The 71,833-nt window shown below is 40.4% G+C and overlaps 5 protein-coding genes across 5 annotated transcripts; 3 read left to right on the top strand and 2 right to left on the bottom strand.

Moving 5' to 3' along the window:
- Nucleotides 1-2,680: 2,680 nt before the first annotated feature.
- On the bottom strand, nt 2,681-6,163 carry LOC134799769 (uncharacterized). Its single transcript, XM_063772180.1, has 5 exons — nt 6,049-6,163; nt 4,795-4,825; nt 4,132-4,158; nt 3,268-3,351; nt 2,681-2,813 (listed from the first exon to the last, which is right to left on the bottom strand). Exons 1-5 carry the CDS (start codon nt 6,154-6,156, stop codon nt 2,809-2,811), a joined length of 255 nt encoding a protein of 84 aa, XP_063628250.1. The 5' UTR covers nt 6,157-6,163; the 3' UTR covers nt 2,681-2,808.
- Nucleotides 6,164-12,658: 6,495 nt separating this feature from the next.
- LOC134800275 (probable ATP-dependent RNA helicase kurz) lies at nt 12,659-40,983 on the bottom strand. The gene is made up of 19 exons (XM_063772785.1): nt 40,801-40,983; nt 40,236-40,418; nt 34,126-34,306; nt 32,843-33,328; nt 31,460-31,675; nt 30,888-31,129; nt 29,956-30,102; nt 28,297-28,446; nt 26,331-26,496; nt 24,951-25,170; nt 22,791-23,019; nt 21,940-22,059; nt 21,410-21,550; nt 19,788-19,943; nt 18,803-18,998; nt 17,560-17,784; nt 16,318-16,459; nt 14,188-14,390; nt 12,659-12,799 (listed from the first exon to the last, which is right to left on the bottom strand). The coding sequence occupies exons 1-19, from the start codon at nt 40,873-40,875 to the stop codon at nt 12,717-12,719; spliced, it is 3,561 nt and encodes a 1,186-aa protein (XP_063628855.1). The 5' UTR covers nt 40,876-40,983; the 3' UTR covers nt 12,659-12,716.
- A 373-nt stretch (nt 40,984-41,356) lies between these two features.
- LOC134799964 (uncharacterized) lies at nt 41,357-43,424 on the top strand. Its single transcript, XM_063772394.1, has one exon. It carries the CDS (start codon nt 41,445-41,447, stop codon nt 43,404-43,406), a length of 1,962 nt encoding a protein of 653 aa, XP_063628464.1. The 5' UTR covers nt 41,357-41,444; the 3' UTR covers nt 43,407-43,424.
- Nucleotides 43,425-47,641: 4,217 nt separating this feature from the next.
- LOC134800265 (uncharacterized) lies at nt 47,642-51,195 on the top strand. The gene is made up of 3 exons (XM_063772775.1): nt 47,642-47,755; nt 49,291-49,577; nt 51,089-51,195. The coding sequence occupies exons 1-3, from the start codon at nt 47,686-47,688 to the stop codon at nt 51,143-51,145; spliced, it is 414 nt and encodes a 137-aa protein (XP_063628845.1). The 5' UTR covers nt 47,642-47,685; the 3' UTR covers nt 51,146-51,195.
- Nucleotides 51,196-57,367: 6,172 nt separating this feature from the next.
- LOC134799768 (uncharacterized) lies at nt 57,368-59,595 on the top strand. Its single transcript, XM_063772179.1, has 3 exons — nt 57,368-57,472; nt 57,884-58,167; nt 59,518-59,595. Exons 1-3 carry the CDS (start codon nt 57,403-57,405, stop codon nt 59,572-59,574), a joined length of 411 nt encoding a protein of 136 aa, XP_063628249.1. The 5' UTR covers nt 57,368-57,402; the 3' UTR covers nt 59,575-59,595.
- The last annotated feature ends 12,238 nt before the right edge of the window (nt 59,596-71,833 follow it).

Raw genomic sequence — 71,833 nt, 5'->3', positions numbered from 1 at the left:
GTTTGAATCGTAAGTTTGTAGTTAGAATTTGGAATTATAGAACGGCATGTAATAATTCTAAATTCGAAATTTGAAATTCTATTGACCGTTATTACAATGTGGCCACGGAGGTTTAACGTCAGCTATCCAGTTATCCAGTAAATTCTGTGATCGATTTTCTTCTCAAGGATTGAATTATCATAGCATGACATCAGAGTAAGTACCTACATAATTACAGTTGTGTACGTATTTGCCTGTTGTTTTCAGTAAGTATTAAATTAGTTTTAGTAAGTGTTAAAGAAGGTACTTAATTTGTATTTTTTTTTATTTGGACGTTCTTTCGTCTCATTTTTGTCTAGTCTAGTAAATGTAAAGAATGGGTGTTACAAATACTTACATAGGACGTACTAATAGAGCTGATGCCCCGGTTTTGGCCACCTTAGCACCCCTTTTGGCCAGTTGAAATTTTAATAAATAGATAGAAAACTATATTTTATTTTTATTTTATAAGCCTTAGTCCGATTCAGATTTTACATTTTGTTATGGTTTTGATACGACCTTAACGACCGTCTTGTCCGCGGGCCAGGCGCAAATTTCGTCAGTCATCGCCTCCCAGGCGAAAACACGTATAGTGGTTAACGGCTATGTATGATGAACCCTCGTGGACGTCAGCTACCGCTCCGTTGGTGGGTTGAGGAATGCTGCCCAAAACATGTAGGTACTTTTTTTTTTCTTTTCAGTCATCGCCTTCCGCCTGATAAGTACTTTAATTTTCAGATGATAGTTTAGACGCTATTGTGAATAAAAAAAGTCGTCAGCCGGTTGTATCGCGGTGGAAATACCGTCAGCTGGTCACATGAACTTGTAAAAAAAATTGATTGGTGATTGGTGATTGATGATTTTCACTTCATTTTGCATGTAACAATCAGTGTTACATGCAAAATGAATTAAAGATCGCTTCTTTAAGGTTAAAGTCGTATCAAAATCTTAACAACTTGTCAAATTTGAATTTGGCTCCTGATAAGCGCCAAAAACATAACCCTTTACTGCGCAGTCGTGTTAAAATAATGTTCACGACCCAAAAATAACGTTTCAGTTCAGTCACATAAATCTAGCGTTGATAATTATAGTTATTACTTTACCCACGATTGTTTTCTAATCGGATGCTTGCCAAAATCCCTTTTAAAATGTGACAAGCGGTGCTGGCGAGTGCTTTACTAAATGTCATGTCAATTTCGGGATCCATTTAGAAACAAAAACAGGAAGGTTTAAATACAAGAAACTGTTTTAGTGACCAGAGTCTGTTTTAGACTCCAAACAGGGAGATAATATGATTTAAGGAATCTGTTTAAAACAAAATTGATGAAAATTGGTGGTGAGCAAATTGGTGATTGATTGGGATTAGGATTGTAGAATGAGTTTTCAAGAGTTGTTGATTAAAAAAGATAAAAATTATCACCTCAAAACCACTCTCAATTATTGAGACTCAATAATATGTATGAAGTAGGCCAATTAGGAAGGTAGGTCAATTGCAAACTTTTTCGTAAGTTCCCATGTTTTTATAAAATATGAAGATATAGTTAAAATAATGGCCGCAACTTAACGGTATTCTGTATTTCTCTAAGATTCCCACGTTACAGGCTCAGCCTAGTGTGGGGATCACTGTACTGCCCCTCTTTGAATGCTAATTTCTTGAAATAAATATTTATTTGAGTTACAATTTAAGCTCTCCGAATGGCAGGCAGAACTCTTAAGCTATACCCACTTATAAAACATTAAATTAAATACCTTTACGTACTCTCGCTATTACAGATGTATTTCGAAATATGACTGTAATATTATATTTGGCCGCAAGCAAATCCTTGTGTAATAAATGTGACAGTTCGATATAAAATTTGCTGTAATGAGATTAAATACGGCACGCGTTACACGTGTAGGTATCATTTGTAGCAATCAATCTCCAGACAGTCGTCACCCAGATAATAAGTATTCCAGCAAAATTTTCAGCCCTCCCGATGCGATAAATACCGATAACTCCTTGGGACCGCAATTTTAATGACACGTGTAGATATTTCCATTGAAAATTGATATCTATGAATAAACGAAAATCATCTCAGCTCGTGTACACCTACGTAAACATTGCTGTGCAATTATGTGCAGGCGTTCAAAATAATTTTATTTTTTACTTTTGCGTAGGTAGATAAGTACGTACAGTCTCGATGGTATTAACATCTATCTATTAACATTTTAATCCCTTGTCATAAGAAAAACGATCTCTTATCGTTTTTCTCTATAAATGTGACGCTCTACGGGCAAACGTACCTTATGGCGGCTGTCGCGCTTACGTCGCATATACCGCAATAGTACCTATTGGAGCGGCGTTAATAATAGCGAAAGCGCCAACCGCCGTAAGGTACCTTTACCCGTGGGACGTCACAAATGATTTCCAAGTGCCCAAAAAAGTGATTTTTAACAGTCATTAAGAGCAAAATTTGTAAAATATGGCCGTGGGTGAGTGTCTAGTAAGACTGACTTCGTTAATATAATTATGTGTTTCTCATTTATCGCGGGATAACGAAAAAGTGTCACACAAGTGTAAATATTTAAAGTCGTATACTTTAGGCAGCAGCAGCAGGCACAAGTATATTGTAAGTAGGTTCCACATGAGTAAAAAAAACCGGAATAAAACAGCGTAAGATACCTATTGTTAGATTTATTGTAAAATCACACCGAACTGAATTAAGATTAGGTACTTAATAATACGTATTTCGAGTGATGTAGAGTTACGTAGATATTTTCTGGACTGCTCTTGTTTCATGGTTATTACAATCAGCCTGCAACAAAAAACAATATTTAAATACCTACATACATACAAACATACGGGTCAAACTGAGAACCTCCTTTTTAAGGAGGCGGTTAAAAACTTATGTAAGTTCCAAGCTAAAGAGTCCAGCCTTTTTTGAATATCGTTCGAGAAATTGGGCGCCACGAGTTAGTTTACAAATAATATATTTAAAACGTAAGAAGAAAAAATCTTTCTGAATCCACTCAGCAAGTCAGCAAAAGAACTTATTGGTATATTCTCCCAGATATATTAAATAAATTACCTAAGGAATTAGTACATACTCGTACATACTCGTATATTAGAAAATATAAAACCATTTTTTTAGCGCACAGAAGATGGCTAATGGCTCCGGGAAATGGCTAACGATTCATAGAGCAGCGTTACCTGTCTAGTTAGTTTCCTATGCTATCCTTGAACATACGAAAGAATTTAATAATTAGTACCTGAGCCACCAGCACCGGCGCCCGCTCCTGCGTTGCCTCCTACCCCGGCGCCATAACTGAAACCTGCTCCGCCACTAGCTCCTGCTGTTGATCAAACAAAAAAAGTTAAAAAAACTGGTTACACACTCGTATAATTATACGAGTGGTGAGAATGTTGTTGTTGTTGTCCTATGGTACCCCAGAGGTGCAAAGGGCCTTCACAAGCTCGCGCCACGCCTTCCTATTATCTTCAGCGTCCCTTCTGGCCGCTCTCCAGCTCAACCCGACCGCTCGTAGTTCATTTGTGACGGACCGCTGCCAAGAGTGTACAGGGCGCCCGAGGCCACGGCTTCCGTCCGGTGATTTCCAACCGAAAGCGATAGTTGCGTTATTAGTTTCCCCTCTTCGAATAGTATGTCCTATCCATCTCCATTTCCGTGTCGCGATTTCTTCGCCAATGGGTGTTTGCCGGCATATACGCCATAGGTCTTCGTTACGGATAGTTTTTGGTCAGAAAACACGAAGGATCGACCTGAGGGACTTGTTGACGAAGACTTGAAGTTCAGAATGAATGAGTAGTAGAGTATGAGTAATACGTAAACGATGAAAAAGCAGTACACACGCTATTCGACTCGCCAGTAGCAGTAGTGTGCAGGTAAAACTGCAATGGTCAGAGCGTTTTCACATTTTTTGATCCAAAATGTTGGATAGAAGTAATATGTATATAAAATAATTATATTAAGTTATCATTTATGAAATGAGACGTATAGAAGGAAAATCAGTAATATCCACAGTAGAAAAGTGGTTTGTTACTAATATGACTTACCTATGAAACATAGGCTACGTTGTTGTAAGTAAAAAGTTATAAAAAAAGTTATTACAAACCTCCTGCATTTCCACCAGTACCGGCACCTGCAGTAGAAATTATGGATTGTATTATTGCTTTCTGGTACCTAAGTACTTGAATTGAACTAATTAGTTGTTTTAGAGTCTGTTCGGAAAGAGAAGAGTCGTGGAATGTATTGGGCCCCATACATTCCACGACTATTCTCTTTCCGCACACACTCTAACTGCCCCTTTATAATTGTACCTACTAATGCTGGAAAAAATTGATAAATAAAAAAACATTATTGTCTAGTGCCGATTCAGTTTCAGAAGTCACATTGGCTAATTATGTAAATGTATTTAGTAGGGATCTATTGGAAAAAAGACGCATGAAAAATCATCAGAAACACGAAATGTCATACAACTATCCCTTTATAAAACAAAGTCCCCCGCCGCGTCTGTCTGTATGTAAGTATGTATGAATTTATGTTCGCGATAAACTCAAAAACGACTGAACGGATTTTCATGCGGATTTCACCTATCAATAGAGTGATTCCTGAGGATAGTGTATAATTTTTTAAGATTTTGTGTGACCCGTACGAAGCCGGGGCGGGTCGCTAGTAATAAATATGAAAATGGATTAGTTTTTGTATTGCAATGTTTTGCACTAACTTGAGCTATTGTAAGTGTATGCGTAATATTGAATACCGTCGCCGAACTGACCTGAAGATGATGACTGCGGTGCTTGTTGGCTCTGGAACAGAAAAAAGTAAAATAAATGTTTTCGTCCTTGTTCTCTTTAGATCTTTCCTATCCTTACATGTCGGTGGATCAAAGCTTAACGAACCAACGGGGCGATTTTTGAATTTCGATCGCTCGATTTCGTCACTAGAAAATCGGTGGAAAATAGTTAGCAAATTTTTGAAATACGAGCGACAGAAATTGGGAATCGAGTGGTATTGACCACTCGTTTTCAATTATATTAGTAGAATTTAAATGCCGGGTACTGGAGATATTATTGAACGAAATAGAGGCCCCCAGAGGGGCAATTTTAGAATTTCGGTCGCTCGATATCGTCACCCACTAAAATCGATGGAAAACGGCGAAATGCAAATTTTTGAAATACGAGCAATAGAAATTAGGAATCTAGTGGTAATTACAACTCGTTTTCAATTCGATTAGTAGAATTTAAATGCCTACTAGTGGAGATATTATTGAACGAAATACACGAAATCGAGCGATCGAAATTCAAAAATCAGACCCAGTCCTATTCTTTTAAATAATAGGTATTCGATGGGCAATCGACTCCAGCACCTAACAGATAAGTAAGATAAGACCTACACGTTAACAGTTTCTACCAGCTGCAAAACGTAGTTCAAGACCAAAAAAAGTAAAAAATGTTGCCACTTTTTTACTAGCGCGTATTTATGTACAAATAAGTAAATAAAAGTACTTTATTAAATAGTAGGAGTAAAATTACTAATGAATAAATTATCTTAGCGTGATTATTTATCAAAAGGAATTTACTATTTTACAAACAAATTATTGCAGTGGCAACATTGTCTTACTTTTTTTGGTCTTCAATTACGTTTTGCAGTTATAATATATTCGCAAAACGAAACAACACTCTAGAAGTTAAGTGTTTGGTAATTAGAGTACGACCGATGCGACCCTATAGGTAACAATAGTCGTAGAACAGCGATAATATCCAGGCGGCTTAGCACGGTCGCGTTTTTATCCCTTGTCACCATGCCTGTCACGTTCTAACAAGTATGTAAGTGCGAAAGGGACGCGCATAGTGATAGTCGATAAAAATGGAACCGTGCTGAGCCCGCTGGTCTTTTATTCAGGTTTTTTGTTCCAGGTCTTTTTTGTTGTATCTTTTGTCGTGGTACATCTTTTGTATTGCATTTTTGATATGTTTATGTGACTGTTTGGTTTTCTAAATAAATAAATAAAAATATATTTGAAACTTACTCCGCCAATCAGCAGCACAGCGACGAACAGCACCAAGAAAGACTTGAACATGTCGACAGTTAGCTTGTCAGTTTGAATTGACACAAGGATCGACGCACGCGTCCACATTTTATACCACCCGTAGGGCTATTCCCAACTCAGCCGGCGTGGGCCTTATTACAATCGTAAAGAATTCATTTTCTATTAAACGATTAAAAATACTGAGAATGACGACGGTGATGATGGGTGTTTAATAGTCGCACAATTTTACGCTTACTTGCGTTTAAATTGTTGTTTACTATTTTTAAGGTCTCGGAATTTTGATAATAATGAGATGATTTTGGAATACGTTTAAATGAAATGGTATACTTACCTAAACACCGACCATGTGCGTGTAGATGGAGCCTCCTGAGGGTTCCGTCCGTCATAGAATTTTTGAAGTTGTTTACAGGATTTACAGGGTACTACAATAGTTGTAAATGTTATAATTATAATACAATACAAGTGCGGGAAGTAGTGAAATTCGCAATGAGCACGTTCCGTGCATGTCGAAAGTTTAAAGGGCCATATATACGTAGTGTAATGTAAAACGTTGTACGATAGGTACGCGTGACCTGCCAATAGGTAATTGGCAACTCGTGTCGATTTATCGCCACTCGTTGCGAATTTCCTACTTTCCGCACTTGTACTTATCGTAAATAACTATTAACCGACTGCAAAAATAAAACCTAGAAGCTATTAAAATGCTAAGGTACTCCGTTCCCCTTCATCTCTCAGTTTTACGAGTCAAATCCTTCATAATTTCAGGATTTTCTTCACAGCACAGAACTTGGCACCCATATAGATCTCAATTCTTTTGTCGGGGAGTCAACAACGACACACAATCTTAATATTGAACTTGGCTCTCATTTCACAATTGTGTTTTTGATGGGATTTTTTTATGCTACAACCTTGAAGATCGCTCGCTCCTGGTGCCTGCGAACTGAAGCGAAATTCTCCGTGAGATGAGTCAATCAAAATCGTGTCAAAACCACAACAAATTCTTAAATTAGAAGAGATCTCGTTTTCCCGCGTTTTCTGTCGGTAATTTTCTTTGGGTATAACAATTCCCCCATACAACCATTTCCAGTCGCCGTTACGACGCGGTGTTGACACATCTTGTGTCGACACCGTCTGTTTCGGTCACAATTCCAGTCGCAGAGTCGTCGCCGTGTCGACACAGTTACCAGAAATGGGGAAGGGTCGACACATGACACAAACTGACATAAAGTGTGGTCGCCGTGTGCACACATTGTTTCGGGTTTGCGACTACTTTATGCCAAAATCATTCGTTCATTCGTTCATTTTGTTCCTGTCAAATGGAAACTGTCAGATGGAAAAATACTTAAATAAAAATAAGTGACATTAATACGCCATCTCTAAAACGGATTACAAGACGTAATTATATATTGTTTGCATTTATATTACAATAGGACTTAAATTATTATGGGGAATTAAACTGCTCGAGTGATTTGATAAACTAAGTGTAATATAATCAACGCGCCACCACATTGTTTTAGTTTAGCCGGAAATGAAATTGTTTACTTCTCAGTGCCTGTGTTCATAACTATATTATTTGAAGCATTTTTAGTACTTCGATGCGTATACTATACCTAAATAACAGAAATAACGCTTTACATACTACGAAACTTGTTAATTATGATGTATAAATATGGTTTAAGGCTGAGAAATATTGCAGTCACAAAGTAGTTGCAATGTTTCGACTTTGTGTCGACTCTGTGTTGACACATGACACGCGCTGTCAAAAGTAATAACAAAGTTACTGGTATGTTACTGGATTTGCAAAATGGCTCCTTGTGTTGATTTGTTTTCAGATATTCTCAAAGTGTAAAAATGCTTTGGTCAGAGATGGGCATTAATCGATTAACTGTTTATTCGACTAATTAATGGAATAAAAAAAGTTAATTCTCAAATTTTTATCGCGATTAGTTTAGTCGACCTAACATAGATTGAAATTGAATTAATCTGAATATTAATCGAATAAATTATCGATTAAATCTCGATTGAAAGTTGACAGGGGGCCATTTTTGTACGTAAAAATAATAGAAATGTCTTGCATGCAGATGGTAGCAAAACACTTTGTCATAAAAGTCGAGATGGGTGTCGATATATAGGTTTTAGGGAGTGCCGATTTCGAAAATAATGACCATTTTGGAATCCGAAATGGCGGCCATGCACTGTGTCATAAAAGTCGTCATGGATGTCGTTTTATACGTTTTAGGGGGCCCCAATTTTGAAAATGATGACCATTTTGGAATCCAAAATGGCGGCCATGCACTATGCCATAAAAGTCGTCATGGGTGTCGTTTTATAGGTTTTAGGGGGCGCAGATTTCGAAAATGATGACCATTTTGGATTCCAAGATGGCGGCCATGCACTATGTCATAAAAGTCGTGATGGATGTCGTTTTATAGGTTTTAGGGGGCCCCGATTTAGAAAATGATGACCATTTTGAAATCCAAAATGGCGGCCATGCACTATGTCATAAAAGTCGTCATGGGTGTCGTTTTATAGGTTTTGGGGGGCGCAGATTTAGAAAATGATAACCATTTTGGATTCCAAAATGGCGGCCATGCACTATGTCATAAAAGTCGTCATGGGTGTCGTTTTATAGGTTTTAGGGGGCGCAGATTTCGAAAATGATGACCATTTTGGATTCCAAGATGGCGGCCATGCACTATGTCATAAAAGTCGTCATGGGTGTCGTTTTATAGGTTTTAGGGGGCGCAGATTTCGAAAATGATGACCATTTTGGATTCCAAGATGGCGGCCATGCACTATGTCATAAAAGTCGTCATGTATGTCGTTTTATAGGTTTTAGGGGGCCGCGCTTTCGAAAATGATGACCATTTTGGAATCCAAAATGGCGGCCATGCACTATGTCATAAAAGTCGTCATGGGTGTCGTTTTATAGGTTTTGGGGGGCGCAGATTTCGAAAATGATAACATTTTCAATTTAAAAATGGCGGCAATGCACTATGTCATAAAAGTCGTCATGGATATCGTTTTATAGGTTTTAGGGGGCGCAGATTTCGAAAATGATGACTATTTTGGATTCCAAGATGGCGGCCATGCACTATGTCATAAAAGTCGTCATGGGTGTCGTTTTATAGGTTTTGGGGGGCGCAGATTTCGAAAATGATAACATTTTCAATTTAAAAATGGCGGCAATGCACTATGTCATAAAAGTCGTCATGGATATCGTTTTATAGGTTTTAGGGGGCGCAGATTTCGAAAATTATGACTATTTTGGATTCCAAGATGGCGGCCATGCACTATGTCATAAAAGTCGTCATGGATGTCGTTTTATAGGTTTTAGGGGGCGCAGATTTCGAAAATGATAACATTTTCAATTTCAAAATGGCGGCAATGCACTATGTCATAAAAGTCGTCATGGATATCGTTTTATAGGTTTTAGGGGGCGCAGATTTCGAAAATGATGACTATTTTGGATTCCACTTTTATGACAAAATACGTAGCCGCCATCTTGGATTATAAAATGATCATCGTTTTCGAATTCTGCACTCCCTAAAACCTATAAATCGACATCCGTGACGACGCAAGTTATCTTTATTTTCAGATCTAACAAATTGCTACAGAATACAAAGGACAAAAAAGAAGCGAGGAGGTAATGAAACAAGCAAAAATACAGATGATTCCTCGACGCAATTGGGTGATTCTTAAATTGTGTCCAGATTTTTTTTGTCATAAAAGTTTTTATTTTTCACATATTACTCTCACAAGTTCCGTGACATTTCGACCTTGTAATTTTTTAAGTAAATGTTTTTGTTTATCTATGAGGATCTCACTAGAATAGTATAATCAAGGTATGTTTATATTTGATGAATGAAATAGTAACGCAAAAAAAAAATATATTTGTGTCTTATATTCCTGCCGAAGACTTTTATTTTACCTTTTCCTTCTACACAAGTTTGGCCAAGTAATAAGAATTTAGGGCTCTCAATTTTATTTTGACTTCTACAACAGTAAAGCTACGAGGCCATGTTTGGTATCGTTTTCTTATAAATTCGCAGTACCAAATTTAGTTAAGGTATCACATTGACACCATTCTGAAGTAAAAACATATAAACTTATTAAAATACTTTCTTTTAAACTCCTCTTCACGCTTAAACTGCTGAACAGTTTTAATTTAAATTTGGTACACATATATTTTGAGTCCCGAGACAGGATATAATAAGTTATCTCAAAAATCATCCTTTAAAGGTGTGAAATGAGGTGTAGGGGGGAATTCAGAATTGACTTCTTGAAGTTAATACTGTTTAAGTTTAGGTTTGAAGTCATGTTTTTTCATCATTTTTAACTAAATCAAAGATGTAGACCATCCCAAATTTCATATAAATCGGTTCAGCGGTTATTGATTTCCCGTACAAATTTCCACGCCACTTTTCACACCTTCAAAAGATGATTTTTGGTTATAAGATCTATCCTATGTCCTGTTCCGGGACGCAAACTATTTCTATACCAAATTTCAACGAAATCGGTTCAGCGGTTAAGCGTCAAGAAGAGTTTAAAAAAAACCGGCCAAGTGCGAGTCGGACTCGCGTATTAAGGGTTCCGTACATTAAGTCCGACTCGCGTTTGACTGCACATTTCTAATAGGTTTTCCTGTCATCTATAGGTAAAGAACTATTTTGTGTATTCAGACGGACATACATACAGACGCACGAGTGATCCTATAAGGGTTCCGTTTTTTCCTTTTGAGGTACGGAACCCTAAAAAGATTTATTTTTATTTTGTGGAATGGTGTCAATGTGATATCTTAAATGGATTCAGCACCCCAGATTTATACGAAAACGATACCAAACACGGCCTAGCACCTTCACTGATATAGATATATCAAGATAAAATTGAGAGCCCTAAATAAACTTTCAAGAGCGGATATCTCAAAAACTATTCAACATATCGAAAAAATTGATTGAATAAACTTGTAACAAATTAAATTAACTTTCATTTTGTATAAGTGGCCATGTCGCTGAGATGCATAGTTTCCGAGATATAATCGAAAAACGGGAAAATGGGACCTTCAAAGCCCCCTCTCTCCCCCCCGCTCAAGGGCTACGGCCGGGGACTTTTGATATGTTCACCTCCTAACTTGTCAAACCGAGTTACGGAGTCAAAAATTGTGTTCCGAGCATTTCCCTCTACAACTTTTGGAGCATTCGTTGCCTGACCTAAGTAGCTTATTGAATTTCTTTAAAAACTTTTCTGTTTATATGGTTTCGGTCGATTATTATCATTTGCATTGCCCATGATGACTTACTAGAATTACGAGCACACGAGACACTAATAGTAGTTTGACAAACCTTGGTTTTCAAGAGGTATTTTATATTGACATTTGCTGTCACAAATTTGCTGTCAGATTTAGTCGCAAACCGCACGCAAAGTGCACACAAATGTGTCGACACCTTGTTACGGAAAAGTGTAGACACGGCGACGACACTTTGTTTCGAAACAATTCTAGACACATTGTGTGGACTCTGTTACGACACATCTGACATTTAGTTACCACTTTGTGATTCTGCGACTGGAATGGTTATATGGGCCGTTTACAATAACAACACGTGACATAAATATCAACATTAAGCCCGCAATTTAAAATAGAATTTGTAGTTAACTCTAATAATGACCACTATTATCTAAAAATAGCGTAACTTGTTTGTGTACATCATACTAGAGCTAGTTTATATTTAGATGCTTGTTTTTTTTTTTACTACCGTAAAACCACCCAACTGTTAAATATAGTTGGTCAAGCAGATCTTGTCAGTAGACAAAGGCGGCAAATTTGAAAAATGTAGGCGTGAAGGGATATCGTCTCATAGAAAATTTGAATTTCGCGCCTTTTTCTACTGACAAGATTTGCTTGACCATCTATACTAAGGTACCTGACCCATTTATTTAAGGCCCAGTGCCTTACAAAGCCCACTTTTTAATAATTACATCATTTTTAGAAACACGGTTAATAGGTATTAAACATTGTTTTCTAAGCCATAGCTATAACTGCGTCGATGATTCAATACCTAAATATTTTTTGTTGTTTTTTCTTAACATTCATAGTTTTATTTATGTATCTAAAAATAAATATGGTGGGCCTTATATTGATCATGTAGGTCGGCGGTGGGCAACCTGCGGCCCGCGGGCCGCATGCGGCTCGTGAAACTGTCACTTGCGGCTTGCGAGCCTCTCTGGCTATGTAATATTGAGAAACGACAATGTCTGATAAAGTCATAAATATTAACAAAGTGCGGCCCGCGTCAACTTACTCATCGTTAACTACGCTACTAAAACTACGCAAAAAAAGGTTGCCGACCGCTGATGTAGGTCGTAAGGTACGACTTGCTAAAACTACGATCCAAAAGTTTAATGTCTCTTTGAAAAGCGGTGTGCCGTCTCTGATATGGATCTGTATATTACAACGCGCTCGTGTACGTCTACGTACACGCACCCGGTGTGCACAGGCCTTTAGCTAGTCGGACCTCGACAATTGGGAGTAGTAGGAGGCGATCAGATTAGGAACAAACCGTCCAAAGAAAAAGGTACTTTTATGACATAAACTCCTTTAATTACATTCATACTATTAACATACATATATCTATATACACAACACATCTTCACGGCTTTAGCGGCGGCCAAAATAATGTCACCTCGTTGTGCGCTGACTCTGGCAGCCATTTTAAATACTCGTCAAGCAAATCTGAAACCAAACAATATAATAATTAAGCCATAAACTCAACCTTAAAAGGCCCATTTTAGTTAAATTTGTACACTACACTATTTTTTATTATTATTACTGCAAAGCAATGTAACCCATCTACGGTAACAACAGAGTTATTTTACTTCAATTTCTACTTACAATTACAATACAACAATACAATTACAATTGCTTTGCTCTTTTTACATACTGAACAACGCCTCCCTGTGTCCTACACTTTATCTCCGTGCGCGACTGCAGCTTGGCCCAGCTCTTCACCATGGGGGAGGGAGGGGATAATAAAGAGCCCACGTATTTCTAGAGCTTAGGACCATAGTTTGTTTTACGGTACTTCTAATTCTACTTACAATAGCTCTTCCCACATATTGAACAGCGCCTCTCTGTGTCTCTCTTCATAATGAGCGCCTTCAGCATTATCTTCGTACGCGGCTGCAGCTTCGCCCATCTCTTTACCATGGTGGAGGGAGGGGAGAGTGAAGAGCCGGCGTATTTCTTGAGCTTAGGACTATAGTTAGGTGGTTTTACGGTACTTCTAATTCTACTTACAATTGCTCTGCTCTTCCCACATATTGAACAGCGCCTCTCTGTGTCTCTCTTCATAATGAGCGCCTTCAGCATTATCTCCGTACGCGGCTGCAGCTTCGCCCATCTCTTTACCATGGTGGAGGGAGGGGAGAGTGAAGAGCCGGCGTATTTCTTGAGCTTAGGACTATAGTTAGGTGGTTTTACGGTACTTCTAATTCTACTTACAATTGCTCTGCTCTTCCCACATATTGAACAGCGCCTCTCTGTGTCCCACTCTCTTCATAATGAGCGCCTTCAGCATTATCTCCGTACGCGGCTGCAGCTTCGCCCATCTCTTTACCATGGTGGAGGGAGGGGAGAGTGAAGAGCCGGCGTATTTCTTGAGCTTAGGACTATAGTTAGGTGGTTTTACGGTACTTCTAATTCTACTTACAATTGCTCTGCTCTTCCCACATATTGAACAGCGCCTCTCTGTGTCTCTCTTCATAATGAGCGCCTTCAGCATTATCTCCGTACGCGGCTGCAGCTTCGCCCATCTCTTTACCATGGTGGAGGGAGGGGAGAGTGAAGAGCCGGCGTATTTCTTGAGCTTAGGACTATAGTTAGGTGGTTTTACGGTACTTCTAATTCTACTTACAATTGCTCTGCTCTTCCCACATATTGAACAGCGCCTCTCTGTGTCCCACTCTCTTCATAATGAGCGCCTTCAGCATTATCTCCGTACGCGGCTGCAGCTTCGCCCATCTCTTTACCGTGGTGGAGGGAGGGGAGAGTGAAGAGCCGGCGTATTTCTTGAGCTTAGGACTATAGTTAGGTGGTTTTACGGTACTTCTAATTCTACTTACAATTGCTCTGCTCTTCCCACATATTGAACAGCGCCTCTCTGTGTCCCACTCTCTTCATAATGAGCGCCTTCAGCATTATCTCCGTACGCGGCTGCAGCTTGGCCCAGCTCTTCACCATGGTGGAGGGAGGGGAGAGTAAAGAGCCGGCGTATTTCTTGAGCTTGGGTACTACGGTGCCCTCTAGGAGGAAACGGGCGAACCACCTGCAGAAGAAACGAGCATTTGAACATTTTGAGAGAGCACATTAGGGAGTGGTAGATATTTTTCACGTATAGTCTGATACACTACTTATTATCAGACATAGGAATCTGCGGGGCAAATTGTGAATTAAGACTTTATGTTTGTGCACTTATGGTACTAATTACAACAAAATTTAGGCTATGTCTGCTTATTATGCTGACTGTACGATCGCCCACACTGTTAACTGTCAGTTCGTAAACCTTATTACAAAAGCCATAAGGTCCACCGATGGACAGTTAAGTGTGTTGCTGTTTGTACAATGGAACAATAGTTATTTGTACAACACGAGATCAAAGTTTGATATTTCTTCGAGTGCTTATTTTGAGTCCCGTGCAAGCGAAAGCGAGTGAATCTAATTTAGAATCTTGAGCGTAGTAAGGGATTCAAAAGCGCACGAGATGTAAATAACTTTGATCTCGTGTAGTACACAAAATTTTTCACCCTAAGCAGTGAGAACATACCTAGAGGGACAGAGATAATAGAACCCAAGTATATCGAACTTGTATTAGACCCCGCATGTTGAAATGACATTTGACTATAAAGGTCACTTGAATGTCATTTTGTCTCACTCAGTGAGCAAAATGCGATTTTGCTCACTGAGTAAGACAAAATGACTCAGTGAGCAAAATCGCATTTTGCTCACTGTTTTTAAGTAGCAAAGTACCCTTGTTCGAGCTGCTGAGGTGAAAACTGATTTGTGACCGCCATATAACGTTTTCACAGTAAAAAAATTACTTTAAAATCAATGTAATGCCAATGACGTTATAAATGTGAAAAGGTTTCACAGCTAGGCAACTTTCTAATAACTTTCTAAGTTGTAGTGGTATTGCGAATGACCAGGTTAAGTTGAAAATACAATTCATATATAGGTTTTAATGCCTTTAATACAACAGTAGTAGTAGAGTAGTAGGTAAACTAAACTCTTTATTGTACAAAAAGACATTAAAAATAACATAAAATTAGTAAGAAGTAGGTACAAAGGCGAACTCATCCCTTTGAGTGACCTCTTCCAGTTAACCTTTGAGTAGATGAGAGGAGAGTGAAAACAGCGTGACAAAATCAGCAAAATGTACAACAAGGTACCAGAAAGATAAAGGATATAAATATGTACATACCAAATTTATAGGACAACAGATGGTGCAATTAAATTTTCTCGAATTTCCAAAAATGTAATGTAGCTTATTATTATACCTGTATCTCTCGATTTTATCCGGAAGTCTATTTCGACCATGGGCAGCTCCCAGCCAGCCCTGCCGAAGGTGCCTTTGAAGTGGCACTTCGGCTGGACGTGCCATCGTACCTGGGCTACGGGTCCGTGAGAGGATCCCCTGTCCTGTGGGAGGTAATATGTTTGTAGTTACCTGTATCTCTCGATTTTATCCGGGAAGTCTATTTCTACCACGGCCAGCTCCCAGCCAGCCCTGCCGAAGGTGCCTTTGAAATGGCACTTCACTCGGCCGCACTTGTCATCGTACCTGGGCTACGGGTCCGTGAGAGGATCCCCTGTCCTGTAGGAGGTAATATAAATGTTTGTAGTTACCTGTATCTCTCGATTTTGTCCGGGAAGTCTATTTCTACCACGGGCAGTTCCCAGCCAGCCCTGCCGAAGGTGCCTTTGAAGTGGCACTTCGGCTGGACGTGCCATCGTACCTGGGCTACGGGTCCGTGAGAGGATCCCCTGTCCTGTGGGAGGTAATATGTTTGTAGTTACCTGTATCTCTCGATTTTATCCGGGAAGTCTATTTCTACCACGGCCAGCTCCCAGCCAGCCCTGCCGAAGGTGCCTTTGAAATGGCACTTCACTCGGCCGCACTTGTCATCGTACCTGGGCTACGGGTCCGTGAGAGGATCCCCTGTCCTGTAGGAGGTAATATAAATGTTTGTAGTTACCTGTATCTCTCGATTTTGTCCGGGAAGTCTATTTCTACCACGGGCAGCTCCCAGCCAGCCCTGCCGAAGGTGCCTTTGAAGTGGCACTTCACTCGGCCGGACTTATCATCGAATCTGGGCTCCGGGTCCGTGAGAGGATCGCCTGTGAAACACAATAAGACATAAGTCTATTTGTTTCCGAAAATTAAACGTACAGCCGACGTCAAAGATATGTTTACACTTTAGCACCTTACTCTTTATGTAATCTAAAGTCCTATCTTTACGTGTCTTATCATGTAAACAACCGTGACGTCAAAGTGTCATAAGATTTATAGACAATCTAGACAATAAAATCAGATGTTTTTGAGGTGATCCGTTCGTTACTGCGATTATTGGTGAAAATCTTATTCTTCTTCTAAGTCGGTCCCTCACTGCTGAAGATCGTGACTCTGCATACTAATTTTCCTTGTGATAGCTCTCCACTTCTAAATATTAGAAAATCTTATTAGAAATGATATTTTTCAGTGGTTATTTGGATAATTTCAATGCTTTGTGAGTTTCTTTAGGTATACAACAACATTTTAAGTGATGAGTATTATGTAATTCCAGAGAAAAGCGTGATAAAGTCTTCGAGAAATGTTTGTTTACATGATAGGACAAGTAAGGATGAATACACATTAGGGAAAAATTTAACATATCTTTGACGTCACTGTACATCTAGGCAGTGAAGCATAGAGCGACGTGACCAAACCAGTGGTCGGTATCGAATTCTGGCTCGTACAATGAGTTTCTTGAGACCTATGTGCGAAATTTCACTTGATATTTATTTACAATAACAAGAAATTAGTCAGAATAGGGTATTTGGCTACTAGTCAAATCAGTTTCTTTTTTCGATCTGTCGAAACGATTTTGCATGGAATTTATATGAAACACTAGCATGTGACGTCACAATTAAATTACCAAATCTTTATAGTTTTATACGGGTTTTAAAATAGAAATTGCGTCTAAAAATAACTGCTGTCTACGGGTGCTTTATTTCATCATCATCATCATAATTTAAGAGCAGCTCTTGTCGGTGGAGTATGCGCCAGTTTTCGCGGTCCTCGGCAAGGTTCTTTAAGTCCCTGTAAGACACGACATTTGCTTTTGCTTTTAGTTGTTGTGTATAGCTTGCTCGTGGTTTTCCTCTTCCTTTATTTCATGCATGGTGTAAAATATTTGTTTTTAAATACAGTCAAATACCGTATAGGTAGAATACCTTACCAAGGTTACACAGCTGCGGCACATAACTCGGGAGCCACTCCGGTTCTATAGCAGTGACGTTCTTCATCACCATTTTCCGCTTATCTTCGCCTCCAGTTTCGTACAGCTCCTGGTACACCACCCATTCAGGGATGGTGCGGCGAAGTACGGACTCTGAATGGAGGTGGACCGGCTCTTCGAGGTCGCCGCAGTGGTATGCGTATTTGAATTTGCGCTTGTCTTCGCCTGGAAAAAAGGAATGAAGGGGTGACCGAGAAATTGAATGTTTTTTTTGGATTTTTTGTATTGTTTGTTATTTGTATTGTCGAAAACCGACTTGTACTTACTGATATGTGGTTATGTGTGGATACGTAATATGTGGCTGTGCTCATATGTGGCATGTCGGAACATGGATGCTCATAATGGGTATTGAATTCTAAATGGACTTACTTTAGCGGAAAGCGAGTTTCCTAAAAAATTGGTCAATGTATCACCTTCCTTAAATTCATCAAGTCCAATCTTCCTCCCTACTTGGTTTCCGAGTCCACTGAGTAACAGTTGTCGTAGCAACCGTGCCGGTCTATCATCTGGTGGAACCCTGCCAAGGTCTACAAACATAGATCTATAACCACGTCTAGAAGAACATACCTTCCTTCACCTCATCAAGTCCAATCTTCCTCCCTACTTGGTCTCCAAGTCCACTAAGTAATAGTTGTCGTAGTAACCGCGCCTGTCTATCATCTGCTGGATCCATGTCAAGGTCTACATACATAGATGTACAACCACGTCTAGAAGAACATACCTTCCTTCACCTCATCAGGTCCAATCTTCCTCCCTACTTGGTCTCCAAGTCCACTGAGTAACTGTTGTCGTAGTAAACGTGCCTGTCTATCATCTGCTGGAGCCATGTCATGGTCTACATACATAGATCTACAACCACGTCTAGAAGAACATACCTTCCTTCACCTCATCAGGTCCAATCTTCCTCCCTACTTGGTCTCCAAGTCCACTGAGTAATAGTTGTCGTAGTAACCGCGCCTGTCTATCATCTGCTGGATCCATGTCAAGGTCTACATACATAGATCTACAACCACGTCTAGAAGAACATACCTTCCTTCACCTCATCAGGTCCAATCTTCCTCCCTACTTGGTCTCCAAGTCCACTGAGTAACAGTTGTCGTAGTAAACGTGCCTGTCTATCATCTGCTGGAGCCATGTCATGGTCTACATACATAGATCTACAACCACGTCTAGAAGAACATACCTTCTTTAACCTCATCAAGTCCAATCTTTCTTCCTACTTGGTCTCCAAGTCCACTAAGTAACAGTTGTCGTAGTAATCTTGCTTGCCTATCGTCTGGTGGCGCCATCTTGGGGTCTACAGATACGTCTACGTTAGCCACGCTCAGGTTGATTTCTGATGTCAGCTGCTTGCGAAGTTTGCGGATTTCTTTGATGGCCTGAAGAGAAAAAATATTTTAACTACAAAATGCAATAAACTTTAGTAAAAATAAGAAATATAAAGAAGCGGTAATGCTGAAAGTATTATTTTAGTGACGTCGGTTCTTCCTTGCTAAAAGTTATCAGCAGTGATCGGGGATTTGGTTGCAACTAGGGGTAAAAAAAATGTTTTTTTTTATCTTATGAAATGTTTTAACAGGTAAGTAATTGTATTTCAACACTGCTTAGATAGATAGCGTTTTTGTGAAAAATTCAATCCATATGCAGGCTTACTGCCATCATATCCATACAAAAAAATCTACTACTGGTTATCAGTCTGTGTGCTCCTCGTCTCATACAAACGAGAAAAGACGTGGCACAGAATATAAAACAGCAATGCACACTTAATGTTCTATTTTCTCTGTATTTTGTTGTCTGTGCGTGTTTGCGAATCTCACGAATAAATATTTTACTTTTTCATGATATACGAGGTAAAAAAGGAGACGAATCGCCTGATGTTATTAATTACTGTCGCATCCCAGCAAACATTTTTGGTCAATATTCCGATAAAGGCACCTATTTGCGACCTGAAATCATCTCCGGTGTTGACACTTGCAACACCGGAGAGGTTTCAAGTGCGTTGCCGGCCTTCAAGATAGGAGTAGGCTCTTTTCTTGAAGGTATTTTTTTTTTCTTAAGCAGTAACCGAATCAAAGAATAAGGTACCGGGCAACCGACATTATTTTCATGTGGCGTGCAACCAACTGTGATTGCACCAAAACCGTCCTTGCCCTATGTGCAGAACTCACCTTCTCTCTTAATCCGTGTTTGGCACAAAACAGTTCCTCTTCGCCATTGGAGTGGGCGTGTTCGGCCGCGCCCACAGCCCGCAGCAGCACGCCCGGGTCACCGAGTAGCTGCAAGTTACCAGTAGCCGGCCAATTGTCTGGTTTACCAGACATCACCTGAGGAACCATTTATTATTAAAGTAAAGGTATTAATAGGGAATGTTAGACAAAACTCTGCGTAGGTGGCACCACTAGCACACAGTAAACAAACCTCATTGACATCATCAATGACACATCATGCGTCACTAGGTCAATCACATGGCCTACCGTGAAACACGACAATCGAAACTTCGGTTTCTGCCTCTCTATCACTCATGCTTATTCGATCGATCGATAGAGAGGCAGATAAAGAAACTTCGATTATGACGTTTCGCGGTAGGCCACCTGTAAACAAACTGCCTTGGTACATCAGTGTCATAGTCATAGTGAATACTGGTCAAAAAATCTGTTTAAGGTTAGTTAGGTAGTATGTATAAGTTACTTTTCACTTCTCATGGTCAAAAAGTGCACCTTTATGTCGTGCGTAGACGACATAAAATTGCATTTAAGCTCTAGAGCATAAAGTAAAATCATCTATTACGACCCTTATTGACTTAGCAATAAAGTCCAAATTCTGCCATACAAACTGCCAGCCCTGCCGGCGCGCCCCCGACCGGCGCTCTCCCGATCGGCGTGCCCCGCGCCTCCGACCGGCCCAAGAACAATTGACCGTAGTTCTGTAGAAGGCGACCAACTTTTTATTTTTGTCAAAGTGACTTACACCCTAACTCAGTAGCTTTGGTCGCTTTCTACATTGATAAAAAAATTGAGTTGGTCGTTTTCTGCATAACTACGGTCAATTTTCTTTAGTCTTGAATAAATACGGTAAAATAACCTAAAATATTTGATTTTTTGTATATTTTCCTCGCAATCGAAGTGAAAAGCAGAGTGTACAACAAGGGCATAAATGTCTATTTTTACCCTCGTCTACTATTTTGGTCTTCGCTTCGCTCAGACCAAAAAATTGCCTCGGGTAAAAATGGGTCACTTTATGCCCTTGTTCTACAATCTACTATTATGGGTTACTAAACAAATTAGTGATGCACTCTGGCGGCAGAAAATTGCAGTAAAAGGGAAAAGATACGTAGTCTATCCTGCGCGCAAGACTGTTGTGGCTTGTGGCGCACTCGGGGTTATTCCCACTAGTTACCACCAAGTTGTTACCAATAGTATTGATTGTTTTAATAGTATTTGTTCTAATAGTATTGATTGGCAGCGCCATCTCTCTCGCTAGATCGGTATCACCTGAGATGATCCAGTCCAGTTAGAAGGTCGAACCATACTGTTCTACCTTAGGGATGGCCAGGGGGCGCCATAAGCCTTCAGTAAGAAGTGCATATACTTGGAAAAAATCTACCTATGCCGCTGTGGCCCGGTGGCCGAATGGCACAGGCGCCTGCCGCGATAGCAGAGGACGCGGTTCGTCACTTCGGCCTTGGTCACTTTTTCTTGTATAATATATGATATTTATTTCAGTTTATATGTTGACTGTGACACTGTTGACTGTTATTTACAAAAACGCATTAAGTATTGTAACTCCTTACCTCAGGCACAGTAAGTGCGGACACTAACAGAATAGTGTACGGCAGGAGATTCTGTTGGTGACTTAACGCCAGCATTTTGCCGTAACGGGGGAGTATCGGGAAAGCAGACACCGCCTTACCTAGAGGCGTCACTTTTAGCACCTGAAAACCAAATAGTATAGGTAGAGTAAGAATAAATATCTGAGAGACCGAGCTTTGCTCGGAAAACATGTAAAAACACAAAAATGCGCGTTTTCCAGGAGATAAGACCTACTTAACTATATCGATTTGTCGCCCCCGAAAACCCCCATACAGCAAATTCCTTCGAAATCGTTAGAGCCGTTTCCGAGATCCCCGAAATATGTAAATTATAGAATATGTAAAGTTAGAGAAGCCACTTCCTCGAGCAAATTCCATCAAGCAGTGAGGGCTACAATGGATCGAGACCGATGGAGGCAGCTGATCAAGGATGTGAAACCTAGTGATCACGATCCTCCGGAATGAGGGAACGACTGAAGAAGGAAAGGTATAAGATTAAGCAAAACACTCACTTCTTCATCATCTTTCCTCTTGGTGTCTACCTTCTCCAGAATACCCAACACCTCCAGCCGTTTCTCTGCCAACCGGAGTTGCATCCTGTCTGGCGCTGTTGGGAACGGGAAGTTCACCACCTGTTGAAAGATATTTTTAATGTGAGACAAAGATAAGATCAGAAAATGTCAAATAACAGACACATTGCGCGAAACATATAGCCCTCTTACGGCTCGGCCACGACATCGAGCGACTTGCGACGGCGGGAGCGATAACCATAGGTTGGAGCGAAAGGTGTCACGCCGAGCCGAGCAGAGACGTTAGGGCCACTTAATTGCACCGTTCCCCTAACCAGCGGTTAACCGGTTAAACTTGGAGTTACCATGGTTACCAGTACAATTTGACACTGGGTTAACGGTTTAACCTCTTAACTCAGGGTTAGTGGGATGGTGCAAGTGGCCCTTACAAGTAGTTTATTTCAGTAATGGGACTAATGGCGAATGGATGAATATTTTAACCTTTTGGACGCCAATGACCGATATATCCGCACCGCAGGTTCAACGCCAAAGACCGATTAATCGGTCACAGACCACAGAGCAACATAGACCTACGTGCATATGCATAAAGTTCATTTTCAGTTTTGACACTTCGGTGACGTGACATGGCGTTCGAGTGACAGCTTTTGTGTTTTACACTGCGTCGAAAAGGTTAAAAGTTCCTGATTATTAACCATTTCTACAGAAAGCGCGAGGAGCGCTGCGAGGCGGAGGCCTGCGACGTCCATACTACCCGCCAGGCGATTGCGCCCGTTGATTCGGTTATCGTTGAGTGATCATACGCACTAAATCGTCATCATCATCAATCACCTCACCTTGTCAATGCCCATGCACTTCATCTGCAGCACCAGATCGTCGACCGGCCTGCGGCACAGGTCCGGCGGGTGCTGGTCGGGGCAGTCGTGCTGGAACACGGCCGAGCTGTACAGCCGGTACGCGTGGCCCGGCGCCGTGCGGCCCGCGCGGCCCGAGCGCTGCGACGCGGAGGCCTGCGACGTCCATACGACGCGCCAGGCGCTGGCGCCAGTTGAGTGGTCGTAGACTCTAAAACAAAAAAAATATACCGTAAAATGGGGTGAGTAGGGTTCGTGGGGAGAGTTAGGTTATGAATGGGGAGAGAAGGGATGAAAGGGGGGGTGACATGGGATTTTAAGGCTACTGCTACAAAAATAATGTATTCCAATTTAAAATGGAGCTATAGTAATACTCATAATAAAAAAAATCGAACCAACAATCTTCCAAAATCACCTTTGTATGAAAACCCAACTCACCCCAAATACGAGGGACTACGGGATGAGGCGGGATTTCCTGTTTATCGTCAAAGTTATGAAATGGAACTACCCAAAATAAAACAAAAACTAAAATACAAACGTCCGGTACACTTATTATATACACCATTCAGTTTGCATATGTAAAAATAAAATGTTATCGAGGTTTGAATGTCAGTTTTGCACCTACTCACCCCATTTTACGGTACTATAAAGATAAAGATAGTTTATTATTCAAGTAGGCATATAAATACAATGCGCTTATGAACGTCAAATAAAGCTACACCGGCTCAAACCCTACACCTCTGCCTTGAGATTTAAATCCCCCCTCAATTGGAGAAGGGTATATGTATTCAATACATTACATCTTATAATTAACATGCATTACGAGTATAGATTGGCCCAGGACTGTCTCATTTCAAACATAGACGGAGAGAATCATACTGTCATTGTCTTACGCTAGTACAAGCACCCAAAAGAAAGGGATGAGTACATTTTTCCTGGTCCTTACTGACTGAAAAGTTGTGTTTGCCCGACTATATCTTTCTCATTAGAGCGCATTCCTAGTTTCTTCCGGAGTCCTGGTCCGCTTTTGACAGTCAAATCCCAAGAATTTGTGCAACTGTCCTTTCCTTATAAGTCTTTTAACACATGGAGAACAGAATGCCTTATTGAGATTAGACAATTTCCTCGCGATGATTTTCTGCACCCAAAACCAAATGGTAAAAATTAAATGACATTTCATACAAAGCTTTCAAGAAACTTAGTGATTAGGAGATGACGTTCTTATATAAGAACATCTAGTTTTTGATTAGTAGCGAGACATATATAAGCTATTATAGCTTCACAACGAGCTTGAATCTTCGGTACAACAAAGTCACTTCGGGAAGCCCGCGAAGGGCTCTACGATTCTAGACAGAGTTCGATTCCATAGTTAGGCTGACGTACACTTGTACAGTCGACGTCAAAGATATGTTTACACTTTTGCACCTTACCCCTTTGTAATAAGGCGAAAAATGTAAACATATCTTTGACGTCGACTGTAGTTGGCATACATGCCACGAACAATGGCCCGATATTTACGAGCTAAGTGCGGAAACCTTAGATATAGGCTGGTGATGATGACACTCGATTGGTGGAATCCAAAGTTGGCAATCTTGTTCAAACTTGTTCAAGAGATTGGCTCACTTTATATTTCGTTAACCCTAAATGTATGCCCCTCCCCCTCCTCTTGGCCTTCGGCCATATCAACTGCCTCTCTAACCTATCAGCTGGCGACACCCTTGATTCTTTTTTTTTATACCACATCGGTGGCAAACAAGCATACGGCCCGCCTGATGGTAAGGAGTCACCGTAGCCTATGGACTCCTGCAACTCCAGAGGTGTTACATGCGCGTTACCGACCTTTTAAAAACCTGTACACTCCTTTTTTGAAGAACCCCATACTGTAGACCCTCGGGAAAACCTCGGAAGGGAACTCATTTCACAGCCGGAGCGTCCGCGGGAGGAAATTCCTCTTAAATCGCACAGTACGCGACCATTTAGGTTCTAGGGTGTGAGGATGAACACCCTGCCGACGGCGAGCGGTGCGGTGATAGAAAGCGGCCGTTGGCATCATGTCAAATAGTTCCTCAGAGCACAGCCCATTGTACAAGCGGTAGAACACACACAATGAGGCAAAATCTGAGTTCTGATGCCTGTACTTACCGCATCTTTTTCTTCCCGCTATCAACAATATATTTAATCGCCGGTATAGTAAGCGAAGTTTCAGCGACGTCCGTACTAACAATACATATTCTAGCACCAGGGGGCGCTGGCTCGAACACTCTCGCTTGCTTTGACGAGGACAGCATGGAGTATAGTGGTAACACCCATAGAGGCTGGCGGCAGGATTTTATTGCTGGTCCTAGGGTGTCTTCTTCCGCATCTAAAAAGCATGTTGATTTTAAAATACGTCAATACATTACAAGCAATAATGAAAAACTATAGATCGCTTTTTAGTATCAACGGCAAAACCTGAAGTATGAGATAATAAATTATAAATTGAAATCAGTGGCGAAGCGTTAACCAATCTAGCCGTGGGAGAAAACCACATTTGCGATGCCCTTTTAAATGTGTTTTCCCAATGTAATATTTTTTTTTAACATAATTTGATGTAATAACCATAGCTATGCCCCTACGTTTGACCGTTTTTAGGGTTCCGTACCCAAAGGGTAAAACGGGACCCTATTACTAAGACTCCGCTGTCCGTCCGTCCGTCCGTCCGTCTGTCTGTCACCAGGCTGTATCTCACGAACCGTGATAGCTAGACAGCTGAAATTTTCACAGATGATGTATTCCTGTTGCCGCTATAACAACAAATACTAAAAACAGTATAAAATAAAGATTTAAGTGGGGCTCCCATACAACAAACGTGATTTTTGACCGAAGTTAAGCAACGTCGGGCGGGATCAGTACTTGGATGGGTGACCGTTTTTATAGATAATGGTACGGAACCCTTCGTGTGCGAGTCCGACTCGCACTTGGCCGGATTTTGGAATTTTTATGTACTGTTGGATATGGACTATCCAGAGTGGAAAATGGAGACTATGTTTGTATGGAGAAACGGACGTCCCCTTTCCTCTTAACAATAAGACTTCTATTGCCTTGTTTTTTTCTGCTTTTTTAAAAGTAACCAATTACTATGGAGATAAACTGAAATAAATCTCATATACTAAGAAAAAGTGACCAAGGCCTCTAGTGCCCCAGGCTGGAATCGAACCAGCGTCCTCTGCTATCGCGGCAGATGCCTAAGCCACTCGGCCACCGGGCCACAGCGGCATAGGTCAAATTTTCCAAGTATATGCACTTCTTACTGAAGGCTTATGGCGCCCCCTGGCCCTCTAAGCCTCAGTCTCAGCCTGGGGCACTAGAGGCCTTGGTCACTTTTTCTTAGTATATGACATTTATTTCAGTTTATAATTTATATAGTAGTGTTTCTACTTGATAAAAACAAATTAAAATATTTTTCTGAAATAATTTAATTTGTTCACTACTATGGAGATGCCAACTATGTCATGACTGCCATAGGGTGACCCCTATATATACCTGAATCGCTCAGATGCCCCTCGCTATCTTCGTCGCTCCCGACCAAGTCCGCCTGCCCATCGTCCTCGGGCATGTCATAATCGTCCAAGTTAATCTTAGGCAGCTCTTTAGACTTCTTCTTCGCTTTCTTTCGGGCTTTGCGAGCTCGTTTCATTTCTTTTTCAACCTAGAAAACGGAAAAGGGAAATTTATTTAATGCAATAGTTCATTTTGGTTAGGATGTTTTAGCACAAGAATTATCGATTTATACCACCCCACCCTCTTCCTTTCGGGCAAACTCGGCTCTGTTCGGCTCGGCATTGCTCCGAGCAATTACTAGGGTTGAAATTCCGCAACATGGCGCGTGATCATATATTCCTGGTCAGGCATTACAAGAAAATATAATTGAATATAAAAATCAACATACCTCATCATCATCGGACTCTATGTCTTCAGGCTCAGAGTCCAGAGCCGCGTCTTCTTCGCTCACGAAAGAGACAAATTAGAAAGAGACAATTGGAGATAACGAGAAAGAGACAAGGATCTACAAAGACGTAATTCCGATGTGCAATATTTATCGCCGGGTACTGTATCCCTTGAGCAGACCATCCTATTGATTGTCGAAGAAACTATAATTGAAAATAGAAATCAAATCATACCTCATCATCATCGGACTCTATGTCCTCAGGCTCAGAGTCCAAAGCCGCGTCTTCTTCGCTCACAGCCTTCTTCTTAGTTATTAGCTTGGTGTAGTCCACGAAAGAGACAAATTAGAAAGAGACAATTGGAGATAACGAGAAAGAGACAAGGATCTACAAAGACGTAATTCCGATGTGCAATATTTATCGCCGGGTACTGTATCCCTTGAGCAGACCATCCTATTGATTGTCGAAGAAACTATAATTGAAAATAGAAATCAAATCATACCTCATCATCATCGGACTCTATGTCTTCAGGCTCAGAGTCCAGAGCCGCGTCTTCTTCGCTCACAGCCTTCTTCGTTATTAGCTTGGTGTAGTCCACGAAAGAGACAAATTAGAAAGAGACAATTGGAGATAACGAGAAAGAGACAAGGATCTACAAAGACGTAATTCCGATGTGCAATATTTATCGCCGGGTACTGTATCCCTTGAGCAGACCATCCTATTGATTGTCGAAGAAACTATAATTGAAAATAGAAATCAAATCATACCTCATCATCATCGGACTCTATGTCTTCAGGCTCAGAGTCCAGAGCCGCGTCTTCTTCGCTCACAGCCTTCTTCGTTATTAGCTTGGTGTAGTCCACGAAAGAGACAAATTAGAAAGAGACAATTGGAGATAACGAGAAAGAGACAAGGATCTACAAAGACGTAATTCCGATGTGCAATATTTATCGCCGGGTACTGTATCCCTTGAGCAGACCATCCTATTGATTGTCGAAGAAACTATAATTGAAAATAGAAATCAAATCATACCTCATCATCATCGGGCTCTATGTCTTCAGGCTCAGAGTCCAGAGCCGCGTCTTCTTCGCTCACAGCCTTCACCGTTATTAGCTTGGTGTAGTCCACGAAAGAGACAAATTAGAAAGAGACAATTGGAGATAACGAGAAAGAGACAAGGATCTACAAAGACGTAATTCCGATGTGCAATATTTATCGCCGGGTACTGTATCCCTTGAGCAGACCATCCTATTGATTGTCGAAGAAACTATAATTGAAAATAGAAATCAAATCATACCTCATCATCATCGGACTCTATGTCTTCAGGCTCAGAGTCCAGAGCCGCGTCTTCTTCGCTCACAGCCTTCTTCGTTATTAGCTTGGTGTAGTCCACGAAAGAGACAAATTAGAAAGAGACAATTGGAGATAACGAGAAAGAGACAAGGATCTACAAAGACGTAATTCCGACGTGCAATATTTATCGCCGGGTACTGTATCCCTTGAGCAGACCATCCTATTGATTGTCGAAGAAAATATAATTGAAAATAGAAATCAAATCATACCTCATCATCATCGGACTCTATGTCTTCAGGCTCAGAGTCCAAAGCCGCGTCTTCTTCGCTCACAGCCTTCTTCTTAGTTATAAGCTTGGTGTAGTCCACGTCCTTACGGTAGGGGAACGACGCTCGGAGCTTCCGGACCAGGTAGTTTACCTTAAATAATACAAAAATGGGGCATTATCTATGAAAAGGTCCTTATTGTCGATGGCGCTTACGCCGCACAGCGTCGCGCGGCATTGTATTTATATCGGAGCATCGTTAATAATGGCGTAAGCGCTTACGACAATAAGGTCCCTTTTAATTAAGGATTTAAAGTTATTTATAATAAAATTGTAGCGCTACTTTTAAAGCGAAACGGTATTTATATTTGGAAAAAAAATGGCTTAAGTGTGAATCGGACTCGCGCACGAAGGGTTCTTTGCCATTACGCAAAAAACGGCAAAAAAGTCACATTTGTTGTATGGGAGACCCACTTATATATTTATTTTATTTTGTTTTTAGTATTTGTTGTTATATCGGCAACAGAAATACATTATCTGTGAAAATTTCAACAGACAGACAGACAGACAGACAGACAGACAGAAAGACAGACAGACAGACAGACAGACAGACAGACAGACAGACAGACAGACAGACAGACAGACAGACAGACAGACAGACAGACAGACAGACAGACAGACAGACAGACAGACAGACAGACAGACAGACAGACAGACAGACAGACAGACAGAAAGACAGACAGACAGACCGACAGACGGACGGACAGCGGAGTCTTAGTAATAGGGTCCCGTTTTTACATTTTGGGTATGGAACCCTAAAAATTGACGTGTGAATTACAGCGACGGAATATATATAGACATCGCTCTCCATAGAAAATTGCCTTCCAAAAACCGGGCAAGTGCGAGTCGGACTCGCGCACGAAGGGTTCCGTACCATAATGAAAAAAAAATGCAAAAAAAAAACGGTCACCCATCCAAGTACTGACCACGCCCGACGTTGCTTAACTTTGGTCAAAAATCACGTTTGTTGTATGGCAGCCCCATTTAAATCTTTATTTTATTCTGTTTTTAGTATTTGTTGTTATAGCGGCAATAGAAATACATCATCTGTGAAAATTTCAACTGCCTAGCTATCACGGTTCATGAGATACGGCCTGGTGACAGACGGACGGACGGACGGACGGACGGACAGCGTAGTCTTAGTAATAGGGTCCCGTTTTACCTTTTGGGTACGGAACCCTAAAAATTACCCCAGCCACACTGACACTGACAGCTATTCCTTCTCTGTGAATATGTCCCCACCAGCTTTTAATTATATCCAATAAACAATTTCCCGCTATTAAAAAAAGTTGTGATTGGTCAATATAAGTTTTGATTGGCTATAATAACACAATCCAAATACTATTATCATGGCTAAATTAAACGTGAAAGGTAATCCCATAATATTTCCAGTGTTTGTTGGAACGGCTAGCACATAATTTAGTCCCTTAAAGAAATAATCTAAATACGTCTTACTACGACTGTCACAACGAGCTGTCAGTTGCGAACTAAATAGCTCCGTGGCACAATATTTACGCCCCACCCACCGTGGCACAATATGTGTGGGGTCATTTTACAGAGCTAGTTCGTCATCTATGTTTATTATCAATCGCTGGTGAATTACCTCTTGTTGTCCAGTGACGAAGATCAGAATGCCACCTTCCGGCAGTCTCGTGTGTATTTTGACAGTCTTCTTAAACGCCTCTTTTAGGTAATCGCTGTATGTGTTTTTATTGAAATGCACTGTCACCGGGAACTGTCGAGAGTCAATCTAAAAACAAAGAGGTTACAATGATTACATTTACAAATTAGTTCAAGGCACAACTAATGGACTGGATGAAGACTAGGTACAGTTACCTGCAATAATATGTTACTCTTCGAAGGCCGCAAAAATATGATCACGCTCGAATAAGATCGTGTCAGATATTTTGGCGGCCTTCGTTGTGTAACATAGTATTGCAGGTGATTGTACTTATGGTGTATTCGAATTCACATGATTATGTGAGAAGACAAAAATGTAGGTTTTTGTAACATTTAGCCTCATGGCTCAGCATCATGGGATTTTTTGAATCATTTCAACTTTTACTTTCACTTTCAGACCAACCTCGGAATTGCGATTATACATTTCTGCTGATCAGATGTCGATGTTTTCTCAATAGACAGATGATACCTCTCCTTAACTAACCACTTTCAATACCAGACAACCAAGTAAGAGTAGAGATATTTGTGTGGGTTTTCAACTTTTCAGTGTAACTTCCCCCCAAAAAGTTAGCCTGAGGCCTGTAAGGCCTGAGTGGACGCTCGAAGCGGAGCGTTCAGCGGGGCGTGCAGCGTGGCGTCGGGCTCACAAGTGATTTGAGCAGCGTGCACTAAGGCCGCTCCTATACGTTTGCATTTGTTTAACATGCACGCCGCACGCCCCGCTCGCTGCACGCTCAACTCGAGCGTCCACTCAGGCCTTACACTTACACTAAAATTCAGATATGAAATAAATAAAACAAATGGTTTGCTCGACGATGATGACGACAGATATACGATGTCGATGTGTTAACTTACCTTAATTACCGGCGGTGGTTCCTTAAAAAGCCTAGTATTCTCCGTGAAATCCTCGACCCGTAGCGTAGCAGACATCACAATGAGCCTCAGCGGGCTACCCCTCTTTCTCCTCAGTGGAACGATCCTTGAAAGTAGGCCTAGTAGTATGTCCGTGTACACGCTGCGTTCGTGGGCTTCGTCGATTATTACTACTGAGTATTTGCTTAGGAGGAAGTCTGATTGGATTTCTTTCAGGAGGACACCTGGAAAGTGATTCGTTATTATAACCACCAAACTGTAGTCCAATTCTGCAAGTACGGTTCAATATGTAAGTATCAATAACAATGTCCTTTTCAGTTTAGTCTCGAGCTTTTTGATTCGATTTCCATTTATGACAATATTTTGCCTCAAAACTGCGTCATTAGCCGGGTCCACACAGAGAGAGCATACGCGCAAGGCAATTTCCTCGCGCACAAAACGGCCAGTGTAGACGTGCCTCGCGCGTATGCTCGCTCTGTGTGGACCCGGCTCTTCATATACCTAATATGTAGTTACACCTAACCGAGTTAATTAAATAATAATTATTGACTCACCATCAGTCATAAACTTGATTCTAGTATCCTTAGTGACGTTTCCCTCAAACCTCATCAGATATGACACCTCCTTGCTACTCAAACCCAGCTCGTAACCAACCCTGGCTGCCATGGCAACCGTCGCCACTCTTCTCGGCTCAGTGACTGCTATCATTTTGTGTTCAGCATACCCTGCTTCGTACAGGAACTGGGGTATTTGGGTGGTTTTACCGCTTCCTGAAATTTAAATATTTGCATCTATTAAATAACATGCATCAAGTAAAAATAAATAATTGGCCAAGCACGAAGTCAAGACTACGGTGTTCAGAGCACCGTTCCCTTTCTCTATACGCCTTACTAACTCTATGTGCTCTATTGTGAAAAAAAAACACAACGACAGTGAAGAACGGAATTCTTAATTTGATTTTTTTCAGATAAACTGCAATAATAAATATGATTCTTACTGGGCACATTGAGATAGTCAATTGGTTGGAAAGCCTGTTCGAAATTTAAACTTATTTGCTATATAATAAGGTTGTATTTTGTAGATCTCTCTCATACTTATAGTAGGCTATTCAGAAAAAAAATATCCCACAAAAATAAGCAAGCAGAATTAAACTTTGTATCAAAGACATAAGTCATAAATTTCAATGCCAAAGTTTTAACTAAGGATCTTTCTCGCTAAAACTACTTCCTAATATGAAATGACCAGTGTAAGCATCAGTTAGCTAGCCCTAAGCAACCAAAGATCAGGCTGCAGTTGAAAAACGAATAAAGATAAAGTTAAGCTGATAATTTTTAAATGCATTTTTTATCGAAACTATTGCACTCTAAATGAAGTCAAAATCAGTCCATCGACTCAATTTTTTGCAAGCTTTCTAATGGTACCCCACATGATTCTTACAAATAAAAAAAAATTCAAGCTACCCCTCTCAACCCCCTAAATTTCCCCCTAAAATCAGAAATAAGCAGTTTTGACTTATTTACAGTGTTAGTGATGGTACTTGCCATAACTATTCCAAAATTTAGGTACCTACATCAAACGGTCTTTGAGAAAAACGCATTTAACCGATTTGCAAGACCGAAGTGATCCCATAAGAGCACCGTGAACAAAGTTTTGTACGGTGCTCTAAAAACTGCGTATTTATTTGTGTCGTTTTCAATCAAAGAGTACCGCAGTTGCTTACCGTAAGAAGGAAATTGGCTCGTATCTTTATACAAATAACCTTTCAAAGTGTCCCTATTGTAAGCGACAAAGCAAAAGATACCAACCTTTTGCTTGAAAATGACACAGTTTAAAACAAAGAAGAAATAATAGGAGCGAGTTAATAGTCTATAATAGTGTCCTTAATAGACCCAGATGTGCAATACAAGATGTGGTTAAAAAAAAAACAAACAACTTACCAGTTTCACCAGCGACTACCAAAAACTCATTCTCATTGACTAGTTCCATGACTCTCTGCTCTTCGCCCAAAATCGGGAGTTTCAGCCTTGCTACCTGAATCTTAGGGTCTCTTTTAACTTGAACAACAATTGTGGGATGTTCTAAAACTGGTTTCTTCACTTCTTTTTTAACTTCCTTTGTTTTTTCTTGATTTCTCTCATTTCTTGACACTTTATGTCCTTTCTCTGTAAGATCTTGGATATTATCAGCATCAATTTTATTAGATTTTTCATCATCTTCGATTATTACAGTTTCATCTTTATTACCATCATTTAATGTTCCACTTTGAATGTTCTGTTCTTCTATGATTTCTGGTTCATCTTCAGATTCTGAGCTTGATCCTTCCGGAGACGATCCTTCAAGACCAACTATATTGGGATCATATTTAGCTTTCTTTTTTTTCTCTTCACTATCAAGTTTTAGAAGGCGCAATCGTTTCTTTGCTCCTAAAAATATATGGAATATTAATTTCATGTACTTAGACGAAAACGGGACTTAATGGCGTATAATTAAGTTTTAAAATTACGTATTATTCAATAATTTAACAAATTTCTAAAAATCGTTAAACTTTAAAAAAATTCACAATTTGATAATGACACTTGGATAATAATATTGAAAGCGGCACTTGGTGCTGTCAGTGTTGTACCACTTTTAGTGCCAAAATGCCTTTTTTAATGAGTTAAGCTATTGCAATTTCGGCTATCTGAATTAGAGAAGATGGTAGCTATTTGTATGCATTTTTAGGGTTCCGTACCCAAAGGGTAAAAACGGGACCCTATTACTAAGACTCCGCTGTCCGTCCGTCCGTCCGTCTGTCACCAGGCCGTATCTCATGAACCGTGATAGCTAGGCAGTTGAAATTTTCACAGATGATGTATTTCTGTTGCCGCTATAACAACAAATACTAAAAAGTACGGAACCCTCAGTGAGCGAGTCCGACTCGCACTTGTCCGGTTTTTGTTACTTGCTATTATTTTGCTTTAGAAAACAATGTCATTGTTCACAAGATAATCTAATAGTCAAGATTAATCTTACAGAGTTCACTTCACTTTTATCGAACTGAAATTTGAACATTGTCATAGTGACATTAAGTTGAATTTCAACTATCTTGAAAATATAACATAGAACCCTGTAATATTGGGCCAGCGAAGTGCTAGACTGACTGTCTAGCTCTTGACAGATTGTAAAAAATTCAATTATTCAAATTATTACGCAAATGTTTAAAACAACCACTTTTACGTACCAGCTATACTACTAAATTTCTTCTCGCTTCCGCTAGCATCGGCGTCTTGCACGGGCACAGCAGTACTTAAATCTGTAAGCCTGCGTAGACCCAGAGTCTGTACAGTGGAGATAGTGGTCATCTGATTCACCACTTCCAGCGATGCTTGGACTTGAGCGAGTGATTCCAGAAGAGCTGACCTCTGTAATTTCAATTTATATAAATATATTATATCTGTAACTGGGTGAATCAACTTTTAGAACACTGATTTCGTCTCCCTAGACTCTCTAGCAAAGAAACATCCATTGTCTCCCATACAAAAATCAGGGACACACATATCAAACATCAAACATCATCAAACATCAACATTTATTCAGCAAATAGGCCACAAGGGCACTTTTACACGTCAACATTGAATTTACATACAAGCAAAAATAATAACATCAACAATTTTATAAAATAAAACTAACAATTCAATCTAACGTATTACAATTACTAAGAGATGTATCCCAACAAAAACATAAATGTGAAATGAGAGCCAAGTTCAATATTAAGAATATGTGTCGTTGTTGACTCGCTGACAAAAGAATTGAGATCTATATGGGTGCCAAGTTCTGTGTTGTGTAGAAAATCCTGAAATTAGAAAGGATTTGACTTGGCTAGTTTTTACCAACAAACCAAATTTTAGAAAAGTAGCCTATACGTAAAAACTAGCCAAGACAACTCCTTTATAATTTCAGGATTTTCTACACAACACAGAACTTGGCACCCATATAGATCTCAATTCTTTTGTCAGCGAGTCAACAACGACACATATTCTTAATATTGAACTTGGCTCTCATTTCACATTTATGTTTTTGTTGGGATATCATTACTTTTTGTACAGAAATTACTATAGTAGGTATTCATCATAAAAGCAGTTTGCCTAAGCTGAAAAGGAGACCCTAGCTAACGCGCGGTCAATTGTTAAAAAGTTTCAGTTTTCAGATTTTTTTCTTTTTTATACGCCTAATAGTCTAGCTTCATGCCAAATATCAAGTTTCTAAGTGATCTAGAAGTGGGTTAGGTTTTTGGTTTATAAGTATTACCTAATTAATTTTTTTACATGTAAATATCAATAATTTCCAGTTTTCAGATTTTTCCCTCTATATAAACCTAATAGTCTACCTTGATGCCAAATATCAAGTTTCTAAGTCATCTAGAAGTGGGTTAGGTTTTTGGTCTATAAGTATTAATTATGTTTTTTCCATCGAATTATCAATAATTTCCAGTTTTCAGATTTTTCCCTATATATACACCTAATAGTCTACTTTGATGCCAAATATCAAGTTTCTAAGTGATCTTGAAGAGGGGTTAGGTTTTTGGTCTATAAGTATTAATTTTTTTTTCCATCGAAATATCAATAATTTCCAGTTTTCAGATTTTTCCCTCTATATACACCTAATAGTCTACCTTGATGCCAAATATCAAGTTTCTAAGTCATCTAGAAGTGGGTTAGGTTTTTGGTCTATAAGTATTAATTCTTTTTTTTCCATCGAAATATCAATAATTTCCATTTTTCAGATTTTTCCCTCTATATACACCTAATAGTCTACCTTGATGCCAAATATCAAGTTTCTAAGTGATCTAGAAGTGGGTTAGATTTTTGGTCTATAAGTATTAATTATTATTTTTTCCATCTAAATCTCAGTAATTTCCAGTTTTCAGATTTTTCCCTCTATATATACCTAATAGTCTACCTTGATGCCAAATATCAAGTTTCTAAGTCATCTAGAAGTGGGTTAGGTTTTTGGTCTATAAGTATTAATTCTTTTTTTTCCATCGAAATATCAATAATTTCCATTTTTCACATTTTTCCCTCTATATACACCTAATAGTCTACCTTGATGCCAAATATCCAGTTTCTAAGTGATCTAGAAGTGGGTTAGATTTTTGGTCTATAAGTATTAATTATTATTTTTTCCATCTAAATCTCAATAATTTTTAGTTTTCGGATTTTTCCCTCTATATACACCTAATAGTCTACCTTGATGCCAAATATCAAGTTTCGAAGTGATCTAGAAGTGGGTTAGGTTTTTGGTCTAAAACTATTAATTATTTTTTTTCCCTCGAAATATCAATAATTTCCAGTTTTCAGATTTTTTCCTCTATATATACCTAATAGTCTACCTTGGTGCCAAATATCAAGTTTCTAAGTGATCTAGAAGTGGGTTAGGTTTTTGGTCTATAAGTATTAATTATTTTTTTTCCAACCAAATATCAATAATTTCCACTTTTCAGATTTTTCCCTCTATATACACCTAATAGTCTATGTTGATGCCAAATTTCAAGTTTCTAGGTCATCTGGAAGTGGGTTAGGTTTATGATCTATATGTCAGTCAGTCACAAAAATGCCGGTTTTTAAACGTTCATTTATCAGTAACTGTTTGAGCTACGTTTATGAAATTTTGTATTTTGGACAAGCTAAGGGGCTTGAATACATGTGCCAAATTTCATTAGTGTAGGTTAAGTAGGTTTCAAGTTGTGAAGGGGTCAAAAGTAGCTCGAAATGGTTCGTGTAATATTACACACGGTTGCTGCGTCGCCAGTTCCTTTTTCTTTGAACTTGGCTGGACACGCTACCGCGTGTCTAGATATGGTCTCTTAATATCGAATTACATACAAAGTACAGATACAAAACACAAAAAAAACTATAATATTTATAATATTTGTATGGGTACTTTATTCTGCTGTGTTGCTATACAAAATGTAACTTTTATCTGAACAAGTTGTTAATTTGTGTTAATTCAATACTTATGGATCTAATAATGCCCCTGAAAACAAAAAAGTAAAAAAATCAACATGGTTTTTAGGGTTCCGTACCCAAAGGGTAAAACGGGACCCTATTACTAAGACTCCGCTGTCCGTCCGTGCGTCTGTCCGTCTGTCACCAGGCTGTATCTCACGAACCGTGATAGCTAGACAGTTGAAATTTTCACAGCTGATGTATTTCTGTTGCCGCTATAACAACAAATACTAAAAAGTACGGAGCCCTCGGTGGGCGAGTCCAACTCGCACTTGTCTGGTTTTTATAATATCAAGTTTTCTTTGCTAGGGAGTCGGACATGAAATCAGTGTTCTAAAAGTTTATTCACCCAACTATGTTTAAATCTGTAACATTTGTTAACTTATTTGAAGAAATAAATAAATATAATGATAATAATTGATATTGCACTACAATTCACTAAAATCTGTTTTTTTTTAATGTGATATGGTATATGTTATGTATTTAGATGGGTACTTGCAGGATTGAATTGTAATGACAGCTGAAGGTAGTTTGGAAATAAATGAGTTTTGCTTCTGACCTCAATGGCGTTGTATCTTTTATTGGCGACTACGGTAAATTAATGTAATTTGTGCGCAAAATGAACAGTAATCTTTCTAATGTGGTGCTTCTTGGACAATTTAACCCAAAAACGGACAAGTGGTGTGATTATAAGGACCAATTACTATGTGCATTGGACGTGGCGGGCGTGGCGCTGGACCCGACTCGGGCGCGCTCGTTGTTTCTGTCCCAGTGTGGCAAAGACACTTATTCACTCATTGCATCACTTCTGGTCCCGCTGAGGCCAACTAATGTTGCATTTGAGGACATTATCCGTGTTTTGGACCAGTTTTTTGAGCCGGAAGTAAATGAAATTTTACAAGCGGGGAAGTTTCATAAACGCGTACAACTACAACAAGAGAGCGTGCAAGAGTTTATCGGCGCGATAAGTTTGCTCGGTGCTAAGTGTAACTTTGCCGATCTTAAGCGACAGTTGAGAGATAGACTAGTACTTGGGGTGCGTGACGAGCGCCTGCGCCGCGAATTGTTGAAAACCAAGGACCTCACGTATACGGGGGCCGTTCAGTATTGTCTTAACTACCAGGCGACGTTCCCAGACTTGTATCCTGAAGCGCGTGCTAGTACATCTAAGCAAACTCCACATAACGAAAGTGACCAGATGGAAATTGATAAAATACAATCAGTGAATTGCAAACATTGTGCCCGGGTACATAAACCGAATGAGCGGTGCCCTTTCAGTAAGGCTCAGTGTTATTATTGCAAGCGACATGGACATATTGCTTCGGCCTGCAATAAGAAACAAGGTAAGGTCCATGTGACCGAAGACAAGTGTTCATGTGACTCCAACTCGGACCAGGAAGACATGATGAATGGGATCTATGTCTGCGCTGAAGATTACTGTGAACCGATTACAGCAAATGTGCATCTTAATGGTGCCAAATTATTAATGGAAATAGATTCCGGAGCTTCAAGGTCTATAATATCTGAGGAGACATTTAAAAAGTTGTGGTCCAACCCACCCCCATTAAATACCACAAATGTGAAACTAGTTACGTGGAGCCGTGCCCCTTTAAGAATCTTAGGGTTGGTACACGTACGAGTGGTTTTAGGCGACAAAGAAGCCCAGTGTGAACTGTTTGTGGTCGCCGGCCGCGGATCGAGCTTGCTCGGTAGGAACTGGTTTAAGAAGTTGGGGCTGCAAGTGGATGGCGTGGGCTGGTCAGAAGAGGAAGTAGCTGAATGGAAGAATAAATATCCAGATTTGTTTATGGAGGGTTTAGGAGAGTACACGGGACCACCAGTGTCACTGCACGTGCGACCCGGGACCGCGCCACGATTCATGAAAGCGCGCCCTGTACCATTCCCACTAAAACAACAAGTGGACGATGAGCTGCGTCAAATGATTAAGGATGGCGTATTAACACCAGTCAAATATTCAAAGTGGGCTACTCCCTTAAGAATTGTTAAGAAAGATAACGGATCTTTGCGTATCTGTGGAGACTATCGTTCTACGGTTAACGCATCAATAGATGTTGACACATACCCGCTCCCTACATCGACAGAGGCATTCGTGAAGCTTAGCGGGGGAAGTATATTTAGCAAACTGGACTTGAAGCAGGCGTACACTCAGCTCAAGGTTGACGATGATACCGCGACGCTGCTAACACTAAATACACCCATCGGACTAATGAAGGTGAATCGTTTGGCTTACGGGGTGAGCGCTGCGCCTGGCATCTTCCAAAGGCTCATGTCTACCACCCTGGCAGATATGGAAGGAGTCGCGTGTCTCCTGGACGATGTAGCCATCACAGGGAGAAATATGGAAGAACATAACCAGAGGTTGAATGCAGTACTGAAAAAACTTCAAGATCTGGGTTTTCGACTAAACGTTAATAAATGCGTCTTTGCTTCACGGGGTATTACCTTTTTGGGCCATATGCTGGACGCCGAAGGGCTCCATCCGACTCCGGAGAAAGTAGAAGAGATTCAGGGTAAACCAGCGCCCACAAACAAAGAGACATTAAGAGCATTTTTAGGACTATACACGTACTACGAGATGCATGGCTGATGATGAGCTGTATGGCGTTGTATCTTTTAGTATATAAAATCAACCTTTAGATAGACAAGCTTATATCTCCTAGAGACTAATACTAACTAGATATTTAATGCCCCGAAGCCTTTTCTTTGAGTACAGAGTTGGTGCGGAAAGAGAAGAGTCGTGAAATGGATGGGGCCCAATACATTTCACGACTCTTCTCTTTCCGAACAGACTCTACCTATGTTACTTCCCAACATTAAATTGCCACAGCTGCAGGGCCGTCTTAAACTATGCTGGGGCCCTTGGGCACATAAGAATTTGGGGCCCTTTTGGAAGTAAAGAAAACGAATTAAACTAACATTTAACTACTATGATCTTCTATTTATTATGTGTTGAGGTTTGCATCAAAAGCAATGTTTATACTGGCTACTTTGTTGTTGTGATATTATGAATTTGACATGTTCTTTCGATACTTCACTTATTGACTGACGCTTGTACTGTTTTCATGTGTAATATATCTATTTTATATACTTCTGTGTTTATTCGTTATAATTGTGCAACCTAAACGCTAGGATCCTTGCGCTGCTCTGCCCGTATCCCTCACATTATGAGTAACCAAATATACTGTTACTGTCTGTCCTTTGGGGCCCCCTGAGGATGGGGGCCCTGGGCACGGGCCCCGTGTGCCCTTATGGTAAAGACGGTACTGCACAGCTGTGAAAATACAGGCAATCAATAAAAAAACTTTTAATTCAGAGCACAACTTACGTTTTCCTTCTTCTTTTTCTTGTCAACAATCTTTTCAAGCCGTTTCCTCTGCTGTTTTGAAAGGAACCGGGTTTTCTCCTTCTTTTCATTGATAATTTTTGTCTGTCGTTTCTTTGCGGGCAGAGCGAGGATGTTACTTGCATCAGGCGATCCATATTCGCTGTTTGCAAAGTCAAGTTTGATCTGAAAATATGAATCAGAATAATTATATATTCATATTCATATTCAATTCTTTATTGCAGATAACAGATGATCCATATTAAATTAAACTAATTAAAATTACGTACACAATAATAAAACAATAAATTATTAAAAATGATTAAAATAATAAAATTAAAAATTAAAGTATCCAGTCTTACACAAAAAATAAAAGGTACATTTTGGAATTACAAACACAAAATAAATAATAATAATAGTTAAAATTCAGTCAATTATTTACATGCAAACTATTCCAGTGTCTCGCTATGGGGGAGTCCAAACAGCTAGCGATCACACTCAGAATATTATTAGTTGTTTGGATAACGTTCAGGATGTCATTATGAATGTAGCTAAAAAGAACCTATACCTCGTTGGTTTTGCTGTTATCTATGCTAGTTTTAACAACTTGGCGCGCCTTAGCGTTATAAACACGCTTCCCCATTTTAACCACAATATTATAGACTTTCTGGATGGATATTAGGTTTTACATTTTCTTTTATGCATGCAGAATTGCAGAAATACTGAAATATTAAGATACTATGAAAGTACGTCAAAGAAACGTGTTTTTGTTATGACAGTTACATTTTTTAAATTATATTTAAGACAGTTTTAATAAAGCAAAAAATTTACAAACATTTGAGCGTTTTGAAGCTAGGCTCAAATATCTTACCAGAGCGTTCAGAAACTTTTTGTCTTGAAGTTTATTTTAGTCCAAATAAATTAAATTTTGCAAGAAAATGAAAGTAGACAAGAATTGTAATTTGCTATAAGTTTGTAAAAAATAGATTTCATAGTACCTTTTTATCAGCAGCTTTAAATTAAGAATCCTAAATGTGTTTGTATAGAGGTTTCTGAACGCTGAAAATGATCAAAACTGTCATTTTTGACATAAATATTTGAGGTTACTCATACTCATGTCATGTGTTATTGTACTTACTGTATCGTTTTGTCAGGCGTTATGACTATTTCAAGGCTGATTTAAGAGGACTTTTCAAGAGTATCAGCAACACAATGGCACAATCTGCTTTAAGTGAAATATCTCGATTGAAAATTCCCATCAATAAAGGTGATACGCCGTATTTAAGCTGGGAAAATTCTATTTTAACGTTGAACTCTGAAAAAACTGTTACCATTTTCAAGTTCACTCACAATGTTCAATGCGTGGATAAGAAAATTGATTGGACTTTAACTGATATCCCGTGCCCAAAGACAAGCCCGGCCACAAGCTTGTTTTCCAAGAAAATAATGGATCAAAGAAACATTAAGAACATAGACTATATACAAATGATGCTGAACCCGGCATTGTGGCCCCACAACGACCAACTGATGGAGGAGCTGGCTAGCGTGGTGTCTGTTCAGTGGTCACCACCTAATTTTGTACATAACAATGAAAGTGTTATTGCAATTTTAAATAATGTTGGTAATATTGAGCTTTTTGCACCCGCCAGCTGTGGTTACTCTAGTCTTCTCAATATTTCATCCATAATTGAGAAGCAATATAGAGATACTTTTGAGGGAAACTTACCTCAAAAGATAGACGAAGTGAAAAAAATTGCTGACGCATTAGAATCATGTGCCTGCTGTTGGGGCACTCAATATAATGACACATTTAATTTTGTCACTGCACAGAAAAATGGTGAAATACATTTCTGGAAACTTCAAAGCGCCAATGAAATAAGTATAGAAAAATTAACAATGGAACATTGTGATGCGGATGAAATTGTAACCATGCAATGGATTCCAATATCAAATGACATATTTCTATTAGTATCGGCAAATATATTTGGGCAGTTGTATGTTTACAAATACCAATGGGAGAATAATTGTCCTAAATTAATTAACTGTGACTGCCCATGGCCGCATAAGGACAGAATGGTTGTTAGGCACCTAAAATACAGAGTTATTAATGACAAAATAATATTAATCTGCAATAAGCATAGACATTTACTTGTCCTGCTGATAGATGATACTTGTAATAAACTATCAGAATATTTAAACAACCTGAATGATTATAAAATTACAGTTATATCTGAAACTAACAAATATTTCTACATAGGTACAATAAACTGTTCAATATACAAAGTTGACATCATGCTTACAGATGGAACGCTAAACGTGATTGTGGAAGAGAAAACATTTAAAGAGAATTTAGCTAATCATGATTTATGCGGACTTGGTTTTTCCAAAAACAGTGTTATATGTGCTTTAGCTGTTCGCAACAGAAAGATAATGTTTAGAAAAGAAAATATCACACTAGATGTTATTTTCCTTTGTGAAGAAGAAAGTTACGGAAGAGAATTGGCATTACTTCTTGAAAACCCGACAGAAAAGCTGACCGATTATTGGGATTGCTTGGAACTACTAAGATGTAAAGCCTTGAGACTAAAAACACTGCCTGCGGTAGACTATAGTCAACTTTACTTTAATCAAAATATGTATGGAAATAAGTTGTATTTAATTCTTTTGAATTATTACCATACTTTAAAAAACCTTCTTAAGAATAACTCCAGCGGCTGTCTTCTAGAGACTTCTCTAGAGGTAACGAAGGAGTGGATTTTTGCTTTACATGCAAAAAGGATGATTTCAGAATTTTCAGATGTTTGCAGAACAAAACAAAACAGTGAAGTTTTGACCGATTTAGATACACAAACATACTCATGTGCCAAGAATTATATCAAGTATTATTGTGACAAGTATAAGAAAAACCTTGCCGAGTTGGTGCCTTCAGGTTTTGATAATGTTAACGACAATTTTGAGTACACATGCCAATGTTGTGACGAGAACCTTAAAGGATTCTCATGTGCAAATGGCCATATAAATATGTTTTGTGGCTTGACTCTGACTCCGATAGAATCCAGTGACTACCTTAGTTGTTCTGCATGTGGTCTTATAGCGAGGAAAGAACTAGAACCAGAGAATCCAATCTGTTTGTTTTGTGACCTACATTTAAATACTTATTTTTTACCAACTTAATACACATAAAATTTGTAATTTGGTTGTTTTATTATAAATCTTAAAATACAGTTGGCATCAAAATATTTGTACTGAATGCATAGGTGATGTTATAGCTCCTGTACACGATGGCCCAGCTGGACCAGCGAGATCGCCATGCGATGGATGAGAGCATGCACTATGGAATGGGCCACGTGTATGCGTACGCACCATCGCTGACCCACTACGTTTGATGTGCGGACGAAAAACCGACACCGTGGCCATCCCATCGCCATCAGAATACAATAATAAATTCGAGGGATGGGCCCGAGAAGTCTAGATATTTTGTCATTTAACCTTTTGGACGCCAATGACCGATATATCCGCACCGCAGGTCCAACGCCAAAGACGGATTAATCGGTCACAGACCACAGAACAACATAGACCTACGTGCATAGGCATAAAGTTCAATTTCAGTTTTATTACTTATTCTGTGCTTTGGTGACATGGCGTCCGATTGACAGCTTTTGTGTTTGATACGGCGTCGAAAAGGTTAAATAACAACTCTTATCTACGCACGTCACACATACCTACCTAGTTCGACTTATCGGGTTTTACCGCACACTCCTAACATACCTAGGTAGTAGGTACATCGTCTTTTTTTGTAATAATACTATTTTATTATTTATTTCAATCAAGTAGGCAGGTACACGTAAGATAACATTGTTTGCGACCACCTATTTATCTAAATAGTAGTATTAGTCAATATCCAGGTTCTTGATTAAATATCATTGTATAACCACAGATAGGACCTACAGATACGTATGTGTCACGGATGCAACATAGGCTAATCTTCGGCTATCACAGTACAAAGTACCTGGATTACAAGCAATAAACACAAGAAAAACAGAAAATATGGATTAATACTAGATACCTACATGTAAATAATAAAGATTGGAGTTCTCCAATAGGTACCTAACATGAATAGTTAGTTCACGACGAGCATCCGTAGCGTAGCTGTAATAGAGTCACCTGCGATAATATGTTACTCTTCGAAGGCCGCAAAAATATGTGACACGCTCTTATGGCTCTACAAATAAGATCGTGTCAGATATTTTTGCGGCCTCCGTTTCGTAACATGTTATTGCAGCTGACTGTACGTAAAGTAAATGTTAAGAAACAAGATCACCTGTTAATCAATTGTTACTTTTCTTTTGTTTCTTTTTACTGAGGTGTGCCAATAAAGAGTATTCTATCTATCACCTGAAATGGGGGTCCCTTTGTTTCACATAAAGTTTTAAGTCATAATATACCTATTGTTTCTTGGCTAGGCCCTCCAGATCAGTCGCTCACCTAGCTCCAATAGCATAGTCTAATAAAACATGGTCTTCTCTTCCCAGAGTGACACAAGCCTACGTCACAATAACATTGCCACTTTGTATAGCGCTATTGCATACTATTATATAGCGCTGTCGCATGATGACGTAGGCTTGTGTCAGTCACATGGTCGGAAGAGAGTACCAGCCCTAATAGCATTTTCTTGTAGGGATTTGGTTGGGCCTTTGTTTACGTATTAGTTGGGCAACCGTTATATTTGGCCGTACGATTTGCTGGAGGGCCCTCGACAAAGGCCCTCCCAAAGATTCCCAACAGAGGGCCATAAGAGTAATTGTTTCGTTGGGCCTATTTAAATAAATCATACAATTATTCAACGGTGGTGGTTTTGGTTGGGCCGTGGTTGGGCCTATACACATTTGTTTGATGGTTGGTTAATTGTTACATTTGGCCGTACGATTTGCTGGAGGGCCCTCGACAAAGGCCCTCCTGAAGATTCCCAACAGAGGGCCATTAGAGTAATTTTTTCGTTGGGCCTATTTAAATAAATCATACAATTATTCAACGGTTGTGGTTTTGGTTGGGCCGTGGTTGGGCCTATACACATTTGTTTGATGGTTGGTTAATTGTTACATTTGGCCGTATGGCTTGCTGTAGGGCCAACTGCAAAAAAATAAAAAAAGGGCAATTTTTTCGTTGTGCTTCTGTTTGCAAATTCAACAATTACCCAACGGCAAGTCAGGTAGGTCGGTAGGTAGTCGTGCACCAGGTTGGAGGCCCAACACAGCTTGTCCCACAAAGGGCCAACATTGTAACTTTAACGTTGGGCCTTGTGTAGGATTCTTACAATACTACCATAGGTAAATAGTTGTGTAATTTATAGTGGGCCTACAGTCTAATTATGTAATGGGCATTTGTTTACGAGTCCTACAGTTACTCTACGTTAGGTAAGTGGTTGTGTAATACGACGTTGGGCCTTTGCTGATAAATATTACAATTACGCTACGGTAGGCATTGGTTGTATACCCACATGAAGGTCCTAGGCAGCAGTTGTTGTTAATCTTCTCTGTATCGTTCCAATTTTAGTATATGTACTGCCGAAGCAAGTACACTTACTATACACTCTAATTTGTATATATACTAACCGCACTTCAAAACTTCGTAAGCGAGATTTATGTTTTTTGAGATTTAAATTGAGAAAATGTTGGTAAAATGCAATTTTTAAAATTAATGTATAAATTTTATAGTTATAGCTATTAGATTTATAAGTTACTTTAAAAAAATATTATGATTATATACGGAATAATCGAGAAAATAACTATAACTTCGATGTTTGGAGACAGTAACGCCATCTAGTGACGCCACAAGCAAAGCTCCACAGCCAATGTTGTTAAATGCGACATTTGTCGTCATTGGGCCATCGGATGATATCGTTGATTAGCCAACGTTACCAAAGTAAACAAAGGCCCATTGTTGGGCATCAGTGCCACAGCCAATGTTGGTAAATGCGATATTTGTCATCAGTGGACCATCGGATGATATCGTTGATTAGCCAACGTTACCAAAATACACAAAGGCCCATTGTTGGGCAACAATGCTACAGCCAATGTTGGTAAATGCGATATTTGTCACCATTGGGCCAACGAATATTATCGTTGATTAGCCAACGTTACCAAAATACACAAAGGCCCATTGTTGGGCATCAGTGCCACAGCCAATGTTGGTAAATGCGATATATGTCATTATTGGGCCAACTAATATTATCGTTGTTTAGCCAACGTTACCAAAATACACAAAGGCCCGTTGTTGGGCATCAGTGCCACAGCCAATGTTGGTAAATGCGATATTTGTCATCATTGGGCCATTGGATGATATCGTTGATTAGCCAACGTTACCAATATACACAAAGGCCCATTGTTGGGCTTCCGTGCCACAGCCAATGTTGGTAAATGCGGTATTTGTCACCATTGGGCCAACGAATGTTATCGTTGTTTAGCGAACGGTAGCAAAATACACAAAGGCCCATTGTTGGGCATCACTGCCACTGCCAATGTTGGTAAATGCGATATATGTCATCATTGGGACAACTAATATTATCGTTGTTTAGCCAACGTTACCAAAATACACAAAGGCCCGTTGTTGGGCATCCGTGCCACAGCCAATGTTGGTAAATGCGGTATTTGTCACCATTGGGCCAACGAACATTATCGTTGTTTAGCCAACGGTACCAAAATACACAAAGGCCCGTTGTTGGGCATCAGTGCCACAGCCAATGTTGGTAAATTCGATATTTGTCATCATTGGGCCATCGGATGATATCGTTGATTAGCCAACGTTACCAAAATACACAAAGGCCCGTTGTTGGGCATCAGTGCCACAGCCAATGTTGGTAAATTCGATATTTGTCATCATTGGGCCATCGGATGATATCGTTGATTAGCCAACGTTACCAAAATACACAAAGGCCCATTGTTGGGCATCCGTGCCACAGCCAATGTTGGTAAATGGGGTATTTGTCACCATTGGGCCAACGAATATTATCGTTGTTTAGCCAACGGTACCAAAATACACAAAGGCCCATTGTTGGGCATCTGTGCCACAGCGAATGTTGGTAAATGCGATGGTGGGCCAATACAAATTTTAATGTTGGCTACGGAACGAACCTCATCCCAACGTTTTCCCTACCGTTGGCACCGTGGGCCCCAACGAAAATGCTACTAGGGAGGCGGAGTATATTATTATACCATGTCCAATAGCAGAGACGACTCCCATTCTTATTATGAACTATGGGTCATAATAACTATTTCAAATCTGCCCTTCTGGTGATATGGAACAATCGGATCGGAACATTGACTGTTTTTATTATTATCTTGTCTCTGCACGCACGCAATAAACAAATAAATACAGATTAATATTACTTTATATAAGCAAGTGTTCTTCTGAAATGTAGGTTGTTCAGGTTCATCGGAAGAGCAAAACGGTCGCCATGTCGTTCTTTGGGAAGCAGTTCAAGAAAATTAAGGCTGAGAATGCTTTGGAGGTCATTGGAAAACTAAGTGAGTTGGATAATACATAAAAACCGGTCAAGTGCGAGTCGGACTCGCGCACGAAGGGTTCCGTACCATAATGAAAAAAAAAACGGAAAAAATGCAAAAAAAAAACGGTCACCCATCCAAGTACTGACCACGCCCGACGTTGCTTAACTTTGGTCAAAAATCACGTTTGTTGTATGGGAGCCCCATTTAAATCTTTATTTTATTCTGTTTTTAGTATTTGTTGTTATAGCGGCAACAGAAATACATCATCTGTGAAAATTTCAACTGTCTAGCTATCACGGTTCGTGAGATACAGCCTGGTGACAGACAGACGGACGGACGGACGGACGGACGGACAGACGGACGGACAGCGAAGTCTTAGTAATAGGGTCCCGTTTTACCTTTTGGGTACGGAACCCTAAAAAGTAAAGAAATTATCATCAGCGATGATTTCCATCAAAAAACTGCTAAGGTTCACTTCATCAAATTGGTGGTTTTCGAGAGGATATTTACTTTGCCTTGAAAGATTGAGGAGTTCCCTCAATTCCTCATGGATCGCATAATCAGATTATAATTATAACCAAATAAATATGGGACCTTGGATGTAACTTCCGTCAAACAAAAAAATAATCATTCAAATCGGACCATAGGGGAATAATCGGTGATCCAAATACAGAAGCCTCCTTCTTGGAATAGAAGTCGGTTAAAAAAACATTTGAATTCGGAATTTGTTGCACCTTAATATGACTTGTAAATGGTGGGATAGCAAATTTATTTGTATTCCTCAAGTAAGTAATTCAGTGTTTATCTGACATGGCTGAGCCCCCGCCAAGTCGAGCAAAATAGGCATTTTCTGTAGGCTGCTCGTAACCTTCAAGTAAAAGCGTACTCCCATTTTAGCGGCCGGTAACGCACGTCGCACCTGTGGCCCATTTTATAAAGCTACAAGTTACAATTTACAAGCGGAAGTCTCTTTCTAACCCTATGTGTTAGAACGAGACTTCCGCCTATAAATTGTAACTTGTAGCTTTATAAAATAGGCCACTGCAAGTCCTGCAACCCCTCTGGTGTTGCAGGTATCCGTGGTCTACAGTAATTGCTTACCAGACGATTCGTCCGCTCGTTAGCCTCCTATATCGAAAAAAAAAATTGCAACAATTTTCAGTATCCAAGTAGCGATTACAGTGTACAGAAAACGTAGGTCTCTAACGCCTTGACAATAGAGGCGTGTTCAGATATTTGTGAGCACCATGGCCGCTCCGATGTATCTGATTGCGAAAGTACCTACCTGCCCTATGTATACTAAGTACTTATTCTTATTATATCCTTCTGAGTCTAAATGTACATTACAATGTAGGTACCTACCAGTACCTACATATTCATGCAATCTAATTTGAACTTTTCATGAACCAAATAAAGTAGCATTTCTTTTGTGTCATTGCTATAAAAAACAAACGAAATTCGTTCCAGTTTACATATAGAACAAATTCAAATTTAAAAATTGAAAAACTCTCTATGGTGTGTCTTACGAGGTTAAACCATTTTTCCAATTCCAGACCTCTCCGCGCAAACTCTGGCACTCCTGCGCAGCCAAGACACCGTTACCTCCTTCACTAAAAACGCCGACGGTACCCTCCAGTATGTTGTCAAAGACAGCACCGGCAAGGTTCTCGTCGACCAGAAGATCGTCCTTTCAACCCTCACCGACTATAAAAGCCCTGATGGCATGGAGACGAAACTCAAGTTTGAGCTGGCCGGCGATGTATTGAAGTCGGAGATGCACTTGCCTGATGGGAAAGTCGTCCATATGGATAGATATTTTGAAGCTAGCAGCTTGAAAATGGTGAGTGGGTTTTTCATTGAGTTGCTTTTATAAAGCGAAAGCGGCATTCCTATGCAAATTCTTTAAAATGTCTTAAGAATAAAATAAGAACAATATTTATTTGAAAGAAAAAACTAGAGATGCCACGAATATTCGGCAACTATTCGGTATTCGGCCTATTCGGCCACTTTGCCGAATATTCGGTATTCGGCCGAATGTTGCCTACTATTCGGCCGAATACCGAATATCTGTTGCACCTACCTAAAAAGAAAATAAAAATTATACAAAAAATAATAAAAAACTAGGTATATTTCATATTTAAAATGTATTCTTGGAAAGTAGTTAAATACGAAGGCACATTTTTGAGCATTTGTTTATTCCAAAATATTTTATTTTTACAATGGGTCTGATTTGATTGATTCTAACTACATTAATTGATTCTGTTCAACATAAAAATATATCTTAGCAAACATTATGCTTTGTTGGCGAACAGTTTTCATAATAATTGTGACTCTAAATTGCTCAAAACTCAAAAAAATATTCGGTATTCGGCCGAGAGGGGGGCCGAATATTCGGTATTCGGTATTCGGCCAAATTCACTATTCGGGGCATCTCTAGAAAAAACCTTATTAACAAATATCAATATCCAGTGGCCCCACACTAAAGTTCGTTTTTTTTAGCATTAGAAAGAACTTGAAAGAAGGTAAGCGATCTTGACATGTCTTTTAACTAAAAAACGCTTTTTAAAAATCAGTAACTATTACTTAAGAAAGCAGAAGAATATAAATGATCGTATTAGATTTATAATTGTTACATATTTACCGTAACTTATTTTTAAAATGTGTTTTTCAATGAAAAGACACAATACATCAAGATTGTTTACCTTATTTCTAATGCTAAAAAAACGAACTATAGGCTATGCCTGTAACGTGGTAGCCGGTAAATAATTAGATTTTTTTTAAATGTTCGAATGTTATTTAAGTAAGATAAGTAGGTAGGAAATTAACTGCAGTGGTCATTATTAAGACTCTCGGCGCGATTCGGGAAATGAATTAGAGATTCACTAGATATTAAATAATAAAGATATGTGACGTTTTACGGCAAAAGGAACCTTATGGCGGCTGGCTTGCTCCAATATTCAGCCGGGTCAATGGTACCTTTTGCCGTGGAACGTCACATATCTTTACTATTTCATATCTAGTGAATCTCTAATTCATTTCCCGAATCGCGCCGTCTGTAAGTAGGTATAATAATAAATATACATTAATAATTTGCATTTGCCGTAACGGCCACAGGAATACTCATTCAAATTGTTTATCGAATAGGTACTCACACAAAAAAATCCTATTTCAAACTATATAGTTTATAATGACTACACACTGACTGACTGTTCATATTAGCTACACGTATGTACAGTATGTAACATACTTACACGCTTAAATCTTCTTCATAATTTTAACTGAACACCTAAATTAATAGCTAATTAGCGTAGGTAATTATAATTAGTTATAAACCTTATTATCTTGTTTCAGGAATTGTACGTCCAAGGTGTCGCAGAAAAAGCCACAGTTTATTACGAAGCCCTATGAATAATTTTCACATTGTTATTGTACTTTAATTTATTAAATGTTATTGTTTTTATTTATACCTATATTTAAAAAAATATACCATTTTTTATTAAGTAGGTACTTACACATTTTTTAAGCTGCTCGCTGGCCGTCGTAACCTCATACAAATATTGTAAAGTAAGCGGACTAAACCCAAATATAATGATATAAGTACCCATTAGTTATTATCTCTGAGTTGCAAAAATTGACCTAGGTACTTTTTATCGCCTGCATTGATAGAGCTTATGTTCTGACAAACACCAAAAAGTTAGTGTTTTGTTAAAAACAACAGATATCACCCTTATCTGCTTTCTTTGGCATTAATCAAATGATAAAAGAATAATCCCTAACAGTTCTAAAATAAATTACAAGTAGGTACCGACCGATCGGAAATAGTTATTTGTACAACAAGAGATCAAAGTTTGATATTTCTTCGAGTGCTTATTTTGAGTCCCGTGCAAGCGAAAGATTCTATAATAGATATCTAATTTAGAATCTTGAGCGTAGTAAGGGACTCAAAAGCGCACGAGATGTAAATAACTTTGATCTCGTGTAGTACACAAAATTTTTCATCTTAGCAGTGAGAACATATCTATTAGACAACTTGAAAAATGTAATCCTTCTTCGTCACTTAATACCTATGCACTCATGTTTTCTTAAGATATACAAACAATTAAGTTTAATTACCGCAATCGAATACAAAAACAAAACGTAATAATAAATTTCAGTAAAATAATATGGAAATAACGAACACAACTGACACTTCAATCTTTTTCTTTTTTGTAAAAATAAAATTTTGTAAAATACGGTCCGAATTGCGGATACGTACTATTCGTCAACTACAGTAGAAATTCTACAAAGTAAAATAATTAATTTTGCGTGATAATCTGTGTATTTTTTGAGTTCATTATTTTAATTGTACAATAAAATACCTAAAATATAGTATTTTTGTCAGTTTTTATCAAATCTTAAACTTTATTTTTAATTAAAATAATAAATTATTAAGAATTCATACTCGTACGGAGCTCGTACGTGGTTTGGAACGATGCGTTCTGAAGTTTTTCGGGGGTCTATTATAAACAGTCAGTATACCGTTGAATGTCGTTTGAACTTTTTTCGTCCGTTTCTTTTTGCTAACAGTGTGAAAGGGACAGAGATAATAGAACCCAAGTATTTCGAACTTGTATTAGACCCCGCATGTTGAAATGACGTTTGACTATAAAGGTCACTTGAATGTCATTTTGTCTCACTCAGTGAGCAAAATGCGATTTTGCTCACTGTTTTTAAGAAGCAAAGTACCCTTGTTCGAGCTGCTGAGGTGAAAAATAAAAAAACCGGACAAGTGCGAGTCGGACTCGCCCACCGAGGGTTCCGTACTTTTTAGTATTTGTTGTTATAGCGGCAACAGAAATAGGTACATCATCTGTGAAAATTCAACTATCACGGTTCGTGAGATGCAGCCTGGTGACAGACGGACGGACGGACGGACAGCGGAGTCTTAGTAATAGGGTCCCGTTTTACCCTTTGGGTACGGAACCCTAAAAAATAGGTACAGTCACCGATAGTTATATCTTATCATTTGCGGTATCATCTTTTGATAATTCATACACACCTTAAGTAATATCACAGTTCTTATTGACCTTGTTTGATATCGACAATGTCAGTAGGTAGGTAGGTACCAAAGAACATTGGTTTTCGATTTCCTAAAGTAAGGGTTAATATACGTCTGAGAGCTCACCGCGAACATCGTTCGACGTGTTGCCTCTTTGACGCACTTGTAAATCGTACGTAAGTGTGACAGGGAGGCAACACGTCGAAGGTGGTTCGCGGTAGGCCTTCTGTTTTCGGCGCTCGAGATCTCAAACTTGGATTATTCATTGGGCCAACATCATAAACAAGTCTGCAAAAAATCAGAACTACCGGATTTGACGCAAAAGAGCCTGGTTACAAAATTCGACAAAATTACTGGACTAGCTACATGGACTCCGACTCTAAACCATAATTAGATTCCGAAAAAAGTAAGACAATGTTGCCACTTTTTACTAGCGCGTCTTGTATTTATGTAAAAATCTATATATCTATATATATAAAACAAAGTCGTGTTTGTTCCAGCATCCATAACTCGAGAACGGCTGGACCGATTTTCATGGTTTTTGATTTGTTGGATTAGTCTCGGCCTAGAATAGCAGAATAACCATTAAAAACATTGAAAAAATTTACGAAAACAAAATAATGAAAGAATGATCATTCCCATACAAAATGTTCCTAGGTATCTTACCTGTCAAACATTTGATCTTCATCCCGTCGATAAGGTAAACTCTCGTCTCAAATTAAAGAATGTATTTTAAATAGGGTTTCGAATCGACAAGATATATCCACAATATTAGGATTACCCCGTATTTGAGATTTTGAAATTGTAAAATAGTGACAGTCATGACAAAGGATTGACATATTTTTATTTATGCATGCATTATAGATCTATTCAATTCTATTCTTTTTGATTATAGTGATGAGGCTTATCCTTTGTCAAATGGAGCGATTATAAACTCCCTGTTAAACAGTTTCGAACGCACCCATAAACAAAATGACAACCAACAAATACATACATATACATACTAAATAATAGTACTACCTTAAGGCCCCAGTACACAATGGGCCATCGCCGGCCACTCCAAGGGACGCAGCCATGCGGTAGAATGAGATAGCAATATCACTTGCTCCCTCTAACGCATAAATGCGTCCCTTGGAGTGGCCGGCGATGGCCCATTGTGTACTGGGGCCTTTACTCTTTGGTACTACCGTAAGTACATAATGGACACTTCCTACAAAACCGAAGTTTGACAGCGATTCAGGGATGAATCTTGCTATCCCTTTTTAATGTATGGTACTATCCCTTTCGGCTATTTAGGGTTGTCAAAATTCAAGTCATTATCTTATCTGTGGTCGTGCATGCAAAAGGACGTCAAATGGTAGCAACCCTAATAACTGCTCGCAGCAATGCTGAGCCGAACGGAGCCGAGTTTGCCCGTAATAGTACTACCGTACAGAAAGGAAACTTCCTACAAAACCGAAGTTTGACAGCGGTTCAGGGTCGAATCATGCTATCCCTTTCTAATATATGGCACTATCCCTTTCGGCTATTTAGGGTTGTCAAAATTCAAGTGATTATCTTATCTGTGTTCGTGCACGCCAAAGGAAGTCAGTGGTGCCAACCCTAATAATTGCTCGGAGCAATGCTGAGTCGCGCGGAGCCGAGTTTGGCCGAAGTCAGGAGTTTCGCTTAAAAAAACCGGCCAAGTGCGAGTCGGACTCGCGCACGAAGGGTTCCGTTCCATTACGCAAAAATCATCAAAAAATCACGTTTGTTGTATAGGACCTTACTTACATATTTATGTTGTTCTGTTTGTTGTCATAGCGGCAACAGAAATACATCATCTGTGAAAATTTCAGCTGTCTAGCTATCACGGTTCATGAGATACAGCCAGGTGACAGACAGACAGACGGACAGCGAGGTCTTAGTTATAGGGTCCCGTTTTTACCCTTTGGGTACGGAACCCTAAAAAACAGCGTTAAATTTACGTGTCCTGGATGACTGACTGACTGACTCATCATCATCACGCAGAACCGAAACTACAATTAATGTTAGAAAGTTGACATCTGCATACCATTACAGGTTACATTTTGTAATGTGTACAAGAAATAAGAACAGATTTTGAAGTTAGCACCTCTATTTTATCGGTCATAATCTTAAGGCCTCAGTACACAATGGGCCATCGCCGGCCACTCCAAGGGACGCATTTATGCGTTAGAGGGAGCAAGTGATATTGCTATCTCATTCTACCGCATGGCTGCGTCCCTTGGAGTGGCCGGCGATGGCCCATTGTGTACTGGGGCCTTTACAATCGAATAAAAGGGAATCGGCAAGCAAAATGGAGTTTGCAACCACACCACACCACCTGATTTGATCAAACAATTTAATCAGATTGGAGCAAGACTGTTCCCGTCTGGACTGGCATTAAGTTAAGCGGTTTAGTTTTAAGTACCCTGATCCAATCTATGGTAAATAATAAGCGAATTCATTTAAATTTAATCATTTATTAATATACGTAATCTAGCTACCGAATGTAACACACAACAAGACCTACGTTTCAACACTTTCAATAAGTAGATAAGTGTGCACCTACTTCAACTAAACGTATTTTAAGATGTATTGAAAATGACCACCGCTTTTCTGGACACATAAATCTGATTCTTATGAATACTCTTGAGATTATTTAGTCTGCCAAGAATAAATTCATTGTTTTCACAGAATTGAACACCTCAATTATCTTTTGGCGAAGTTCATCGAGGGTATTTAATTCCCGTGCGAAGATCGGGACTTCGAGGCGGCTATGCGACTGAGCCGTTGCGTCCAATCCATCTGCCAGGGAACTCTTGGTCTAAATGATATCGCACACTAATTAGAGTTAACTGTGCTGGCGCACAATCTTGCTGGAAATGGAGGTTCTCCAAATTTTGCTCCTGCACCTTTTGTAGCAAACACGTTTCTCAGGTATTGTTTTATTTAAAAATTTATTGTAAAATCAAAATTTGGGGAAAATCTAATTTTCAATTGACAAGTGACAATTACTAATTTTTTTCAGGCCTGGCTGCAGGCGTTCGGAATGTTCATTATGTTTCCGTACGGAATGACAGGTGGGATCGGGACGTCGCTCTACAAATGCATGGTGCTGTCTCGCTTACACATCATGTCAATCAGTACCTACATAAAATTCTGAGCGTGTGCGGCCAGGCTAATCCATGACGTGCCAAAAGGAGACATAATATAGATAGGTGATACGAAGTTCACCGGGTCAGCTAGTAAGTAAATAAAAGTAGTTTTTTAAATCGTAGGCGTAGAATTACCAATAAATAAATTATCTTAGCGTATTTATTTATAAAATGGAATTTACTATTTTACAAACAAATTATTGCAGTGGCAACATTTTTTGGAATCTAATTATGATTTAGAGTTTACTGGACCGAATACATTGTTAACGCGGGAGCAACAACGATTTGACAGTAGTGAAAGATTATGACAAATAAATAATAACAGAAGTGACATTCCTATAGAATAACGTTTATATGTACATACCTACCTATGGGTTCAAAATGTAGCAGAATCGAATTTAGATAAAATTTTGGTCATCTATTACTAAAATCACATAAAATACTTTCAGAAGTAAATACATATAAATAATTAAATACATTGGTGACTTATTTTTCAAGTGGACACGTTGACATATGGGTATACGTTTACATAGTGAAATACGAGATTAATTGACCTTTTTAAACTTTATACTAGATATGAAGAACCTCTTAGCGCCACTTGCACCATTCACCCGGGTTAACCGGTTAAACCTGGAGTAACCATGGTTACCAGTACAATTTGACACTACGTTAACGGTTTAACCGGTTATCCCCTGGTTAGTGGGATGGTGCAAGTGGCGCTTAGGGCCACTTGCACCATTCACTAACCCGGTGTTAACCGGTTAAACCTGGAGTAACCATGGTTACCAGTACAATTTGACACTACGTTAACGGTTTAATCGGTTAACCCCTGGTTAGTGGGATGGTGCAAGTGGCGCTTAGAGGTTTAAATGTGTAGGCAGTATAGTCCACTTTATATATTCAAAACAAACGTTCTGTTACATGTGTTCTTTGACAGGTTTGTTAGGGTTCCGTACCTAAAGGGTAATTAGGGTTCCGTACCTTTTAACGTACTTACCTAAAATTTCACAGATGATGTATTTCTGTTGCCGCTATAACAACAAATACTAAAAACAGAATAAAATAAAGATTTAAGTGGGGCTCCCATACAACAAACGTGATTTTTGACCGAAGTTAAGCAACGCCGGGCGGGGTCAGTACTTGGATGGGTGACCGTTTTTATAGATAATGGTATGGAACCACTCGTTTGCGAGTCCGACTCGCACTTGGCCGGTTGTTTTTGCTCCCGCGATAACGATGTATGCCTCAACTTAGCTTTCATTATTTTGTTATCAAGACACTTCTTTAGAAATTGATTTCTTCCAAACGTTCGCTGCAAATTGCCACTTATCTACATACAGATATACCTCTATATCGGCAAATTAATCTGATATGGTAGAAAAGATATATTGATTATTTTGAAGTAATATAAAGCCCATTTAAAAAAATTTGAACATTGAACTGATTGCGGACAGTTGAAGTGTACGAAAATGGCGTTCTACGGGAAAAACTTCAAGAAAACCAAGTTTGAAAACATTGATGTCCTTTTGGACGCATTTAGTAAGTGCATTATTTAAGTATTTGTTGACTCACGTTAGACCGGGACGTGTTCGCCGGAGCTTCCAGCGCTTATTTTCCTATGACATGGCAGGCGATCACGTGATGCTTCTATAGAAAATAACGATGCGCCGGAAGCTCCGGCCCGGACACGGCCCGGTCTAACTCTAGTCATCCTTTATAATAAAAAGGTAATATTCGGATGAAGACTGCAACAGTATTACTGCTGTGGCGTTGATGAGGCGATGCCACTATCAATCTTCTTGTCGACGACTTGACCAAAATGAGCGACGGATTGAATCGCAACATTAAGGCTGCAATTGTACACTTTTGCTTTTGTTTGTCAGTAATCGTTACTTTTCCTCATACTCATTTCCTCAAAGGTTAACTGGAAATATTTATTGCAAATTCCAGAGGCCCCCGACAACGTCCGTGGCTTAGTCAAGAACACCGACAGTGTTTCCCGTTTCGAGAAAAACCCCGACGGCTCCGTTCAATACATCGTCTCCAAGGACGGCCAGGAACACTTCAACCAGAAGATGACTCAGGGTGTAGAAGCCGACTTCACGACTCCTGATGGGATCAAGACTAAAGTCAGCTGTCAGATCAACGATGATGGTGTGCAGACGGTCATGACTTTCCCTCATGGCGCTAAGCTTCATATGGACAGGGTGTTTGAAGGCAATACCATGAAGCTTGTAAGTAAAAGCATATCCACTTAGGTAACCCTGGGGGCCTAGCCAAAGACAATAGTTGATAGAAAACGCTAATCAAAACTTAAATAAGTAAAGTATGGAAATTGTCACTTGACTTATCGTATCATCTGTCATGCCGATATATTTTTTTTCTTTGCGTTTGGCGTTTTTGTCGATATACGATCATCATCTTAGGCCCCCCTGAGGTGATTCTGAGACTTGAACTCCAGAGGCCGTGAGTTCAAATCTCACCCAAGACAGTAATTTTTCCACTTTTAAATTTATTCTTATGCTTAGATTTATCGATGTTTCATTTTCTCAAACACTCGTTTTTGCCACAAAAACTTCTATGTTTGGTGCGAATGTATAAAGTCAGAGCGTTGTTCGTGGGCCTCGGATTCTTACTCTTATTTTTTTATATTTTATTATTTATTAGAGATAAATCACAATTACATAATATTTTGATCCAAAAGCATCGTTAAACCAGAATGGTTTGTCTCGCAGTACTTAAGTAAATAATTAAATATACAATAGGCACTTAAAACTAAAGATGCCAAGAATATTCGGTAACTATTCGGTCTTCGGCCTTCGGTCGGGTGATTATACCCTTAGGACAAACATAATATGTGTTTGGGCGGTATAGTTAGGGTTGCCAATGCCATACGTCCCGTATATACGGGACTGTCACCGTATTTAAGTATCACGTCCCGTATTTTTACTAGTCCCGTTTTTGTCCCGTATTTTGTCGACCGGTCTGGCCTAGTGGGTAGTGACCCTGCCTATAATATTTATTTCTTAATAGCGCTCTAGAACAGGGTTCTCTAAACCCCAGCTCCAAACATCAGCAACCAGAAACACCTCCCCCCCCCCATCCCTCGGTGGCCCGCGCGAAATTTTCTGCTCTGTCCCTTATCAGATCCGACTAATTATGGCAACCCTAGGTATAGCCGCCTAAAACTATCATTCGGGTAAAATTACGCCCCTTCTGGTATTTACATGCTGAACATTTTGTGAATAGGTAATTTAAAGGAAATTTTAATCATTGTACATTTGATATAATATTTAATACCAATGTAGTAGCTGTATGAGTATATTATGTATATATTTTTTCTTTCATTTTATCATTATTTAAAACATTGTGATAGGTAAATAACTTCTTAGATTTCACCAGGGCAGGACGGTAATTAAGCACACGAATGTCGTCAATTTCGTCATCTGTTTTAAGGCAAAGGTCACGAAAAAACGAAGGTCCTACAAAGAATTTCAAATGTTTTTCGTTACCCCTTGTTGCGCCAGTGGAATACAAAATTAATGTATCAGGCTCATTTAAATACAAATAACTTTTTGTTTCAGATCGTTTATAAAGAAGGATCCGACCTAAAGGGTACTATCTTCTACGAGCAGGTTTGAATAGTTTAAAGCAAGTATATTTACAGATAACATCCCACGCAACTACACATTCGGAATATTCGGATGAGTGGCGAGACGACGACGACGCGTCGAACAACGAACGCGAATGTGTAAAATGTCATTTTGTGGAACTTGCTAACTGTCCTATATATTATACTACTCTTTGTTGCTAACTATGTAAACAAATGTCACTAGTAAATTTGTCATTCTTTGACAAATTTACTAGTGACATGTTCCATAGAATGACATTTTAAAACGCACGTAACCTCCTGAGACTCAGAAGCAGTTGTTTTGTTTTTGTATTCGAAACCCTTAGCACTGTATAAAAGTTCAGAATAGATTATGGAATATGTACAACAATTTATACGCGGGGTCTTAGGAGGATGAAACTGTAGGGCTACCGCCAATACCGAAAATCGTCAATTGCGGGCATTTTTCTCTGTCACTCTAATTACGCCTTCATTGGAGTAGAAGAGTAAGATCCCCGCAATTTGCGAATTTCGGTTTTCGCGGTAGCCCCTCTGTGCGTTTGCTTTTGGATTTGAATCGTTATTCGATTTACCATTCATTCGTCTCGTCATTTTGACTTGATATGCGTATTTGTGGGGTTAGAGTCTAGCCGTTAGTCATAAGTAGGTACGTGTTTTCACTTGAGACAGAAAGGTTTGAGTATTTTTTCAAATCTACTAGGTTCATAATAAACAGAAATTCAAGTCACTTACCTATTTGTATACCTATACTAATAAAACTACTGTATTTACACATTAAGTTATTTAATTAATTAAATTATGATTTGTAGTAAGTACCATTGTTTTATTTTAGTATATAGATAGTGTACATACAGTGTACCTACTTATTTTATAGGCTACTAGCAACCCGCCCCGGCTTCGCACGGGTTTACAAATTATCATAGATATAATAATATACCTAAAGATGGAGTCTAAGCGAGCTGTCACTGTTGTCATGCACACTTTGTTTTGTGTACGATTAACAATGTAGGTATATAAATCCACCTGTTGCCATGTCGATAAAGTCATATCGATAAACTATCGACATTTCCAGCAATTTTAATGTTACTTGAAAGGTTTAACGATACTTAAAATGAGCAAAAAACGCTTTTATTCTTTATTGTGGTTATTAGATCACGATTTTATCGTCACGCCCCAGCAGGGAACGAAGGGAAAGTTCAGATTTTTTATTACAATACATTAAATACCTACTACAATATGTGTTCCGCAGTAATTGAATTATATTATTATATTATAATATATTAATTATCCATTAACATTTCAATTATGTTTATTTTTAACGAAGATATCGAAGCTTAACTAATCGCTATTTCGTTCCGCTGTGTAGCGTTTATCGATATATAACATGGTTAAAATCGACTTTTCACATCCCTAAAAGAGCATACAATCACCTTTTTACGCACACATACACAGCTTTAATCCACGAAAAACGGTAACACCTGGATTTGAAGTCCATCTTGTCAACAGTATGGTTGTCCTTTTTTGACAAACGGCATTTTTAAAAGAGCGAGGAGAGAGAAATGATGCTATAGTTGTTTTTTTGCATTAGAATTGTGGAGTGTAGACTGTAGCTTTTCGTGATGTGGGGGTTCGTTGGGAGAAGCGTAGAAATCCGCCGCTGGAACGCGCTGGCCGCTGTGCTGTCTCGAAGTCCGCTATACCTCCATTTACCGGTATATGTGTTGTGTGAAATGAAAACACATATATTTGATTTATTCACTTGGAGAGTGTTCAGGCTGGTATGAGTGAAGCTCTCTTGATGTCTCTGATATCTCTGCATAAGCCACGAAACGGCTCTGCCTTATATAGTAAAACACAAGGCCGTTTGGTACCTTCTTCAACTAGTGGGTGTATCATGCAGAGTCAGTAATGTATATTTTTGCCAATCTCGTTAATTATAAGCACGTATGAAAGGAGCACGAATCCTAGACTTATAAATAGGTACAATATTAAGCACGTATGAAAGGAGCATGAATTTCTAGACTTATAACTAGATATAAAACATTCCACGCAATTCATTTGACATAATATACGAGCACAAAGTAAAACATGATATACAAAAGTAAAAATAGTAACCTAAACGTAGAGACTAATTAAACACATACATGAACCCTAATAGCTATTTACGACAGTCTCCCCCACGTGTGTCAACACCGTCTTCATGCGCGGAGTAAATGGGGATAAGTCTAGAAACTGGGCGGCGGACGTCACCTGCGCGTGTGCGAACAATGGCCACTCTCACATGACCATCTGGGCCAGGAAATAGCTGGGCGATTACGCCTCTGGGCCACGTTCCTCGTGGCATGGAGCTATCCGCAATGATGACTACGTCACCTTCATGCAGTTTTCTCACGTTTTGGTGAGCACCAGGCCTGGGGAGGAGGCTGGGTCGGTATTCCCGCTGCCAGCGCCTCCAAAATTGGTCGGCTAGCGTTTGCGCTGTTTTCCACGAAGAGAGCGACATATTTAATTGCGTCTGTGAAGACACCCAGTGGCGACATGGCACTTGATCGACCGATTAGAAAGTGATTCGGCGTCAGGGCTTCGATGTCTAAATCTGGATTCACTGGTGTCAACGGTCTGGAATTGACTATGTGCTCTGATTCTAGCAGTAAAGTATGTAGAACTTCTTCGTGGGGTGCTCTTTCTTTCAGTACTACTTTTAATGCGGTTTTAACGCTGCCCACGAGCCGTTCCCAGGCACCGCCAGCGGAGGGGTTGCCGGGTGGAATTTTCTTCCATTTTATGGCTCGCTCGGTCAAGAAGGGCTTGAGACTGTCGGGCAGCGTGTTTTTGGCCTCTGCCAGTTCTCTTTCCGCGCCGTGGAAGTTAGTGGCGTTGTCGGAATAGAGAACCGTAGGCGTGCCGCGTCGCGCTATCATTCGGCGTAGCGACAGTATCATGGAGGATGCCGAAAGTGAGGCGGCAAGCTCCAGATGTACAGCGCGAGTTGTGAGGCATGTGTATAATACACCCCACCTTTTCTCGCGGCGGCGGCCTATCGTTATGTGCATGGGGCCAAACAGGTCTACGGCTGCAGCGGTAAATGGCGGCTGATTCACTTTTAGCCTTTCTGGCGGCAAGTCACCTATGGGAACTTTGATTGGCGTTCCCCTATAGGTTCTGCACCATTGGCATTTATGCGTTATATAGCGAATGCTACCGCGCAGCCCGATAATGTAGTACCTTTGTTTCAACTCGTTGATGACGGTCGCGTGGTTGCCGTGATTGTAGAGTGCATGAAAATGCTGTACTAATAACTTGACGAAATCTTCTTTCGCATGTAAAACAGGCATATGCGTGTTTTTATCGATTCTAGCATTTAGTACGATGATTCCGTTTTTGTCAAGTTGTACAGCGATTTTGTATAGCGGAGATTTCTTCAGGAGTGGCCGCCCAGTTTCCAGAAGCTTCATTTCCTCCGGAAATGCAGCATGTTGACTCCGTCGGATTAGCAATATCTCTGCTAAATCTAAATGCCCCTTATTTATCTCTATATCTGTTTTCTTAGCGAACAATGCGGCTTTGAAAACCTCGGCGGCAACCAGAATACTAGCGGTGGCGCGAACTAATCGCACGAACTTTGAGAACCTACACACCTCCGGCAGGTACTCAAACCTATTCTCCGCGACGCCTACTGAGCATACGAGTTTATTAACGCGTTCCTCGCCCGTATCGGCGACGGGCGTAGGCACTTTTTCGGTCGGCCAATGCTCTTTGGATTTACGTATAAAATCGGGCCCTATGAACCATCGGTGGTTCACTCCGAATTGCGCAGGTACTCCACGAGTCGCGTCGTCAGCCACGTTAGCTGCACTAGGCACCCAGCGCCAGTTGGCGGGGGTGGTAGTGTTCTCGATTTCTGCTAACCTATGTGCTACGAACGTTTTATACCTACGTGGGTCCGAACGTATCCACGTGAGCGCCGTTTTAGAGTCAGACCAAAAATACTTGTCCTTTATTACGTAATCTGACTCCTTGACTATGGTTTCCGCTAATCTAGTAGCTAGTACGCAGCTCTGCAATTCCATCCTCGGAATGCTGACTACCCGGAGAGGTGAAACGCGGGCCTTAGCGGCCACTAACGCGGAGGTTCTAGTCCCCTCGGGGTTGATGCTAACTAAATACACGGCCGCGGCATATATTTTTTCGCTCGCGTCGCAAAAAACATGCATATATGCCTCCCTATTAAATGCGGGCACGTGTCGCGGAATCTCTAAGTCTCGTAATTGTTGTACGTTATCAATGAACGATCGCCAAACGGGTGCGAGTGAGACGGGTATAGGCGAGTCCCAATCGATTCCTGTCCTCCATATTTCCTGCATTAACGCCTTGCCTAAGACGGATATGGGGCTTACGTAACCGATCGGATCAAATATCGACATCGCGCTACTTGTTACCTGTCGTTTTGTAGGTAATTTCTGACCGTTAAGTACGTCTTCGGGCGTATTACGAAAGTTTACGTTGAAACCTAAGGTGTCACGTTTGTGATTCCATTTCAAACCTAAGGTACGTTCGCTCTCGTTCGCGCCTAACAGCGACGTTTCCTGATTGCTATTAACTACGTCAGCAATTACCGCAGGATGGTTCGATGCGAACCCGCGAAGCTCGAATGACGCGCGCATATTCAGCTCGTAAACTTCGTTTACTACGCGTCTCGCTTCCTCTTCAGACGTATCGAGGGCGATCAACATGTCGTCCATGTACGTATTCTTTATTGTTTTTTCCGCTGCGATCGGAAATTCTTTACTATGCGATTTTGCGTTTTCGTTTTTGACGTATAGCGCGGTTGTCGGCGACGCTGCCGAACCAAATATAAGCCGCTTCATCCTATATTCTTGCGGTTGGGAGGTACGGTCCTCTCCCCTCCAAACGAAACGTAACGCATCACGATCCTGCTCAATTATTTCGATCTGTAAAAACATCTCTTTGACGTCGGCTATTACCGCGATTTTACCCTCGCGGAAACGCACTAACACGCCGAAAAGTGATTCTAACAGGTCGGGGCCAGCTAACAGCGCGCTATTGAGCGAGCGTCCATAAGCTGTTGCGGCCGCGTCCCAAACTAATCGCATTTTCCCGCGTTGCGGGTGAAAAGTTGGGAAGTGGGCTAGGTACCACGTCCGGGGTGCCTCGGGGGGCGGTCGCGAGCTCATTTTCTCCGCGTAACCTTTGTCGAGCAAGTTGTTCATATGCTTTGCATATTCGGCTTTAAGTTTCGCATCGCGGTCTAGCTTTCGTTCTAGACTGTACAGCCGTTTCAGTGCTTGCGCTCGGTTATCGGGGAGTTTCTCGTCATCTGACCGCCAAAGTAAGCCCGAGCGATACCGTTGCTCCCCCGGTATCTTTTCGCAGGTGGCTTCTAACAAATCTAGCGCACGTTGGTCGGGGTCGGCCCGAGGTAATTTTTGTGAAACGCCTAATGACTCTATGTCAAAATGTCGTTTCATCAATTGTAAGGCCTCGTCATCCGCGGCATTAGGCCTTGCGTGCCCAACAAATTGTACCGCGGCGCGACGCGTACGGTCTGGTCCATGCAAAACCCATCCTAGCCTGGTTAAACTCGCGACTGGGAGGTTAGGCGGACCGTCTATAATTTGCCGACTAATGATGAGATGCCAGTTATCTTGGCCTATCACGATAGTAGGTACTGCGGGGGGGTAACTTAATTCGTCCGCGATTTTAGATAAATGATCGCATTTATCTACCAAGTCTCGCGGCACGCCCTGCGCTCCTAAACCTATATCGCAAACCGTGTAAGTCTCCATCATTTCCATATGTCGACTACAAAAACCCCGTATTGCGACTCGTAACGCATACGAATCTGGGTCCCGTACTACACCGCCTATGCCTTCTATCTCTAATGTTTCACCGCGCACACGAGGTGCGATTCTATCCGCAGTTTCATGTAACATCAACGTCATTGCCGCGCCTTCATCGAGTAGCGCGAGGGTTTGGACGGTACCTAACGGTCCCGACACCTCTACTGGCATGATTTTGAGATACGTCTGCGGCAGTTTAACATTGAGTACTGCTTTGCGTGCTGCCGGCGCACTATTACCGTTCGCGGACCCGGCCGCGCTTAAACCGTGTAATAGTCTACTATGTCCGGCTTCGCACTGATTCATGCCACACGCGACATATTTACATCCAAAAAGTTTACGGTGATTCGCGCCTAGACATCTAAAGCACAATTTAGCTCCCTTTGCCAAGTCCCAGTGCTCAGGTATGGTCGCGGCTAGAAATTTCGAACACTCCTTAACTTCGTGTTCTTTGCCGTTGTTACATATGGCGCACGCTTCGTGCGAGACAGAGACAGACGCTATCTGTCGCTTGGGCTTAGCTCCGGTTGACGCTGGCTTTTTCTTTAAATTGCCATCGCGGTGCTTTACTTGAGCTACGGTCGATTTATTAGTACGCGATCTATTTCCCGTATCACGTGTGTATGACTCGCGGAAATCTGACTCCGACTCCGAACTATAGTCGCGAATGGACGCGAGGGCGCGGGGCCCAGCGAGAGCGCGGCTCGACCTGCTGGGCTCGCGCACAGAAGAAACCGCGTTTCGTTCATTTCGCGATCTATCATACGCATCACGGTAGAACGCGGGGTCGCGAGACCTAGAGAGAGCTTGGCTCGATCTTCTGGGTTCGCGCGCAGAGGAAACCGCGTTCACTGCATTCCGTGATTTGTTGGACGGCTTATATCGGTTTATGCGCTTGGCCGCAGTACTAATTTCGTTAAGAAACTCGGAAATTGCTACTAACCCGGGTGTTTCTACGTTAGACTGCCAGTATTTGGCCCATTCATAGCGCACTATCAGATTTAATTTATCCACGATTTTATTCACGAGCTCAGGCGCGTGCAAGTATTTCTCTTGACGCAAGGATCTAATGGTGGCGACGGCATTCGCTACATGCGCGGCGAATGAGGCTATATTCGAATTGTCTTCGGATAAACGCGGCATGCGTTTAATATTATGAATTTCCGTAAGAACAATCTCCTCAGGGTCGCCGAACTGCCGTTCCAGCGCTTCCATTATCTCGTACGGATCCTGAACCGTGTACATTATTGATTTTACGGCCGTCCGAGCTTCGCCCTTAAGTGCGCGCCTAATCCGACTGACGTTATTGACGGCACTAAACATGGGCGACGTATCTTCGAACTCTGCCCTAAATGATATCCACTCGGTGATATCTCCGCCGAATGCAGGTAATTCCGGCGGTTTATGGTACATTGGCGCGTAGGTACCGTGCGGTACCTCTAAAACGCGCGGGGGCGGTCTGCTAGCCCGGTCGGCGGCTGCACGCGGCGGCGGCTGCGCGGTCTTTTTCGGCGGCGGGAATTTAACGTTTTCTTTCGCGACCTCGTGCTGTAACCTAGCTTGTCGTTCTACCCAACTTCTAGTACGTTCTTCGACGGTCGCGTCACTGCTGCCGACAGACTGCGCCTTCAGTTGCGCAACCTGCGGCCGTAAATTTGCAGTGACGGACCCTGTCTTAGAAGCTTCGACGGTCGCGTCACTGCCGCCGCGAGACTGCGCCTTCAATTGCGCAATCTGCAGCCGTAAATTGGCAGTGTCGGACTCGGTCTTAGCAACGACTAGACGGGCTTTATGAACCTCGAGCTCGGCCATTAGCACGGACAATTCATTGTCGCGTTCCCTAACCGATTTGCGATTCTTTAATTCGCGATTAGACGGCGCCCGCGACGGCGGCGGCGGCGCATCGGCGTCTTTATTCACTAGCGTATTCGACCTACTACGATTTACTACGGTGGCGTCTAACATCTCCGAGTGTACCGACTCGGTTCCACCGGTAGCATTCGGGTTGCCACTGGTGCCATTGCTCCACGTATTAGTCTCGTTGGACGTAGTCTTACCAGACGAGGGGGTAGGGGTATCCATGTTCGGTGCGGGCGCAGGTGGGCCCTTGGTGCGTGGTCGTAGGCTCCTTGCTTCCTTTTCGGACATCTTTCTGGCTGGAACCACTTCACTTAACACACGCGGGGGTCCCTAACTTGACCTGCCTATGCCTATGACTGACCGTTGCCGTGCGCAACGTCAGTGCCCTAAGCGTGGATCCCTCGTGGCACTGAATCTCCCGCAATGGCAAAGTGCTATGCCTAGAACGTTCGAAAGCAGTGTGTGGGCATCAACCATGTGACACTTGCAACGAAAGTTGCCAGGACACGTGAGCGGAGGTGGTCCTACGACGCTGCACGGTCCGTCCGGCAAGCCGGTAAATGGGTTACGGAAAAGGTATAGGGTTTGGGTCTAAACCGAAGCGAACTTCTAGGCTCAGCGCGTCCTTTATTCTTTCTTGCCGTCTGAGTCAAGCAACGTTCGCTTAAAACTCAGCGCGTACTTGTTTCTTTCTTGCTGTCTGAGTTAAGCAATGTCGCTTGAAACTCAGCGCGTACGTTTTTCTATCTTGATGTCTGAGTTAAGCTATGTCGCTTGAAACTCAGCGCGTACGTTTTTCTATCTTCATCCGGTTCGAAGGACCAAACTGTGGAGTGTAGACTGTAGCTTTTCGTGATGTGGGGGTTCGTTGGGAGAAGCGTAGAAATCCGCCGCTGGAACGCGCTGGCCGCTGTGCTGTCTCGAAGTCCGCTATACCTCCATTTACCGGTATATGTGTTGTGTGAAATGAAAACACATATATTTGATTTATTCACTTGGAGAGTGTTCAGGCTGGTATGAGTGAAGCTCTCTTGATGTCTCTGATATCTCTGCATAAGCCACGAAACGGCTCTGCCTTATATAGTAAAACACAAGGCCGTTTGGTACCTTCTTCAACTAGTGGGTGTATCATGCAGAGTCAGTAATGTATATTTTTGCCAATCTCGTTAATTATAAGCACGTATGAAAGGAGCACGAATCCTAGACTTATAAATAGGTACAATATTAAGCACGTATGAAAGGAGCATGAATTTCTAGACTTATAACTAGATATAAAACATTCCACGCAATTCATTTGACATAATATACGAGCACAAAGTAAAACATGATATACAAAAGTAAAAATAGTAACCTAAACGTAGAGACTAATTAAACACATACATGAACCCTAATAGCTATTTACGACAAGAATAAAGGTAAACAATCTTGATGTGTCTTTTAATTGAAAAACACGTTTTAAAAATAAGTCACGGCAAATATTATGTAACAATTATGAATCTAATACGATCATTTATTTTCTTTTGCTTTCATAAGTAATAGTTACTAATTTTTAAAGCGTTTTTCAATTAAAAGACATGTCAAAATCGCTTACCTTCTTTCTAATGCTAAAAAAAACGAACTATAGTTGCTGCGCCGTCAAAGAGAACAGACAACGTTGGGGCCTTGAAATTATACACCTAAACCTTCCTCAAGAACCACTCTATTGATAGGTGAAAACCGCATGAAAATCCGCTTTCAGCAGTTATTGAGTTTATCGCGAACAAACATACAAACACACAAACAGACAGACAGACGCGGCGGGGGACTTTGTTCTACAAGGTGTAGTGATAGTGATATAGACCGACCGCTTAAATGAGTCCTCGCCTGCGCGGTACGGGGGCGACGGTGTGGCGGGGAAGGTGCGGGCGGCAGGCGTACGGCGCCCGCACCTTCCCCGCCACCCTTAGTCATCCCACCCCGTCGCCCCCGTACCGCGCAGGCGAGGACTCATTTAAGCGGTCGGTCTATAGTGATAGTGATACTCATAAGTACATTCTAATTACACAATTTGTTAACTCTAGCCGCCCAGAGACCTATAAAAAGGTCTCCTGTTCCATTCTTATTTGAACTTTGTGTTGACAAAGTCAAAATTTCATTTTGCTTAGCAAGGCCATACGTCAATATGGCTAGAGGTTGGTTTTGATCTTGTTAATGATGACGTGGAACGACCTTGACACAAATCACAGTGCACGCGCATCTATACGTGCAAACAGTGGCGGATTTGCCCTAAGGCCCAGTAGGGCCTATGGCGGCAAATTGTGACAAAAAATTCGCTAATAACCATACATCGGGGTTTTCGGTGCGGGAATGATTTCGTGTATTTATAACTATGTTTATTGTAAAATAATTACGAAACTATGAATTAAACGTAGGTAGTAAGGTCCAAATGTGCTTAGAAATGTTAAATTAGTATAGTTTTTTACAGTTTTTACCTGTTATTTGGCTAGTGTAAAACATTCCCGCACCGAAAACCCCGATGTATGCACATAACAAGAAATAACTTAAAGTGTAGTCAATATCATGGGTGCTGAGAAAGGGGCGGCTACATGGCCTGGGGCCTCGGGCAGCAAAGACTTCAAATCCGCCACTGAGTACAAACTAGATACCTAATGACAAGACTCATTGCATTTTGCGTGCACCAATCAGCGGGAGCGATCGTCAAGGTATTATTATAACAAGATTGTTTAAAGTCCTCAGGCGCAGTCCATTTTTTTTTTGTTTCAACTGTCATGATTTCTAGGGTTCCAAAGTCAACTATAAACCCTTACCTACTTATAGCTTAATAAATATACGAGTACCTACATAGAAACACACCTGGGTATAAAATAATGTAAACCATATACTGCCAGAGCGCTCCCCTTATACCCATCTATAACACCGTTGTTCGGAGCTGTCAAATTTTACGTTTAACTGACAGGCTGATATCGTCCGGCGAACTGGTAATCTGCGGGCCCCTTTAGGTACGCCCAGGCTCCGTGGAGCATGCGTTTTGTGGCCATTAGGTTAAAAAAATATCCGATCCGGGTAATAAGTTCATGCATCTGTCTCGCGAATCTGCTGTGCGTCGTCAACTGTTCCTTCGGCCAATGCATCCAACGAAGGTTTTTGCGAGAGCGAGACGAGGGTATCTATAGCTGTCTCGTTACCTGTGGAAGACGGAACCATGTTAAGATTCTATTAAGTTCATATTAGCAGTCTAAGTCCCTCCTAACTTGGCGTTAATTGCATGATTTGCATGCAGTATTTCATTGTGCGGTAATTATATTGATGTCTCAGCAGTTTCCAGCTGTCAAGTCAAGACGAAGAAGAGAGGTATGAGCAGTGAGCACTGTGAATGTCATCTCGCTTTGTGTGTTACGGCACAGGACAGTGGATGTCATTCTAGATCTAGAGCAGAGCCCAACTGGGGTGACTGCGGTTTTCTGTAAGGTGGAGGCACCTTACAGAAAACCGCAGTCAAATTTCACTAGACCCTACTTGTAGTGTACTGTTGTCTTCCTGCCGGTGAGTAAGGTTGAGCCCTGGCAGGGCTCAACGAGGTTGCGGAGTGTTAGGGTCGGCAACGCATGTAACTCTTCTTGAGTTGCAGGCATACATAGGCTACGGGGACTGCTTACCATCAGGCGGCCCGTATGCTTGTGTGCCACCGACGTATTATAAAAAAATGCGTCAGGCAACCAGCTCTCCTACAATGTTTAAGTTGGGAAGTGATATTTAAGTTTACTGCTTTGCTGCTTGCTCCTGCAATTATGGTGACGCGAGCGATGTCGCTGTAAAAATATATCTCATAGAAGAGATTGACAGTGACACCCGCGTCAAAACATTGTCTGGTTAATTTAATTTTTGCCTATATTCCTTAGCTTTATGATCGACAGAAAAGTACATCAATAGTCACATGAAGGAACATCTAGAGTCTGTAAACAACAATGAGAACATCGAGGAGCTATGGGATTGTATAAAAACTATAGCACTAAATTCAGCCAAAGAATGTGTCGGAAGTAAGGATAAAACTACAAAATTAGAGTGTTAATGGAGGAACGTAGAAGATGTAAACTCACAGATAATCAAAAACAGTATAAAGAAATAAATAGATCAATAAGGAACAAAATTCGTAATGAAAGAGATAAATATTTGGAGGAAAAATGTAACGAAATAGAGAAATTAGATAGATGTAATGACAGCTTTAACTTGCACAAGAAAATTAAAGAATTTACAAATAAAGACAGAAAGAAAATGGCATCAACATTGGTTGATAGTAATAAACTCATCGCAGACAAAGAGGAACAATATAAGATCTGGGCGACGCATATTCACAAACTTTTTGACGACGATAGATCTGTATGGAATGAGAACACAGAGGAAATAGAAACACTAGAAGGACCACCAATTCTAGTAGAGGATGTTGAAAGAGCAATTAGATTCATGAAGAATGGAAAAGCGGTGGGCCCCGATGGAATACATGTTGAAATACTTAAGCTCTTAAATAGAGATAGCATGCGTGCTCTAACT

Source organism: Cydia splendana, chromosome 19 (assembly GCF_910591565.1).
Source record: "Cydia splendana chromosome 19, ilCydSple1.2, whole genome shotgun sequence".
In the NCBI taxonomy this organism is placed as follows: domain Eukaryota; kingdom Metazoa; phylum Arthropoda; class Insecta; order Lepidoptera; family Tortricidae; genus Cydia; species Cydia splendana.
Note: the sequence above shows the minus strand (reverse complement) of the source record. Positions and strands in the feature narration are given on the sequence as shown.

What these genes read in the sequence shown, in the direction of transcription:
- LOC134799768 (XM_063772179.1), top strand. Translation starts at nt 57,403, where the DNA reads ATGGCGTTCTACGGGAAAAACTTCAAGAAAACCAAGTTTGAAAACATT. An exon ending in TGTCCTTTTGGACGCATTTA is followed by an intron (nt 57,473 to 57,883) that starts GTAAGTGCATTA and finishes TGCAAATTCCAG; the next exon opens with AGGCCCCCGACAACGTCCGT. An exon ending in AAGGCAATACCATGAAGCTT is followed by an intron (nt 58,168 to 59,517) that starts GTAAGTAAAAGC and finishes TTTTTGTTTCAG; the next exon opens with ATCGTTTATAAAGAAGGATC.
- LOC134799964 (XM_063772394.1), top strand. Translation starts at nt 41,445, where the DNA reads ATGGCACAATCTGCTTTAAGTGAAATATCTCGATTGAAAATTCCCATC.
- LOC134800265 (XM_063772775.1), top strand. Translation starts at nt 47,686, where the DNA reads ATGTCGTTCTTTGGGAAGCAGTTCAAGAAAATTAAGGCTGAGAATGCT. An exon ending in GGAGGTCATTGGAAAACTAA is followed by an intron (nt 47,756 to 49,290) that starts GTGAGTTGGATA and finishes TTCCAATTCCAG; the next exon opens with ACCTCTCCGCGCAAACTCTG. An exon ending in AAGCTAGCAGCTTGAAAATG is followed by an intron (nt 49,578 to 51,088) that starts GTGAGTGGGTTT and finishes ATCTTGTTTCAG; the next exon opens with GAATTGTACGTCCAAGGTGT.
- LOC134800275 (XM_063772785.1), bottom strand. Translation starts at nt 40,875, where the DNA reads ATGGGGAAGCGTGTTTATAACGCTAAGGCGCGCCAAGTTGTTAAAACT. An exon ending in GAAATTTAGTAGTATAGCTG is followed by an intron (nt 33,329 to 34,125) that starts GTACGTAAAAGT and finishes ATATATTTTTAG; the next exon opens with GAGCAAAGAAACGATTGCGC. An exon ending in AGTGCATGGGCATTGACAAG is followed by an intron (nt 22,060 to 22,790) that starts GTGAGGTGATTG and finishes ATCTTTCAACAG; the next exon opens with GTGGTGAACTTCCCGTTCCC.
- LOC134799769 (XM_063772180.1), bottom strand. Translation starts at nt 6,156, where the DNA reads ATGTGGACGCGTGCGTCGATCCTTGTGTCAATTCAAACTGACAAGCTA. An exon ending in CTGTGCTGCTGATTGGCGGA is followed by an intron (nt 4,826 to 6,048) that starts GTAAGTTTCAAA and finishes TTTCTGTTCCAG; the next exon opens with AGCCAACAAGCACCGCAGTC. An exon ending in ACCGCAGTCATCATCTTCAG is followed by an intron (nt 4,159 to 4,794) that starts GTCAGTTCGGCG and finishes TTTCTACTGCAG; the next exon opens with GTGCCGGTACTGGTGGAAAT.